We start from the raw sequence: 72089 nt of genomic DNA on the forward strand, positions 1-72089 counted from the left end.
AATCAAGTCACTAGCCAGCTCAGGCTTCTAGTTAGTGAGGTCACTGACCATTTCACTGATCATGTAACAGTCAATGTCACTGATAGACAAGTCACTGTTAAACTCAAGTCACTTGCCAAGTCACTGTTAACCTCAAGATACTGGCCATATCACTGTTAACCTCAAGTCACTGGCCATGTCACTGTTAACTCAAGTCACTGGCCATGTCACTGTTAACCTCAAGTCACTAGCCATGTTACAGTCTTGAGGTTATTGGCCAAGTCATTGTTATCCTGAAGTCATTGGCCATGTCACAGTCACGAACATGTCACTATTAATCATTGGTCAAATCACTGTTAACCTGAAGTCATTGGTCGAGCCAAGTCCCTAGTTAATGAGGTCACTGGCCAAGTCATTGTTAATCTCAAGTCATTGGCCATGTCACTGTCCATTGAAGTCACTGATTATGTTACTGGCCAAGTTGCAGTCACTTACTATGTCGCTATCAATCCTTGGCCAAATCACTAACCATGTCACTGCAAATACCTGACAAAGTCACTGTTAACCTCCGACAAATTCACTGACCATGTTACTAGCCAAGTTGCATGTCACTTACCATGTCATTGTTATACATGTCACCGATCATGTCACTATCAATCCCTGACCAAGTCACTGTCAATTCTTGACCAAATTACTGGCCATGCCACGAGCTATGTCACTGGCCAAGTTATTGCATGTTAACCTTAAGTCACTGATAATGTCACTGACCATGCCACTAGCCAAGTTGTATGTCACTTACCATGTCATTGTTATACACGTTACTGATTATGTCACTATCAATCTCTGACCAAGTTACTGGTCATGTCACAAGCTATGTCACTAGAGAAGTTATTGTTTCTCTGAAGTCATCGACAAAGTGGATCATGTCACTAGCCAAGTTGCATGTCACTTACCATGTCATTGTTATACACGTCTTGACCATGATACTGTCAATTCCTGGCCAAGTCGCTGTTAATTTGAAATTATAAGTCGAATATGATATAATTATTTCTGCATTAATTTGATTATAAAACAAAACAATTTGATTCCAATTTTTAATTTGACTGAAGATTTAAAGCTTTTTTGAGTGGAGATGATACATGACTGTCTTTAAAATTTAGTTTGATACTATAACATGGCCAGTGACATACCCTACTTATGTAACTGACCGTGTAACTGACCGTGTAACTGATCATGTAACTGACCGTGTAATTCGCCATGTAATTGATCATGTAACTGACCATGTAACTGAACATATAACATGTAACTGATCATGTCACTGACAATCCTTTTTATGCAACTGTGATGACCTGGATATCTGTTATGTAATTTTGGTAATTAATAATGGACCAGTTGTACGGATAATTGTTATTGTGCTGTATTCGTAGGTTATATGTGAAGTGGAATGGTTTTCGTACGTATAATTATTCGAATTTCACAGTTTAGGGGGTTGTGTGATGTTTGACTTTTTATACATTGGGATTCTCGGAAAACTTCCTTCACGAAAGTTGTAGAGTGCATCGATATGAGTTTGTGGACATATGGTTTGCGTCAATCGGAGTTTGTATGAGAAAGTTATGGCTATCGAAAGAAGTTTCCATTTTAGTATAAATAGAGAAAAATCAGAATTCTTTCATAATTTCAAGTTTCCATTTCTAGAAACCTTTTTTCTCTCTCTCTTTTCTCTCTCGGTTGATACCTTCAGTGTCTGAGTTTTCCGTCTGACCCGACCCGAACCCGGCTACCCAACCAGGCTTTTCCGGCGAACTGTGGCTGTCTATGGCCGTGAAACTTGGTCAGCTGGTTCGCCTCCTCTGTTTGGTTGTCCCTGTGGTGTTCTCTAGCGGCGATATCCACCGTGTGCGGCGCAGTAAGGCGGTGCAGTTGGGTGATTTCGGACCCGACCAGAAAACACAACTCAGGCGACTTCGTGGCTTCATGCTTCCTTGGTTGAGTTCAAAGAAGGCTCTTTGATCGATCTATGGTGTTTGTTTTGATCAATTTACGTGGAAATCGGGTCAACTCAGTTTGAGCAATAATCCAAACCTTGTGAGGTACTTGACGAAGTACATTGGACGGTTATTTTGTGGATTGGCGGTCTTGTGCTATATTAAAGACGCAGCGGGAGTTTCGAGGTGAGTAATCTCACAAGGTTTTTTATGAACGGAATTACCATTATTGTTTTGGCGTTAATCATTTAATTGCAAACTATAATTGGTATTAGTAGGCATTCCTGAGCAAATGGCTACGTATATATATATTTACGTGAAATAAATATATTCTTGTGGATGATTGTGATGAATAATAATATGCATGATGGTGTTCATATTATTGTTGAATGTGACTTTTCAGGAAACAATATTGTGAAAAAAGATGTTTTCTGTTGTTTGAAAAGTATTGAGCTTGATGTTACATTTTTGAGTCAAGCGTGACTCATTTTAGATGTATTGGTCTTTGTACCAAGGGTCACATATGGTGAGCAAGGATTAGGAAAGCCAAAACTAGATATTTGTAACGTTTTTAAGTCTGGTGCGACTTACTTAACATTTGGCTTTAAGACCAGACAGGGTCTAAAAAGATTATATGTCACAGATGGTGACAGATTGCAGACAGTGACCTTGATGTTTGATTTCATGACCAGACGGGGTCTGAAGATCATGTGTCACAGATGGTGACAGGTCACAGATGGTGACAGAACACAGATGGTGACCTTAATGTTGATTATGAGACCAGACGGGGTCTGAAAACAACATATCACAGATGGTGACCAAGGCAAGTAATAGGTAATCACGTCTGTGGCGGGACGAGTGGTTATGATTTCAATAGAGCTATAGTCTGTCTGCCATTATAGATTATGGGGGTAACAGTCGAGGTTATTGGAGACTCATAAGTATGTAGTTAAAGGAGAATTCCTTGTGTATTCTTCTTTTATTGTCTAGATGAGACTTGAATTGCTTCTTGATGGTTAAGTTAGCAAATAGAACATTTTCACAGCAGTGATTTATGTTTGTCCTTTCGATGGAAAGGTTATGGAGTGTTAGAAGGAATCATGGTTGCATGGTTTCCTTTAGCTGATGTGTGTGAGTTGTTGATTGATGTTCATGAGTTACTCATACGAGTTTTCATAAGCTTACCGGGTTTTGTTGTGTGGAAACCTGGTGCACCACAATATTGGTGTAGGGGTTAATCCTGCAGGTCAGGGTAATTGTGGCTGAAGATGAGGTAGCTTGTTGACAGCTGAACGGTAGGAAGCAAATTTTGTTGGCTTTGCCATTGTTATGACTTCCGCTATATAGTAAGCTCTGAGGAGCATTTACATTTTATTTTGTGATGACAATTTAATTCGTAAGTTTTGTAATATATGACTCTGTGGAGCGGGTCAATATTTGAAATTGTGGGTTCAGGGCATTAATATGTACTTGCTGTAAAGGGAAGATGTCTGCATGTATTTTGTATTGATGGCTGAACAATCGCGCATGTATAATATGGGATTATATATCGATTTTTATTTGTGATAAAATCAGGGTCGTGACAGTAACTGACCATGTCACTAGTCAAGTTGTATGTCAGTTACCATGTCATTGTTATACATGTCCATGACTATGTCACTGTCAATTCCTGGCTAAGTCATTGTCAATCCCTGACCAAGTTACTGGTCGTATCATAGTCTCTGTCACTGGCGAAGTTATTGTTTAACCTTGCCATTGGCTATGTCCAATATTGATCAAGTCACTGATCATGTCACTGAAATTGGCATGTTACTAGCCATGTCATATTGCATGTCATTGGATAAGTCACTAGCCACGTAGACAAATAACTGGCCATATCACTTAAATTGGCCAGTTACTTGCAAAGTCACTGACCATGTCATATTGCATGTCACTGACAAAAACAAAATCCATCCTGATCAGTTTTCGGTTCACAAAAACAAAAATCATATATCTTAAACTTGATGTTAATGCATCAAATCAAAAGGCTGCTTTATTTGTCAAAGACAAGATTTTTATATTTTATTTTATTTTTTATAACATTATTGTGTATAACAAATATATACATCACCACCTCAAAATAATCTTCAATTCGTGGGATATATGTATGAACACAATAATTAAGAGGTTTGTAATACACAAGCACCTAAATATGGAGATCTATAGATCTTTATAACGTCAATACTAAGGAAAAATACTAAGGACAAATATGGGGGAAAACACTTTTGAATACCCTGTATTTGGAAACTTCAACCTCATTCTAAAACAAATCAACAGGTTGTCCCCATGCAAGATGCATGAGCCTTACAGAACTTTGGTATCAAAATGTGATGATGTTATTCGTGAACCAGGCAAGTAGGTCGGATTAAGAAAAGTCTTGATATAAAAGCTCATGAACCTCTTGGAAAAAGCTGTTAATCCCTTCATCATTACGGGAGTCATAAAGCAGCATAAGTCGTGTACATCTCACTTGTTCCAAATAAACCATAAATGATAAATATGCTTGCTTCCAACTTAATCTTAGCACATAGAAATGCTCAAAACTGAGTGGGAAATAAAGAATGATACAAAAATCCATAGAAGAAGGCCTTTACATTTCAATTTACAAGATCGTTTCCAAGAGGCATCATTTTTAGTTCTAAATGTAAAAGCATATGCTAGAGGGGAAACTGATTGAGCTTGTTGTCAATCAATTCAATTCTACATAGGCCTTTTTTTTTTTTTCCAACCAAAACTGTGGTTTCTTCCAGCTTTGTCTTTTTTTTTATAAACAAGCCTTCAACCAACTCATTCGACAATCATGATGGTGTAATAACTATTCAAAGAACAAAAAATGAATACACTAAACAATTGGAAGCATGTTCAGCTATGACAACCACCATCTAATTAACTCTATTGAATAACATAAGCCCAGAAAGTGATAGGTAGATATTCAAGAGGACTGCAGCAGTTAAAAGGTTAAAGACAAGTAATACTAGGCAATACATAAAACTTTACGTGGGTTAAAGTCAAAGATCATGTCTTTAACCCACCCAGAATCTAGTATAACAATTCTGTCACGATCTGATAAAATTTTAGAACAATTTGAGCACAAAATTACATACAGGGCCAAAACTGAGAGAGAATGGCGTACCTTCATAGGCATGTGAGCCTAGAGTTTTCGTTCGAGTAATCAAAATGGTTTACTCACATGTAAGTTTTCAAATTTGTCGATGAAATCATCATAATAGCTTGAGAATTCTTCCTGCACACAATAGGTAAAATTAGAAGAGGCAGAAGAATCAGCTCTAGCATAATACAGCCCCTAGAACTGTTTTGTTTTAACATCAAACAAAAGCTTTACTCATAACAACTCAAATAATTTTGAATAACACAATTCTAACAAGTTCAAGAAGTTCAACTTGCTTTAAAATGGAAGGAAATATATGCAATGCCCACCTTATTCATCCCATCTTGTTTCTCTATCCCTATCACATCAAAATAGATTTGCCCGAGCAATATTGCTTTAACCTAAGCAATCAGGAATTCTATACTAAACAGCAAAATTGACAACTCAACTACACATGTTCTTCCACTTCAATTTACTTTGAGTACTAAAATACCGTATCCGAGGTGCAATCATCTTTCAATTTTCAGTGAGTAGAATACACTAAACATCAATTTCTCAAACAATTTTATGAAAGCACAATTACGAAGAAGCACGATAATAGAATTGATTAAAACAGCAGAGGCCAACCTTCTTTACACCCAATCTCTTCAACTTGGGAACCTCTTTAAGCAATCGAGCCTTGGTCCGGAGAATCTTGGCATTCAAAGCAACTGCAGATGCCGTGCTTTTCTCTTTTGAAGCAAGCCCTACTTTCTGCATATCAAAATTACTCAAAATTCAGTCTCAATTTGAAAAATATGACCAAATCATAACTAAAATTCTACTCAATTCAAAGAGATTCGAAATTCTGAACTCTTAAAGAGATTTCATCGCTCCGAAACACACAGTTTGAATATGAAAGCAATTGAGAAAGAGACTGAACTTAAAGAGCAGCTTCAATGTCGGACTCGACTGTAGATTAGAGACGAGTGAAGGCATCGTCGCCGAAAATGTTAGAGTCCTTCTACTTGTCGACGTCGTATCGGTCGTACTTGTTGCAGATCTCGGCGAAGGCATCGTCGTCGGAGACGTTAGAGTCCTTCCATTCTCGCCGATGGCGACATGTTTCGGAGGATCACGGCCAAAGAAACCGATCAAAATTGTTTGAGATCTCAAGAGTGAGAGAGAAAAAGACCGTGAATTTTTTTCTCAAATGAGCTTTATCTCCAACCTCTGGTTCAACCTGAGGAAAGTCAAAAGTGAAGTAGATAATGCAGTGAGATTAACAGAGAGGAAAGAGGGGAAGGATGAGGAGGAATTAGATATGAAGATTCTGTCTCCAAACACGTATTTGAGGGCAGAATTGAAATAAAAAAAATTAAAAACTGACCTTTTTTAACATCACTTCATTATTCATAAGGACTAAATTAATATTACTAACAATTCATTATGGATCTTTTTATCAAGTGGAAAATTAGGTGACATTTTTATCATTTCACACTCTAATATGACCTTTTCCATCATTACCCTAAACAATAATTTACTTATCTGCAGATAACTTCCCACTTACTAGGGCTGTCAATTCCGACACGACCCGATAATACGACTCGAAATCCGCACGAAATAAAACGGGTTGAACCCACATGATTAAAAAGCGGGTCGGCTGTGGGTCAACCCGCCATGACCCATTTAATAAATGGGTTGGCCACGGGTCAACCCGCCAACACGAAGTGAACCCGTATAACCTGATTATGCTATACGGGTATTTGATCTTAGGATTAGATAATTTGAAATATTTTGCTTTGTTATTATTAGATTTAATTATTTATGAATTATATATAGTTATTTATATTCTTCGTCTTGTGGAAGTTTTAGTGAATTTAATTAATTTATGCATTTTTTTAGTCAAATGGGTCTCATTATTAGCCCTTAAATAGAGTCATTTTGTGGAGACAAGCTAGTGTACTGGTGGGTATGCGATACCCTCATTTACAACTATTTGAACAAAAATTTACAAGTATATGAACCAAAATTACAACATTGAGAACAAAAGTTACCATATTCATTTACACTATTTACATATAGTTAAACAAAAATTACAACATTGACAACGAATTTGTTCAAAAGCTTGTAAAAATGTCGTAAGAGGTGTAATTACCATTATTAGAACTAAGATTACAACATTGACAACGAATTTGTTCAAAAACTTGTAAAATGTCGTAAGAGGTGTAATTACCATTGTTAGAACTAAGATTACACAAAGTAGGACTCAAATTACAACTTTGACAACAAAATTTGTTCTCACTTTTGTAAATGTGGGTATGAGATACCCACCAGTACACTAGAATTTCCCCATTTTGTGACCTATTTATTAAATGGATTAAGAAGGTTGGAAACGGGTAACCCGTTTAATAAATAGATTGGGTTTGAGTTTTAATTTTTGACATGATTATTAAGTGGGTTGGGTTTGGGTTTGTATCTTGCAACATGACAAATATCTTAACCCGACACGAACTCAACCCGACACGACCCATTGATAGCCCTACCACTTACGCACTATGTGCATTTCATCTAAGACAAAACTTCCCGCTATTTGTATTAACTCCCCACTTATTTTGAAAAAAGCATTTCCATAAATATTTAATCTATACAATTATTAAGAGAAGAAAGCTTGCTCTTCATAACTGAATTTTTTTTATCAATTTACCTTTTATATATTAAAAAATTTTGAATCAGAAATAATCAATAAGGATAATAAAGTCAATTTATAAAATAAAAATAAATAAAAAATTAAAATAAAAGTAGTAGAAACTCCCCACTACTTTTAACTACCTTCCCACACACTCTTGAAAAAAAAAAAAAAAAAAAAAAACCTCCCCATGCTAGTTAATAATTATTCACACCCATATCGGGTGTATTTTGTTCTAATATTAATTATGAAACCACTCAAGAAATTAGATAAAGTTTACTTCCTTTTCCATGTGGATATCATTTCTTTTTAAGAAAATAATTATTCACCATTCTAAAAAAAAAATAAAGTATTATTTTTTTCAAAAATGTAGCCGTTGCAATTAAGCATAGGAAGTGAAGGAAAACGTGGTTAGGCTGAGCGTTTGAATCCGCTAAGGATTAGGATAAATAATCCAAATTGCCTAAAATTAGAAACTCTACTCCATCTTCTTCTACCCCTTGCAATTATCAAACCCTAACCCCAAAATCAATTTGTCTCTATAGTTGTTGGCGAATACCCAATTCCGATTTTTGTTCAATCTCCGATACCCACTTGTAATATTAACTAAAGATTCAATCTTTGGGGATCAATTTTTTCTCTAAGAAAAGAAGACGAATAAAGGAATTAGGGTTCACGAGTTAGAGGAGGAGGAAGATGGTGATCAGGATTGAAGAATTGAGGAAAAATGAGACCAGGCTTTGTGGGTCTTCTTGAAAATGATTGATGATGTGAAAGCCATGGCCACCGACCCATCTGAGCAACAAGTGCTTCTGACCCAGATGGTTTTGAAGGAGTTGATGATGAATAGGAACAAACCAGAAGCAACATTCTCACTTGGTTTTCCCAAAAAGAAGAGATCTGGATCTAGAGGGATGCAAAAGCAGAATCAGAAGTAGAGGATCATCATCAAATTCAAACGCTGCGTCTTTACCACTACAGGTACTGCTTTTTATTCTTGCTCTGTTTCCCCTGATTCTGGTATTGTTGTAAACCCAGACCCACTTCATGATGGTCAGAAACAGGATTTGAAATGGAAATTGAAATTGAAGAGCAAGAGGTGCTACTTTGAAATCAAACAAGCAGGCGATAAAGGTTTCAAAGAAATAAACTCGAAAAGGCTGAGAAAGGGAAAGAATGATAAGAGGGTATTACCAAGTGTGCAATCGATGACTGTGGATTTGCAGAAGGAGCATTCCGACAAATAGCAATCCCTGGCAGTAGTCCCAAACATTGCTTGTGTTGCAATAAACCAGAAAAACTTCTGCTCCAATCAAGAAGAGGTAAGGTGAAAGGGGGTCTCCCTACCTCAATCCTCTAGAAGGAATCACCAATCCTCTAGGTTTACCTCTGACTAGAAAAGAGTATCTGACAGAACTCACACACTGCATAACAATTTCGATCCAATTCTGATCAAATCCAAATCTCAGCATTACCTTACGTAAGAAAACCCATTCCATAAGATCATAGGCCTTACTAAGGTCCAGTTGCAAAGCCATATAACCTTGCTGCCCTTCTCTCTTATTGTGAACAAAGTGAGCTACTTCGTTAGCTACTAATATGTTGTCTGTGATCAATAGTCCAGGCATAATAGCACCTGGAAAGGTGATATAATCTCAAGTAAAAAAGTTTCAACCTATTTGCAATTACCTTAAAGCAGAGCTTATAAATCACATTGCATAGTGCGATAGGTCTCAAGTCCCCCATTGTCTCAGGCTGCTTCACCTTAGGAATCAAGCATATATGTGTAAAATTAATTTGCTTCAACAATGATCTTGTATGCAAGAAGTTTTGAATAGCCTCAGTAACATCTCTTCCAATAAACTCCTAGTAATGTTGGAATAATAATGGAGGCATTCCATCAGGACAAGGGGATTTTGTTGGATACATTTGGAACAAAGCCACTCTCACTTCCTCCTCAGTGTACGGTGCACACAACGGTTGATTCATATCATTGGTAACACAAGGTTGAATTGCTGCCAAAGTTTTCTCCACCGCCTCTGCATCAAGAGCAGTAGCAGTAAACATCTTTGAAAAATAATCAGTCACCACCTTCTCCACGCCGTCATCATCATCTCTCCAAGTTCCGTCAGAATCAAAGAGCCCAATCAGATTATTCTTCCTCTTTCGTTTAGGTAAAGGTACGCTACTTGCTTGCAATAGAATAGGGGAATGATCTGAGTCACTAGGAGGCAGATTCCTTACCCTAGAAAAACCACAAATATCAGTCCAGGTAGCCGTTCTAACTACCACAGAGCATCTCTAAAACCTCTCATTTGACGCTTTGGCCGTACAGGACCATTTAATTTCTCACTGCTGTCCAAAATCTCATTGAAATCTCCTATGATTACCTATGGTAGAGAATCCAAATCACATAAACCTGAATCAATTGCCAGGATAAATCTCGCTCGCAGGTACGAGCATATCCATAGAAACCCGTTAGCCTCCAACATGGTTCCCCCGGTCCAGATCGTACCTCCATATCAATATGGTGAGCCGACAATGTTCGAACCAAAATCTCCACATCATCTGTCCAGAAGAGCCCTAACCCTCCGGATTGTCCTTCACTCAAAACTTCTTTAGAATTCCCTATGCAGTGTCTTAAACTCCTGCATCTGACTGATCTTTGTTTCCATGAGGAAAACGATTTGTGGCTGATTTTGAGAGACCAAGTCCCTCAAAGCCCTAGTTATTGTGGTATTGCAGATCCCCCTGCAATTCCAACTCAAAATATCCATGAAGGATGGATGGTAGATAATACTTCTCACAGAGAGAAGAAACCCTTGTTGCACGCGGCTAGGTCAGATCACAATTTCTTATGATATATTGCACCATGTTGCGTATTAGTTAAAGTTTATTTGAGAAACATCCTTATTTAAGTCCATTATGTCCATGTAAGAAGTTTTAAATAGTAGAGAAGATTTGGAATCTAGGCGAATCGTGTGACAATAATCACCTTCGTGAATGAAACAGAAAAGTCAATCCAATCTCACTTGAGAAACATCCTTATTTTACACACCGAGACACCATATTCTTTCAGAAACATAGACATACCAAATTACAGCAAATTCTATTAATCAATACTACTTAGCAATGAGTATTAGTCAAACCTCAATTTTGCTATGGTATAAATTAAACCCACATTCCTTCTTTCCTCTGATCGAAAGACACAACCAAGCATTGTTATCCAAAATGTAGCATTTTCAATGCAACTAGATGAGTATTGTAAACAATTAGTAGAACAGCATGCCAGCTAGACAAAAATAACAAATACTTGGACTACAAAACTAGAGGTTGAGTAGCAAAATCATAATAAAAGTTGAAAACAAGCCATCAACACCTGAGTATATTAACTGGTCTATATGTGTTGTCGGCATACAGAGGAAGAAAAATGAAAAGTAAAGAATTTAAAAGATCAGATAAGCCTAGTATAGAACTAGAACGAGCACATGTAAGCTAACATATTGGTAAACAAAAGGAGTAGGATGCAGCACAAACTGCGTATATATGATTTTTGCAAATTCTATTTTAGGGAAACGATATTTGAGAGAGAATTGCTGTGTGTTCTCATTGATAATAGAGGCATCTTTATATAAAGGATTACAATGCATAGAATCTGAATTGTACAAGGAAAGGTAATCATACAATGAATGGATATCTCTAAGATATTCTCCGAGATTCTCTCTAATTATAACCCTATTACCACTAGGTCAAATAATTTAAAGTTTGGGCTTGACACACAAATAGAGATTTACTTGAACACTCCCCCTTGTATCGCCCAAATGCGGTGCTTCTCTCGTTGCCTCGCTAAAAACTTTACCGAGTAACAAAAACCCAGTGGGACAAAAATAACCTCGGTCGAAGGGGAAAAAGAGCACAACACACCCTTCACGTTTCGAGACCATACATATAGACACCTCCCCCTAATGTCTGCATCTCCCCTTGATGACTACAGTCATTAGAGTTCGGATAACTTCCGCAAACGATGCTACCAACATGTTTCTCGAAAGTGGAATTTAGGCAATGACTTAGTGAGCAAGTCTGCCATACTGTCCTCAGATTGAACCTAGTTCACTTGGATCTTGAGGAGAGTCTGTTGTTACTGATTATGCTTGGTGTTGTCACTTTTGATGTAGCCTTGCTTCATTTGTTCAAAACGAAAAAACATTATCCTAAAATGCACGTAGGCTCATCTGTGGTAGACTTCAAACCATAATTGTTCGAACATGCGTAATTATGGATCCAATCCATACACATTCACGAACCATTTCGTGAAGAGTAATAATCTCTGCATTGTTCGAAGATACAGCGACTAGGGTCTGTTCTGCAGACCTCCAAGATATCATGGTCTTTACCCATGGTGAACACTTAACCAGTTTGGGAATGACCTTTATATGGGTTAGAGAGATACCCAATATCAGCAAAACCTTCCAAAACACACGTAGTTTTGGGATGGGGATAGTCGATGAAGGCTAGTGTTGGCGGCGTTCCTAGTGTGTGATGGGTCTAAATCCATAATTTCTTTGTAGGGATAGATCATGCCCATATCAGTCGTACATCTCTAGTATCGAAAGATATCTTTTACACCAATCCAATGGCGTCGCGTTGGTGCAGAGCTATCACTACTACAAAAACATGATTTAAAGACACGGGAAAAGAGTCCTCTAATACATTTAAGGACACTGGAAAAGTGTCCTCTTTTCCCTACAAGGACATTAAAACTGTGTCCTTAAACAAAAAAATAAGTGTCCTCATATCCAATAGAGGACACATAAATTGTGTTCTCATATCAAGAAAAATGTGTCATCTTTACCTTACTAGGACACCTAAACTATGTCCTTAAAGTCCAGAGTAAGTGTCCTTGTATCTAATAGAGGACGCGTAAAATGTGTTCCCATATCAAGAATAGTGTGTCCTCTATACCTTACTAGGACGCATAAACCGGGTCCTTAAATGTTAAAAACCATCCAAAAAAAAAATATATTGCAAGCATTCTTAAAAGTGCCAAAATGAATATTCACCAAAATACACTAATACAATATGTATACAAATTAAGATCCGATCTAATGAGAATCAACTGCAAAATGAAATTTAAAAAGTATCGTTACTACAATGCTAATTTTCTCATTAGGTATGTTATGTCAACCTTGAATAGATTGAACTCCAACGATTTGTCCTTGCCAAAATAAGAACCTACACAAACAAGCCAATAAACAAAAATTTAGATAACTTATACAATGTATTTGCTATAAGGTTTGTGTTATATACCTAGCAGCCAAAACTAAAACCATATGCAATTCAGTTACTAAGTTTGTGTCAAATACATTTGCAGCTTTTATCTAATAGTAATAGAGATCTATCATGCAAGCATATTACTGGTACCTTTCATCATATTATGATCAACATCCTGACTTTAAGCTACACATTGTGGATAATCACAAATAACCCCACAACACATTCTTTTTCTTCGTCTTCTAGCTTTTACATTATTTCATAGAAGATGATAACTTATAACTCCTTAATGAAAATTATGTTTAACAGGAGCCCAACAACTTACATATCTAGGAAAATATCCATTTTTGGTAGTAAGGCCATTAGCTCTCTCAAGTATTTGACATACATAAAAACAGAATAATTGAATAAAAGGACAAGGAAGCTACCTTAGGAATTGCAGTTTCATTTGTGTACGTTGACAATAGTGTTATGGATGGAAGACTGATAACCCAATGCATTCTATAAAGCATAGTAGACCTGCACCATACAAGAGGCTCTGTCAAAATGAGCATGAACCGCTATAACATGGAATGAAGATAATGCCAACAGAAGACTATTGAGGGTCGTTTCATAATCGATCACAAGCTTCACATTCCAACAAAAAACAAAATAAAAGAAGAGGAAGTGGACACTCTCAAGTAATGATGAATGAATACAATTGATTATTGTTTTCAGAAGGATGATGCTTATCCTTGAAAAATTTTGTGGAAGAATAATCAAGGCAATGTAAACGACAAAGACAACTAGGCATAAGAAAATATGTGCTGCTGTAGGTAGCTAAATGTTCAGATTTATGTTTATTGTTTTCAGAAGGATGATGCTTATCGTTGAAAAATTTTGTGGAAGAATAATCAAGGCAATGTAAACGACAAAGACAACTACGCATAAGAAAATATGTGCTGCTGTAGGTAGCTAAATGTTCAGATTTATGTTTAGTCTCTTTGAGTACTCCATTTGGAGTAACTTAATTGGATTTGGCTTGTGGATCAGCCAAAACATAATAGAGCAAAAATAGAATTGAAAAAAAAAAAAAAAAGGCATTAATGCAGCAATAGAGATTTCTATAAAAACAATCCTAAATGAACTTCATGCCCATCCAATAAATACCTCAATATTTAGTTTGGTGTGCATTCACATAGTACTTGTAGCTTTGGCGGGAGGCATCTACTCCAAAGCTCCAAAGAAAAAGATGTTTTCCACATTCGCACATAATTGTACTTCAAAACAAAATCATCATAATATGAAAGACAAAGGGAACAAAAAGGGCTTGTAATAAAAATATAAAAAACAGAGAAGACTTACAACATAAATTTTTGCCTTTCTAAGCTTAAAAGTCTACAACAATGGTGTTGTCATTGCATCTAATCAGAAAGTAAACCTCACTACATAATCACTATATATAGCCCGTACAAAAAGAGGAAAGATTAAGTGACAAATTAGACTTTGGCCAGTGAACAATGAAAATTCCAGTACATGAATTGATAAACAAACTATATTCTATTTCACAAATTGCAACATAGCTAATGAAACTAGTATACAAATTGCATTCTGCTTCATAACTAGTTAAGAAGAATATCAACTTGCAAACAAACAGAGCAAGATGAAACCGAAAAGCAAACAAACAGCTAAACTTGAAAAGCCAAAATGAGCCAAGACAAGAAAAATAATTATACCAAATTTCATACGACATGGTTATGAAACTGTATATCAAATTAAGATAGCTAAAATAATAATAAGATCGAACATATAAGCCAAAAGGAAATACGAGCTGATATAAGTACCTCAGCCATCTTTAGGAAAACAAAAATGCATTCAACTTTCTCAAGGTAGAGGCAGAGCATATTCCTTACCTTTTGGTTCATACTTAAGAGTAGACATATTCAGCAGTTGTACGATAAAAAGACTAATCTTGTATACAAGAAAAAGTAGAGAAAAGATTCAAAGTTCACTCTTCAACCATACCACCAAAAATTATATTATTGTTTAGATTCAGATTTCAAGAATTTTGACGTGCTAAAAACAAAAATAAAATAGGATACTGAGTTATCTACCCCCTTAGGGTCCGGCCTCAGATAATTCACTCACCTCAGTCTGCAGCCCTTTCCATTCCTTTTCGGTCCTATATAAGCAGCAAACAAATATATTCATTCCCATTATAGGAAAAATGGGAAAGTAATTATCCATACTCAGATTCATGCTTCTAAAACAGAATGAAATTCAACCATTCCTATCATCCTTCGTATACTACAAAGTTAACTTTCAAAGCATTAGGTACTGAATTGCATTCACATGACTATACAAATGTGAAATAATGTAGGAAAGTCACAACAAAAGCAACTACATATTTAGGAACTGTGTGTACCATCTGCACCACTAGAGGTATTCCCTTGTGCCTCAGTCCTCGGATGGAGGAAATGTCTGGAGGTGTGAATCTGCAACATTTACATTGAACTTTAAATACCACTAAAAATGATCAAGTCTAGAACCTGAAAACTTAAAACATAGCGAAAAGGTGCAATTTTGGTTGAGATTTGAAATGATAAGAAATTCAGTTTGAGCAGAGAAACAATCATAAGCACATTAAATGGTAAATCAACCTACTGCTATCAATTAGGCAGCTAAACAGTGTACCATCGTAATCTTATATGGTCAGCAATTTTCTTTGTGGTCAGCTCATTATAAATAACCAAAGTGCATTTGAAACAAAGAAGCTGATTTGCAATAAATTTTTTGAAACACAAGATACAAAGAACATGCTATCCAACACAAAGATAATATGTATCTTTACCCATGATGAAATCTATGTTCCTACCCACTACCATGTTTGTATGTATATATGCATGCCTTATACAACTGGAACTATGCCACCATTTTCAACAGATTATTGAGCTTCCTTTTAACTGTTTCCATATTGTTTTTCTAAAACATGTGTGATCTGTTTTCTCTTCCCGCTTTCCATGGGTCTTTTTAATTAGAAGATGATATTGAATTATAGACACACCAGATCAAACATGGAATGAGTAGCCAAGATAATGAGTCCTCACCTTTCCTTCCAGATCATCTGTAGTTAACTGTCCAAGAGCTTCTACTTGGGATTTCATTTCAAGGACTGTTAATAGGAAAAAGAATTTGAAAATTCATATGCATCTACCTATGTGTGTGTATGGTTAACATAAAGATTCAGTGCAAGAAGAGAATGAACTGAACACACCCAAATTGAATTGCAAGTTCTCTAACATCCACTTTGGTCCTGTACCACCTCAACACAAAACCACTCCAATAATCAATATCCACTAAATTCATAAACGACATCAAAATTGAAACAAACAATCAAAAAAATCAAAAACCCACTTGAACCAAGGCCGTTCTACAAGGAATTGAAGGATATGTGTAAGCTTTTTTCGACATTCCACTCAAATTTATAGCCTTCTGATGATCGAACAAAATCCTTACAGCTCTAAAATATCAAAAACTCAATACCTTAAATGAATGTGATAGCCGACAAAATCGATTTGCCTTATTGAGGCTACTTCTAAGTAGACCACGGCCTTACATACCTCGCCCTGCAAAATTATAAGCAAATTATAAATGCCCAATTGTCCAATTCTAAACGTTTATCGAACAAAGACAATATAAGAATGAAATGAAACTCATGACGCCGATTATGGAAGATTCGAACTAGATGTCACTAATCAACTTAGATTGATTCTAGTTGAAGGCAACAGAAAAAGATTTTAAAGCTTTGTTACCCAGAACCAAAGCATACAGATCTGGCAAGAAAAAAAAAGATAGACATATCGAGAAGGAGAGAGAATTACCTATCCGTTAGGAATAAATTTGTTTGCTCAGAGCTAGAGAATCTGAGCTCCGATTTGGTTCGTCGAGGAAGAGATGCAAACGGGAGAGAGAGGTCACTAGAAACATAGAGGCCAAAGTGTGAGTTTGTGTGGGATAAAGAGGTGGGAACTGAGAAGTTTAACTTTTGGCTAAAAAAAGGGCGGGCCAGCATTTGTGTTGCTCTTGTTTTTTTAGGTAGTCCTTGTAAGTCTATCAGGACCCCTTAATAAAAATGTGCCCTCATATGGTGTCCTTATAGCCACTAATTGTAGTAGTGTATACCTTAGCTAACAAGTCCACTACAAATGAGATGTCCGGTCTTGTGCATTGAGCTAAGTACAATAATGCGCCTATTGTACCCAAGTAAGACACTGCTGCCTCTAGCACATCTTCGTCATCATCCTTTGGACAAAGAGGATCTTTTTCAGGATCAAGACTACAGACAATCATGGGAGTGCTTGAAGGCTTGACCTTGTCAAATTGCCAAAGCATCTATCAACACGATGCTCAAGTTTCAAACCGAGACATAATCATGTTCTCCCAAAATCCTTCATCTCAAACTCGGATTTCAAGTGTTCAGCGGTTTCCCTTAACTCTTTAAGGGCTTCTAATGAAGATCATGTCCAACATGAACCGCGATAGAATCCGAAACTTGTTATGGAAACGCGCAGGCATATCCCTTCCCAATCAAGTAGTCACTTTAGTGAGTGTTTCAACCTTATTGCAAACGCGCTCCATGGTCTAGAGCCACTTGACTTGGGTAAATGAAGTTCACCATGAACCATCATATATATTCCGTATCTAGATCCCCATAGAGATACGTAGTGACTACATTCGTAAGCTACATGTTTAGTTATTTGGAAACTACCAAACTGACAGGGTAGTAGAGTGCAATGACATCCATTACGAGAGAAATGTGTCTCATCGTAGTCGATTCCAAGGCGTTTTGTGAGAAGCCTTGTGCTATAAGGCGAGATTGCCATCTCTTTTTCTCATCACGCTTTCTAATGAAGACCCATTAGTCAACAGGTTTTATGTTAAGAGGTGTTGGCATCACTGGGTCAAAAACCTCCTCTTCGTTAGAGAAGCCAACTTAACCTAGATCGCATCATTCCATTTAGGCCAAATTTCTCTATGTTGGCATTCATTCATCAACGGAGCGTGGTTCGATATCATCAGACTCAACAAACACATGCGCAACGAAATGCGCAACTACATCATCAATTATGATGGAGTTTCTATCCCACGTCTCATGTACACTAGTGCAATTTTCATAGAGCTCTATATTCTCAGGAATAGGTTCTAACGATGAGACGTCCCCCAACGATAACCCTAACCCGGAAGATTCTCATGAGACGGATTTTGAGTGTCGATGATCAAAGGATTGGGTTGTGCCAAAGCATCCTTAAAACCCACGGGCCTCCCACGCATCCTAGCTGGGGCCATGGCCTGTAACGCCATAGTGATACTCTCTTTGGTGTTGGCGCCATGCCTACCTCCATGTAGGGTGGCGCTACGTCCTCTCGTAAGGACGTACTTCCTTGCAGGCATGTTTGCAGCATATTTGTGTGATCTCGTCACTTTAACAAGAATCGAGATGAGATATAGTGGGGACAGGCCACTACAATTCCTGTCCTTCCTACTGAACATCTGTGTTCTTATCTCCCCCTAACGATTGGAAGACTGTCTCATCCAAGTGACAACTCGCAAATCTAGCGGTAATGAGATCGGATTGCAAGGGCATTAAGTGGCAGATGATTGTTGGAGTCTTAAATCCAACGTAGTTACCCATTCGTCTGTAAGGACCCATTATAGAGCATTGTGGTAGCGCAATTGGCACATAAAGGCACATCAAATTTGCGTAAGTACGATACTTGTACCCAGTCACTAGCTGTAACGCAGAGGTACATTGAGTGGCACTAGGTCGTAGACAAATTAGCATAGCTGCATGCAATATTGCATCACCCCAAGCGGATATAAAGAAATTAGTGTGCATTACCAATGTCCAGACTACCATTGTAGTCATTTCCACGAGACCAATTGGGTATGTTCATGAGAATATAATGTCCAATATTAGTCCCAATGTAATAATCATCGAAAGTCTTCGATGTAAACTCTCTAGCATTGTCAACGGAAGAGGATGATTTGGGGAGTGAGCCCGTTGTCATATGATATGTGCTAGGAGTGTAGCATAAGCAACATTACAAGTAGACAATGGCACAACACGTGGACAGCGTGTTTGCGTGTCAATCAATGTCATGAGATATTTAAACGTCCGCAAGTTGATTGAATCAGACCATAGAATCCCCATGGGTTCTATGTAAGAACATAATGAGTATTTTCATATCCTTTGCATAGGACGGTCTCAGTCCTAACTTCCCTATGGAACGGGCTTTGTAAAGCGAGCGAGAGGCCTTAGAATCAACCAATGAGGATTTTGGTTGGGACTAAGCGTCTGAAACGCTATTTGAAGCAAAGTTGGTGATTGCAACATCACCTGGGTCGTCATCGCCATGATGGACGCCATCCATGGCATCATGGATAGGGACTGTGCCAGCCCTAGGCTGGTGGTGGACAGCGGCGGTGCCAAAGGCAGCGGCGGCGGTCACACTTAGTCCAAGAATCAACCTTTGATTCATGCTTCATTTCGCTCGAGAGAATGGATGTCCGTGTGAAGTCTTTTGCAGACGGATCATCATATCATGACTAGGATGATCTGTCTTGTCCTGACAAAGCCAATATGTGTCAAAATCCAAGAGATCTTCTTTCATAACTTTATTGCATTTAATCGCTTGAATAGTGACATAGAGTCCTATAGAGAGACACATAAACTTCTCTAAGATGCACCTTTGTTCGCAATCGTTAGAGGCATTGCAAAGGAACTCATTTCCGTTCTCTACATGCATTTTCGCATGGAATCCGTTGGCTATTCATAGGTGCGATTCGTCCTAGAAGAGTAGAGAGTTTCTGTAACAGTAATCATGGTGCCATTTGGCAAGTGGAACTTGGGCTATTCCATGTCCTTGAATTAATACTGATGACCCAGCCATCGTAGTCACAAAGTAATATTCTCAGAATCAAAATTGAGTCATAATGAAAAGAACTCGAAATTTTATTCATAAGCCAACAAAGTCACATCATTGTCTCTTTGACTAAAGAAAATCTAATCTAAAATGCTAGCTAATGCAAAACAACGGTAGTCGTCTAACTTCTTTTGGTAATTCCAAAATGAATGTGACCAGGTGAGTAAAGAGATGTCAGTGGAGCAAGGCTCGCTTAAGTACCACTAATCTCAGATGCTTCCAAGACATCACACTTACTTTGGGGTGAGCCTATTTTGAAGAAAGACTAAACCATTGGCATCTACTACAAAAATATATGGCAATTGCCTATTGCATCTCTTGGAAAATAAAAAGACTTAAACAAAATTGGCGATCTATTGATCCCAGCCAGATTTGTAGTCTTCAACCCTTCACTCTAGATCATCTTCTTGATCTTCTTGTTTCACATGGTGAGCTTCTCTTGATTCACAATATGCTTTGTAGGCGGTGACAATTTCTTCACGAGCTCTACAAATGTGTGCCCAATGATCATACACTCCACATCGAGAACATACATCTCTTTGCTCAAACTCCATTTATTGAGGAGCTTTGAAAGCATCATTTAGATGGCTCTTAGTGTTGGTGGCTCCACCAACATGGCTAGAGGCGTTGCCTCCCTCTCTCTTTCCACGTTGAACTCTTCGGTTCCTTGTTCGCCTATTTTGGCGATTACCTTCCCAAATAGAGTGATTATATGGACCAGAACGTCCAAATGTATCCCTAAGATTAGGTTTCTCTCTTGGCGCCCTCTCTTAGGACGCGACTATAATTGGATTCAGGAATATGCCTTATTTCCATAGATCTCAAATTATAGTTCTTCACAAGGATGTTGTCATGCTTTTCAGCGACATTCATAGCTCCAATGAGCTCATGAAACCTTGTGATCCGTCTTGCAGTAATATCAATTCGATAGTTCTTAGCAACCATCAATGCAGAGACGGGCAAGGTAGAGAGAGTCTTCTCAATCAAAATCGCATTTGTGATCTCTTTACCACAAAATTTCATTAAGGATTTAATGCGAAGTGCTTTCGAGTAGTATTCAAGAACTGACTTGAAATCACAGAAGCGGAGGCTATGCCATCTCACTTGTAGGTCAGGAAGCAGGGAGTCACGGACGTTGCCAAATCTTTCATCGAGTGAGACCCACAGTCTTTTGGGGTCTTCTTCATTAATATACTCGTACTGGAGCGGATCATCCATATGACGAGTCATTAGGATGATGACTTTCTCCTTATTTTCCTCTAAGGCTGCTCTATTGGCTTCCAAAGCTTAAGCTTTCTCAACAGTTAGCTCGTCCTGGCTAGGCTCGAGAATCGTATCTAGGATTCCATTGGCCTTGAGATGTTAGCGGACATCACAAACCCACCTGTGATATCCAGAGCCAGTTGTTCCCAATTGAGCAAAGTCCAATTTGTTCAGGTTACTCATCCTGAAAGAGAACAAGAAATTAGGGTTAGTTTCGGAGCATAAAAGGCTACCACGAAAACGTATAAAATTTCTGCGCGTAGTTGCTCCCAAGAAATTAGGAATTTCTGAGCGTAATTGCTTCCAAGAAATTCAATTCCAAGAGGTATTAGATTAAATCGAAACAATGACGTAAGTGGTCGATCATAAATTCTCTACAAATTCTAAGTTTGGAGATCTCAACAAGCTCCAAGCTTGGAGTGAGCAGGAACCCCCACAGTTCGGCTTAATTAGGTCTCCCCTATGATGAAGAAAGGGGGTAGAAGAAGGGAGTTTGCATGTCCCCGAGAAAAAGAAGAGAAATTGAATTTAAAAACTCTAAAAAAAAACTGGAACGTTTAGTAAAAAAATACCTCAAAATAGGTCGCGGGGAAATTAGACCGGAAAAAGTCATCAGAAAATGGCAGGAAAGTGGTCGGAAAGTTGCCGGAAAAGTCGTTGACCGGAAGTTGACCGATGTTGACCAGAGGGCAGACGTGGCACTGATGCTGACGTGGTAGTGCTGACATGGCCGCTGGTCCTAGGGCTAATGTCAGCAGGCTTCTGGGCTTGGGTCAGTGGGCTTCTGGGCCTGTTCCTTTCTTCTTCTTTTCTTCTTCTTTCTTTTCTGCAGGTTTAAGGTGCAGCCAAAACTTTTGGCTGGTTCGGGGACGAGGTGGCCGGTTCCGGGAAAATTGTTTCTGGTTCCCGGATGTTGGGATCAAGACGCTACTTCTATAAAAAATTGGGTAGCAATTGGAAGTCTGGAAGGTGGTGAACCGGTGAGATATTTGCTGAGGGTGGTTTGAAGATTCCGGTGGCCGGTTTAGTAGGTTTCCGGCCGGTTCTGGATTCCTGGGAAGGAGGGCTTCAAGATGTGTGTCGGAGGCCAAAAGGGTTTCAAGGTTTTGTATTCGGATGCAAGGTTTTTAGCTTCTTGAATCAGGGTATGGCTATTTGTTTCAGGGTTAGGGCTTCGTGCTGATAACGTATTTCAGGGAAACGATATTTGAGAGAGAATTGCTATGTGTTCTCATTGATAATAGGGGCCTCTTTATATAGAGGATTACAATGCATAGAATCTGAATTATACAAGGAAATGTAATCATCAAATGAATGGATATCTCTAAGATATTCTCCAAGATTCCCTCTAATTATAACCCTTTTACCACTAGGTCAAGTAACTTAGAGTTTGGGCCAGACACACAAATAGGGATTTACTTGAACAAATACAAAAATATTCAATATTAAACGAAACCATATTGGAAAAGTGAATGTTGGTTCATCGAATTACTATCTAACAGAACGTACAAGATGAAGACAATGGAGTAGACAACTCTTATGTACATATCATCATTGATAACGCTGAAGCTAGCTAACAAGACGCACATAATAGACTTGACTTAATTGTAAATCAAAGACTCAATACCAGCTTAACAAGGGAAAGCAAAGTTATTCATAATGATCTTGATCTTGATGGTTCCAGAGCAGTTAACACTGGAAAACTAGACTTTTGTATCATCTTCTGTGTACATGAGCTATTAGTTCTATTAAGAAACCAGAATCTTGCCAAGGTGCCGTATACAAAATGAAACTACCACTTTATTATTCATGCATATTTTCCAAAAACTTCAATATGATTTATAGAGCTACTTCCATACGCATATAGGGTCTTATAGGGTCTAGTTAGATATCTATAAATAGGGGCATATGTTGTAGTAGTAGATCAAGTCTTTGAAGCATTAAACAGAGAGAGCAAGTGAGGTCTTGAGAGTTGGTGAGAACTTCTTGTGACAGATTCTTGTATTCTTGTTCGTGTATTCTTCTTCTTCTATAGTGAAACCCAAGCAGTCTGTGGACGTAGGCAAAGTTCTTTGTTGAACCTCGTTAACAAGTTCGTGTTTGTTTTCTCGCTCGTTTATCTATATTGTTTTGCACTTGTCTGCTTCCGCAAGAGGAATTTTATGTCAAATTCCTTACAGTAACTAGAAAAAGTCTTAATTAAGGTAAATAAGATCCTCGCTAGAGTAAAGTAGGTTTTCATTCGAGTAATTAAGTCTTAAAAGTGATAATTGCAGTAGGTTCTCATTTGAGTAATTAAGTCTAAAAATTGGTAATTGTATGTATTGTCATATGTTAACATATTGTAAAATTTTTTAAGTATACTAGCTTGACTTGAACTCAAATTAGCCTATTTCTATATGGAATTAATCTACTTTGATGTATCGGTACATTAATTTACCCTAGACAAACCCTAAGACTAGAGGTGGCAAACGGGCCACTAAGCACGAGCACGGCACGGGTCCGGCACGTTTAAAAGCGGCCCGGCACGGCCCAAGCCCGTTAGTGGCCCGGCACGACCCGAGCATGTTAGAATAATGGGTCGGGTTGGGCCTAAGAATATTGGCCCATTGGCCAGGCCCGGCCCGAGCCCGTAATGGGCCCGGCACGGCCCGAGCACGATATATTGTGAGCCGGCCCGTTACAAACACAAAATTTTATTTTGTTTTTAAAAATATTAAAAAACTACAATGATGAGATTTGAATATGAGACATTTTTATTTAAAATCTCATGACAATTCCACCAATGCTCTCTTTTATATTGTCAAATTAATGAAACAAAACATTATATCCTTGTTTTGACATAAGTAATTTTTTTTCTAAATATTAAATATATGTTTATTAATAAAGACTAATCTCATAATAATACAACTATAGAATGAAGGAAAGAATAATAGATACTAAATCTTCATTATATTAATAAAGATTAATCTCACAATAATATACTAAAAACAATATATTTTGAGTTTTTTTTCATTTCTTTCTTATAGTGGAATATAAAAAATTATTAGAAATCTAATCTTAAAAAGCTAAGATTAAGAAAAACGTTATAGAACTTAATTTATTTTAATTTTCTAAATAGTTAAATAAAATTAATTTTTATTTGTTCAAATTAAGATTTTAAAATCGTGCTTTATAGTGGGTAGGCACGAGCACGGCCCCTTTTTAACCCGGCACGAGCACGGCCCGGTACGATATGGCCTTGGGCCATGGGCCGGGCCGGGCTTAATGTTTATGTAAATGGGCCGGCACGAGCCCGGCACGATAATAAATGGGCCGGCCCAAGCACGGCACGAAGCACGACTAGGCCCGCATACCTCTACCTAAGACAAATATATAAAAAAAAAAAAAAAATTACATTTATATAAATAAGAGAAGAAGTCTTTATTTATAAGTAGACTAGCCTGACTTGATCTTAAATTTGTCTACTTGATGTATTAGTACATTAATTTCATGGTAGACAAACCCTAAGATAGAAATCAAAGAAACAACACACACACACACACACATATATATATAGGGCCCTTCCACGAAGGATCTTTTTTTGACTATTTTAAGGGATCGCTTATATGACCCACATTTTGGCATATCTACTGTTCAATTTTTAGGTCCCAATGCATAGATTACCTATGCAAATTTTCAGCCAAATTGATGATTGTTAAGGTATTGAACTATATTAAATCAATGGACGAACCGAATCTGTCCAACCTGAACCGTTTATACTTATAATTGTAAATCGCAGTTATTTGGTTGAAAATTTGTAGAGGTAATCTATTCATATAGGCCTAAAAACTGCACGATTAATATGTGGATATGTGATCGAAAAGTGAGTCTAATAAGCGATCCCATAAAATGACCCAAAAAAAAAATCCCTCACTAGAAGGGCCTATAGATATATATATATATATATATATATATATATTAATATATATAACCAAGACCAAGTCCAAGTCCTCAAAAACTCACTTCTGAGGTCAACTCTTATAATGCTAATTAAGAGTATCTGTTCTGAGTTACCCTATCAAAATGGCTCACGAGATGATGACTACAATTGCGGTTACATGGAGACTTTAGCCTGTGTGTGATGATGTAATTTTATTTGATATGTCGTTGTTGCATACATGTACCTATTGCTTTGTAGTAGCTAGAAATTATATAACCAATCAATTTCAGGATTTCAGGTGATCTATAAATCGTAGGTCATTAAGCAATTTAATATAACAACAATATCGCCAGAAATTAGATTTACAAATGTTTACTAGTACAAAGTATAAACCCCCAGCGAAAAATAGTCTACTCATTTATATATGGCCGGGATAAAACAAGATATGCAATAAAAAAACTCAAGAAGATGGACTGTTGGAGAAGTACAAGTACTTTATTCAGATATTACAAAGAGGATAGTTTCACTTTTTCAAACAGATCATCCAATCCTCACTAAAGGACGAGCATAAGTTCAGAAACCTGCAGCAAGAACCAAAACAATAACCAAAAGGTAAGGGACCAAGTGTATATATATATATAGGCCTTTTGCTCTCCTGCCATATGGTAGATCTTTAAGTACTCACCACCAGGGAACCAATGTCAAACTTCAATATCATTTATAGAGCTACTTCCATACGCACAATTCGACAGGGAGGAGAATAGCTGATATCGTCATCTGTTCGGTGAGGAATTTTGCATCCCTACTTCTAGGAAGTTTTATGCAATAAAGAAGATTTGGAACCTAAATGTGAGAGTACTCATCTTCATGAAAATAAATGGAAATAATTCATAAACCAACCTGATTTGAAAAACATAGCTCAAATTGCATACTAAGACATCAAATCATTTCAAAAACAAGGACAGATGCAGCTCAAACTAAAGCACATTCCATTAATCAGCACCAAAATTAATGAGCCATATCTCAAATTGCTGCGGTGAATTAAACCAACATTCCTTCAGTTCTCCGGACAAAAGAAACAAAGATGTTGAAACTAGACATCCTTCATCCTAAACATAGCCTAGTGCAAGTAATTCAACCTATAGTACACAAGCAGAACACCATGCCAGTTGGGTAAAAATCAGAAGCATAGCTAATTCTTATATATGAGTTGTCACCATTAAGAAGAGAATGAACAAAGATAAATGATTAAAAGCATTAATAAGCCCAGTCTAAAACTAAAAGAGCACATGTAAGCTAACATACCAGGTAAACATAAGAAGAAATTGGATGCTTCCCCCAAACTCAAAGAGCATACTGAATGATCTGAGAGAAAGAGAATGAAGATATGCGATACTGAGCTTTGGGGAAATAGAGAAAGTATTAAAATTACAAAAACCATACCGGAAAAATGAAAGTTGTTCACTGAATTACTGTTGAACATAAACTGCAAGACTGAGAAAATGGAGTAGAGTAGAGAGTTAATGAACAAGAAATTTTAAGACTTGATAACTATGTACATATATATTGATCAAAGACTACACAAATTGATTCAAGTGTAAATCAAAAACTCAAAGAACACTCACAGAAAGCAGATTAACAAGGACAAAGCAAAGCTGGTCATACTGATCTTGATCTCATTCCTCTTCCCTGCTATTGCTATTGCTCTTGCTCTTGGCTTTGGGTGATCTGATCCTGAATGACAAGAGATGCATTAAATCTTAAGGCTGGAATTAAATCCTTCACCAAAACATTATTCCATTATTCTATCAACATTGTTCCAATTTGAACCACCCATACCACGAAAACGATCCTGCAACTCTTCCTTTGGAAAATACTCAGTCATCGATTGCGCACTTGGTAAGACCCTCTTATGATTCTTTCCCTTTCTCAGCCTTTTCGAGTTTATGTCTTCGAAACCTTCATCGCCTGCTTGTTCGATTTCAGAGTAGCACCTCTTCTTGCTCTTCAATTTCAATTTCAATTTCAAATCCTGTTTCTGATCATCATGAAGTGGGTCTGGGTTTACAACAATACCAGAATCAGGGGAAACAGAGCAAGAATAAGAAGCAATACCTGTAGTGGCAGAGACGCAGCGTTTGAATTTGATGATGATCCTCTGCTTCTGATTCTGATTCTGCTTTTGCATCCCTCTAGATCCAACAATACCAGAATCAGGGGAAACAGAGCAAGAATAAGAAGCAATACCTGTAGTGGCAGAGACGCAGCGTTTGAATTTGATGATGATCCTCTGCTTCTGATTCTGATTCTGCTTTTGCATCCCTCTAGATCCAGATCTCTTCTTTTTGGGAAAACCAAGTGAGAATGCTGCTTCTGGTTTGTTCCTATTCATCATCAACTCCTTCAAAACCATCTGGGTCAGAAGCACTTGTTGCTCAGATGGGTCGGTGGCCATGGCTTTCACATCATCAACCATTTTCAAGAAAGACCCACAAAGCCTGGTCTCATTTTTCCTCAAATCTTCAATCGTGATCACCATCTTCCTCCTCCTCTAACTCCTAAACCCTAATTCCTTTATTCGTCTTCTTTTCTCAGAGAAAAAATTGATCCCCAAAGATCGAATCTTTAGTCAAGATTACAAGTGGGTATCGGAGATTGAACAAAAATCGGAATTGGGTATTCGCCAACAACTATAGGGACAAATTGATTTTGGGGTTAGGGTTTGCAAATTGCAAGGGGTAGAAGGAGATGGAGTAGAGTTTCTAATTGTAGGAAATTTGGATTATTTATCCTAATCCTCGGCGGATTCACACGCTTAGCCTAACCGCGTTTTCCTTCACTTCCTATGCTTAATTGCAACGGCTACATTTTTTAAAATAATAATTATTATTTTCCTTTTTTTTTTTTTTAAAGAATGGTGAATAATTTTTTTCTTAAAAATAAATAATATCCACATGGAAAAGGAAGTAAACTTTATCTAATTTCTTGAGTGGTTTCATAATTAATATTAGAACAAAACACACCTGATATGGGTGTGAATAATTATTAACTGGCATGGGGAGGTTTTTTTTTTTTTTTTTTTTTTTCAAGAGTGTGTGAGGAGGTAGTTAAAAGTAGTGGGGAGTTTCTACTACTTTTATTTTAATTTTGCTTTTATTTTAATTTTATAGATTGACTTTATTATCCTTATTGATTTTTTTATTCAAAGTTTTTTAATATATGAAAGGTAAATTGGTAAAAAAAATCAGTTATGAAGAGCAAGCTTTCTTTTCCTAATAATTGTATAGATTAAATAGTTATGGAAAAGCTTTTTTCAAAATAAGTGGGGAGTTAATACAGATAGCGCGAAGTTTTGTCTTAGATGAAATGCACATAGTGGGTAAGTGGGAAGTTATCTGCAGATAAGCAAATTATTGTTTAGGGTAATGATGGAAAATGTCATATTAGAGTGTGAATCGAAATAATAAAAATGTCACATAGTTTCCCACTTGATAAAAAGATCCATAATGAATTATTAGTAATATTAATTTAGTCCTTATGAATAATGAAGTGATGTTAAAAAAGGTTAGTTTTTAATTTTTTTTATTTCAATTCTGCCCTCAAATACATGTTTGGAGAGAGAATGGACAATGATAAAAGAGGTCATGTTAAAGTACTTTATGATAATCCAGACACCACAAATGTCCTCCTGATAATTGAGGTCACTTATTAACAACCTACCACTAGAGTTAAACTTAATTACAAAAACTGCCACCGTTGGCTCTCTCTCCCTCCCTTCCGTTCAGATTCAACCCTTTAGCAAAATCTCAATCTCTCTCTCTCTCTCTCTCTCTCTCTCTCTCTCTCCACAAACCCTTACATCCCAACCTTCTTGACCGCGACTCCTTGAGACCTTCCTCGACTTCTCCGACTCGCCGCCCTTCACCATCGATCTCTCCTTCATGTGGATCCTCGACTCCCGTGACTCCGACGCTGATCAGATCAAGCTCATTGATTGCGCCCTGCAGTTGGGATCGGTGCTCCTCGAGGCTGGTAAGAGCTAGGCGGCGAGACGAGCCTCCAAGAACAACTCCATCTTCTAGGCTCTCCCTCTCGACCTCACCATCAAGGTAACCCTGGTTTTCTTGTTGAAGTAAAATTTGAACTGTAATTGTTGCCGAAAACTGGTTTGATCGTGTTAGTTTTTGGGCATTCCGATTCTTTAGTTTTGAAGTTGCACTTTGCCGTTTTCAGTTGCAAACTTGCATAACTAATCTTCGTGCTAATAGAGATGATCGTATGGATCATTTCGAGGTTTCGAAAGAATTAGTTTTTTCGTTTTGAAAGGATGAAGTTGCCTTTTTCTTTTTATTTACTTCGGTGTTAGTTTGTCAGGATTCTTTTACAATTTAGTTGTGATGCACAAATCGATTTTCGGTCTGTGTGAATTTCTGATCACTAATTTTCGTCTTAATGGAAATGATAAGATGGATACTTGAATAGTTTTGAGGTTCTGTTAATTTTTTATTCATTGTGGTGATTATAAGAATCTTTAGCATCATTTGTGCATGTGGAACTACTTAGTTTATCAATGATCAGATAGGAAGTGCATTATCTGAGTAATGTGGTGATATGCAGGTCTTTTCCATGCCCCATACTCAAAGCATATGCTATCCTGCAGCTACTTATTCAATGTTTAATAAATGTGCCATGGATCTTCTTGCCATATATGCGAATATTGACTTGACAACAGTTGTCCTAAAAGTTAACAATGGAGTAGTTTCCACAATGATACACGGACAGGGAAGGCTCTTGAGTAAGTGTTTATTTGTAGCCAAGAAGTTTTTGGAACTTCATACTCTATAATATTTTTGTGCATGTGAAAGCTGTGGTTAATATTTTTGGTTTACATGACGACATCACGACAATTACATCGGTGAGGAATTCACGCGATGTAAAAAAATGTCATTAACATCGATTCCTCAAATACCGATTTCTATGCATATTACTGACATCGATTTTTACTGTTGACCGATGTCTATATTTTCATTCTAAAATTTTCAAAAACATGGAAAGACTAAATAAAAAACTTTGGTACACGCGGGGAACAAAATTTTCCCACTTTACTTCACTCACTCTCTCTCGCCCTTCCCCGAAGCCTTATCCCTCTCCTCCCACTTTCCTTTCTGTTCAGCACCCAACCTCCTCCTCCATCTCCGAACCGAACCGTCCTCTTCTTCCTTCTCCGCCTCAGACCAGAACCCGACCCTTCTCCGGCTCTTCCCCCAAACCCTCACTACAACAAATCTGGGTATTAATGACCACTACATTGGTCACTGAAAGTAACAAATCTGGTCACTAAATATAATTAGTGACCAAACTTAGGTGGTCACTATAGGTCCGTCACTAATTCTATTTAGTGACCAACAAATGTAAGTTGGTCACTAATACAAATTGTCTTTAGCGACCACGATTTTACAGTCACTAATTCAAAATGTCTTTAGTGACCACAATCTTATGGTCACAAATAGTAATGGCATTAGTGACCTATGAATCATTACTAAAGGTGTTACCAATGGTCACTGAATAGCAAAATTTGGTCATTAAAAACCATTCTCTGACATGCTTTTAGTGACCATATTGTTAGATAATTGGTTTGGTAACTGAATCGGCAATTTTTCCTGATTGCTAATACAAACTTGATCACTTAGTGCGTCAATACAAATCAAAGTAGCCTTCAATATTCCAACACCACAAAATGAAATGTACTCAAAAACCAGTTATCAATATTAAACTACTCAATTCCAATACAATATAAGACACGTATCTCTATTACATTTGCAGATCCAAAATAAACAAATGTCAATATCCATCCTTAATAGCAATTTCAAAATAAATCGGAATACATACAAGTCTTTCTAGAAGTTCCATAAGCCTTCAATGACAGTTTGCAAGATGTACTTTTTTGAAGCTTAGACCAATCTGCAATATAACAAAACATATACAACAAGTTATAATTTTCATCCTAATATAGGTAAGAGCTGCATCTAAGAAAGGCCTAGTATTCACTATATACAGTTATACACTAATTACATTTCCTTGATATAATATAATTACAACAGCACAAATGAATCATGTATGCATACCATCAGTTTTGGGAGGATAACGCATCAATTTAAGTAAAAGTATGTCAGTATGATTTTGTCTTGCCTTTAGTGCCTCCAAACTCTTCATTTTGTGCAGTGGCTTTAGCCTTCATTGCCTCTAACTCTTCATTTTGCTGAGCTGCACCAGCTTTGACCATTTCTAACTCCTCATTGCTGAGCTGTAGTAGACTTTGCAGCCATCAACTAGCTCTGCAAGTTGCATTTCTTGTCTTTCTGCTTGATCTGCCTGATTTGCCTCCCTCACTTGAGCAAGATTTGCTGTATATGTAAAATGAATCAGATTAAAAGTAATCAGACATCATCTGAGCTTGCACACAAAAAAGAGTGGGAAAGAAAAGTATCATAATAACTGTAGAAGACCATGGGCTAAAATCACTAAGTCATAAATCTGAATAAGATAATAATTTTTTTGGTTAAGAAAATATGATACTTAAGTTAAAACTCTTATATAGGGCACGGACAGTATTCACATCTCTGGTAGCCTTATGTATAAGGGGGAAGTACACAATGACACCTCCAAACAACTCAGCTCACAAACTTGAAAGACAAAATAAAATTTTCATCTAAGCCAGTAATATGCATAATCATACCCTCTGTCGACGCAAGCCAAACGTCTCCCAGGTCTGTCAAATGCTACTCCTATAAGCAAGGAGGATAAGCAAATTCAGTCAACTATTGTTTGTATTTAACACACAAGATATACTGAAATTAATAAGAAAATAGGAAAGGAACTTTTACCTGGTAAGAGGAACAAATCAACTTGATCACTTGCCTGTAAAACTGTACAAAGAGAGATCCTCGATCAGTTTAACCCAATCATATCTACAATTGTTACATATATTTAAATCTATGAAGCCAATCCTGCATTCTTTTTGGAAAGAGTTTATTTACACCGAAATGCCCTATAAGAGAAAGTAAGACATTAAAAACAAACAAGATGCCATGACTAAGGCTTTCTTGAAAAGAAATGCCAGACTGGACTACATCTGAGTGAAAAACGAGAAATATGTCATGATTTTTCAGGAAAATGAAACACTAAAGGATGTCCACACCTTCTAACTGAGAAACTACCCAGTTTGATAACACTCTGATGTCTAAACCTGGGTAAATTGATAGATTGCCTTTTAAGAACTAGAATCACCATCAAATATTGTTCACATCCTAACATGGTTTTAGACAATCAGACATCCAAATAAGGAGTCACATAACTAGGCAGCCACATAGTCAAGATATGGTAGCCTGAAATAAAAGTATGCAATGAGTAGCTACAAGAAAAATGGCTTTTGGCAAGGAATTTTTTCCTTGTATAAAAACAGGAAATTCCTTGCATTAACCCAATAAAAGCTAGCATTTATAAGCAATAGAGAAATAATAATGACAAGAAAATAGAAAGCTAATGAATGCCCTGTTAATTGTGTGTTTTGTACTTAAGAAATTGAAAAGTAAATAATAACTCCTGTACTGATACACGTACTCAGACCTATAGGAATAACACATCATTTACGACCAAATAGGGGTGTTACCTGTCCATATACAACATCAACTCCATAAACAAAAGTTACACCATACTGAAGTAAGCAGTTGATAAATCCGCTGATTGATAACCCTGAGTCAAGAGCTACTTTGCAGAAACATTGATACCTAGTTGTTCAATGGCGGCTTCTAACTTGTGTCCTGCTCTGGATATACAAAATAGAAGAACAAATTAGCATAACAGGTCTTACCAAAGTTCGAGTATAAATGACTCTCGTTTAATGAATTGTAGATTGGTTTGTTAAATGAAGTAATCACCTACATCAAATTTGGAGTATCGCCTTTGTTGACCACCTTCGCATCCACTACTACTTTACCTACACCACCAAACATGAATAACTAAGTTAACTCCTATCACTGGTCTACTTTATGTAATAGCTTTTGTACAAACAATGCATGGGAGTATCACATTTGAAGGCAAAATAAAACTCACCGTGGCACACGTCATCCAATCTCTTCTTCCTAAACATGTCATTAACTAAATAGAATAGTTAATATATAAGTATAAATAGGGTTCTAGGACAAACACTTAACACTAGCTGAAAATGGGTAAAATCAATTGGTTTTAAGGGGCATAAAATCTCACTTCTTTGGTGCTTGATCCTTTGATAACTTCACAGCAGCAAAGCTTGTACCTGGACTATGCAAGCCATAATCCAGGTTAAGTAGGACATTACACAGTAACAAACCGGAACCACAAAGCAATTCGATCCATGATTAAATTGGTTATTACCAGTACAGAAATAGGCACATATATCATATCAACTTCATGAATCTAAATCAAGCTTTAAACTTTCCAAGGTAAAATAAGCATAAATATCTGGCCTTGAACAAATCTCAATCTGGGTTTCAGCCCTTCTGCAATCAAATACACTCAAAATATATAAAATTCCAACTCATAACCCAAGAACATACCCAATTCTGTGTCACTAGTTTAATCAAATTACTGGGTTTCTCACAGATATCAAATTCAATGAGAAACAAACCAAGCACATATTCACAGAAACAAGTGTGAATTAAGAGAGAAAGAGGGATTGGGTGACCTTATTGAGGATGCATTCTCACAATGAATTCATGAGGCGGAACTTGTCTTGGTCATATGGAGATTGAGCGATGCTATTGAGCAGATCCAGAGCATCCTGACAAGTTAATAAATTAATAATTCAGAATACAATTTAATCGCAAAATCAACTGCCAAACTTCCTAAAATCCACAATATATAGAAGTGACAATACAAAAGAACACAAACATAGAGAGTCAGGTTATATGAGAAAAAAAAAAATCAAACTACTGACAACTTCTTACCAGACCCAGAAATACAAAAACCCAATCGTTTATCTGTCGATCCTTCTTCGTTGTCTCCAGCTAATCCTTGCACTGGATATATGAAAAGCAACCTGATCAATAAAATTTAGAAATAAGGAAAATCAAACCAAATCAAAACCGAAACATTCATATCAAAACAAAGCACACAAATGTTACTGAAAATCATATATCTCTCCTCTAATCACAATGATACTCAAATTTGATTTTCTTTACAACAGCATACAAATGAAACACAAAGAAGTGACCGATCAAACCGAGCGAGTGGGTAGTGAAAAAATTACAAGAATCTGACCGAAACAATTTTACATCAGAAAAACTTCTTATACTGGCTAGTGAGAGAATCCTTCAGATTTGAATACAGACCATAAAGGGAGTACTGACCAAGGTTCTGTGCTTCATACCATGAGTTCAGAACGGATAGGTGCTTATCCATCCCAGAAAATGCCAATTGGATCCTGAGACTGCAATCCACAGTGCCTCCATGGGTTTTGTAGCTGTTTGTCTTGATTGCACAGTCCCGATTGTGCAGGCAAACGAACCTAGAGCTCCCAGAACATTTGACGCACCCATCCCTTTTCCAATGCAGGTGCTGTAGCCTGCCCTCGGTGAACTCAAGCACCTGCATAAATCAAAACACATTCACTATATAACCTAAACCACAAACCACGAACGACATTAACGAATTCAAACTCCAAATCCAATTGCAATTTCCTTGCTCACTTACAAGAGTAAAGTTGGTGACAGTGTAGGTACTATTGGCAACAAAAGCCGCAGTAGACCTTGCAGCATATTTATGCCCAGCAAAAGCAACCATATATCCCCCATAATTATCCTGCAAATTCAAAATCACAAACCACAATAGATCGATGGAATTCAAAACAAGCCAACATTAACTTAACTACAATCTGATACTTTCAGTGCTAAGCTAACAAAACTGAGACCAACATTTTGCAATTATCAATATCAAAATCAACATTAACCCTAAACCCATCAAATCCCCGTAGCGATTCACAAAATTAAAGGATCACCAAAACGAAATGCAACTGTTTAGAGAGAGAGAGAGAGAGAGAGAGAGAGAGAGAGAGAGAGAGAGAGAGAGAGAGAGAGAGAGAGAGAGAGAGAGAGAGAGAGAACGGACCGGAGCAAAAGAGGAGTTGACGGAGAGGGCGAGAGTCTAGTGTCGCACGGAGACAACTGGGAGGTGGAGTTAGCGCCGTAACGGGAGGTGAAGGCGATCCCGAAGCTGAAGCCGTCGGACCTGGCAACCTTGGTGTCGGAGCACGGGAGTAGATTTAAATCAACATCATCTTTCCGAAAGAAAATCTCAATAGCTCGAAATTCAAATAACTCGATGAATTAATAGGAGCAGAGGAGAAGATCTGAGTCGGAGTCGATGGGTATGAGTCGGAGAATATTTGAGTCAGAGTTGGAGTGAGAGAAGAACAAGATGGGTATCACAATATCCATCTTTCATTCACAATTTGGGAATTGGGAGCGCGCCTATAATTTTTTGGAGACCGCGAAGTTGCCGCTTGAAAATTCACCAAGGAAAATGTAAAATAACTTGGTCACTATCAATTATAGATTTGGTCACTAACATAAAATAATTAGGCGGGAGTTGGAAAAAATTTAGTGCTGACTATTTTAGTGACCAATGGGTAATGTTGGTCATTAATTCTATTCTTTTAGTGACCAATTATAAGTTGGTCACTATGATTTGGTCACTAATGTCTATATTTGTAGTAGTGCCTATCACTCTCTCTTCCCAGTCCTAATAGAACCAAAACCTCAAAGCCCCAGAAAACGAATTCGCAGAGATCGCTTTGTGGCTCATCTCCGAGGTGCAACCTGGCGTTGACTCATCAGAGGAAGGCGTAGAATATGGTGGCCACGGTGAGCCCACCCCGGTGGTCGGAGATCGGTGACGGAGGAGAGAGTCCTCCAGATCCACTTTCTCTCTCCTCCCTCTCTCTTTCGTATGCGCTTTTCTCTCTTCCTAGCTTTATAAAGGGGGCCATTCGGCACCAAATTCTTATTCATTCTCTGAATTGCTTCTTCTTCTTGTTCTTCATAGAGAGAAAGATTGAAAGGATTGATTTTGAATTAAAGATTTAGGAATGGCTTCGAGAGTCGTTGATCAACAACAAGCCAGAGGTATTGCTTTTTTATTCTAATTGGGGGTTTTGTTGTTCTTGATGATTGTTCATTTGATTTGTGAAACAAAATGTTCATAACTGGGTGATTTTGATGAAAAGGCTTAATCTTTAAACTTTGTGTTTGTGTAATTGCATAACCCATGTTGAGAAATCGTAGATTCTGATGGCTCTTGAGAAATCGTAAGTATTGACTAATTGGTTCTTTGGAAACATAAATGGGAAACTGGTTTGATTGTTTCTCAAGTGCAGTGACTTCTTCTTTCTGGTGTTGCTTTTGCTTATTAAGACTGCTTGTTGATATATGGTGCAGGCTATATTATGATACACTAATACTCTGAAGCCAAAATCTACACTTGAAGAACATTCAGCTTTGATAACTGATGTTCGGTTCAGTCCGAGCATGCCACGTCTTACAACATCTTCATTCAATAAAACTGTCAGTATGGGATGCTAATAATGTGAGTGTAATACTCTGATCTTTTCCATCATATTCTCATATTGTGCATAGCTTGTGCTTTGTTATCAAACATGTCTAGAGTAATCAATATTTATATTTCTCGATCTTGAGTAATCATAATACTATTTGTTTCTTACCCTTATCGTCGGAAATCTTTCCAGTATGAGCCTATCTCTGTTGGTTAACCATTTTAATTTTTTTCTTAGTAATCTATATTCCTGCAAGTAATCTTTCTGATCATTTCAATTGATATGTAATGAGTTGTAAGAAAGTTTTGTTTATGTCTTAATCTGCAGCCTGGTTATTCACTTCACACTATCCTAAGATGTCATGGTAAAAAGTAACTTATACTCTTTTCTTTTTATGGTCTCTAGCATCGATTTCTCAGAGGGCACGCTGGAGTTTAGCATATGATGGGATAATTATTGGCTGTTGTTTATGATAATTTGATTAATAGGGGAAGATTTGAAAGTGCAGTTTCTATATGTGAAATTTCGGTCAAGTTTCCTTAAGGAAAGTCCTTGTGATCCTACAGATATTTGTTTCTAACCCATGCTCCATATTTGGTTTCTTTTTTCTTTCTGGTTCTTAAATAGAGGTATGATTCATTGGATTGGAGAAGCTACAAGAGCTTAACTTGTCTTCCAACCTGTTGGAGTCAGTGTCTGACACCATTGGACTGCTGCAAAATAAGGTTGTAGGTGTCTTTGGCAACAAGCTTGCTGCTCTTCTTGACTCTTATTTGCCAACAAGATCCTCTAGTTTTGTCTTTATATGGTTTATTTAGAAGACTTCAATCTTGTTATTTTCTTTTGCTATTGTATATGGAGAAGTTTAGGTCATATGTCCCCTTCTCCGTGCTCTTTGTACTGTTTTTATCAATAATATTAATGAGAATTTTCTTTTGCTTACCACTGGTATTCTCATTATGATACTTTTCTACTGAAGAAACTGATTTAGTAATCACTTCTAAACTATAAATTGAAGCAAAAAGAATGAAGACACAACAATTTGAAATAACAAACTGATGTTATAAATGACTCAGGACATCAGTTCTATCTATAGAACATATGTCTAATACTGACATATAAATCAGTTTCTTAAGTAAAACGATGTCTTAGTAGGAAACGAAATCAGTTTTTTATAAATCAAACGATGTCTAGAGTCATTTTATACATTGGGAGCTTATAAGAAACTGATGTCTAGAGTCATTTTTAACATCGGCTAAAAACGGATGTCTGGGATTTCCCGATCTTTAACATCACCCACTAAGACATCGGTACTTTTTTTTTTAACATCGGTTTCTGGCTGATGTTAAAGGCAAAAATTCTAGTAGTGGCGTACATTTGATCTTTTAGCTTCCTCATTTCACCTGTATTTACAAATTGTTTTTCAATTTTGGAGGTGCAGTGCATTATTTCTCATTTATAGTAATGCTACTTTGAGGATATGATACTCTCATTTTGATTGTATCTTTGATTTTCTATATCTGATTTAATTTTGATTACAGGTTGTGGCTCAAAAACTGAAGGAGGCAGAAATTACCGAGCAAGACTCGCTTCTGGTTCCACTTTCCTCTTCTAGTTGACCTCTCCTCTTCCTTCGGCAACGATGACCTCAGGAATTGGAATGCCGACTTCGTCAAGGTTGACCAGGCCACCCTTTTTGATCTCATCCTAGTCCGTATTACTACTTTAATCCTATTACTGCTAGTTTCTCGTTTATCGCTGCCGTTGATACTCTTTAATTCACTTAGGGTCACATGTAATTTTATAAGAATTTTGCTGTTTGATCATGAAAAATTGATTAGGATTGATTTTCTTAGATTTTAGGACATTCTGTTCTCGATGAATTGTTGAATAAATTTCTTGATAATAGTTCATATGCATAGCATGATTTGTGATTTCAATATATATATATATATATATATATACACACACACACACCACCGCAAATTTTATAGGAATCTAGGACAGTTTAGTTGTATGTAAATGATGAGCACTAGTCCTTTGATTTGTAGAGACATGCAGTGTGAAAATGCTGTTATTATGATCAATTAGGTTTGTTATTATGATATCACTTTATTGCTTTGAAGCTTGAATTTTCTTTTCATGGGCATCAGTTGGAAACTATGTTGAATACTGTAACATAAGTGAAGGAAGAAATATGAGTCTGTACTGTAACTCTAGCATGATTTACAATTAGATTTTATGCTGAATGCTTCATTTTAAAGGTACAGTTGCATCTAGCTTTCGGTCATCATGGTAAATTTTTCTATATTTGCTTCAGTGGTTTCTAAAAGCATTTAGGGGAAAATTCTTGGGTGTGGAAACTATAGACCTGCATCTTCTGTGAACTGCAACAGTTTTAATTTGAACTCAACCATGATCAGGTTGTGATATCTAAGTTGATAATGAGTCTCGTGGGTTACTGTGTGATTGTCTAATAGAACCCTCTCTAAAATTTGTTGTTCTTGTTATGTGGCACGTGCTAATCGTAGAACTAAGTGTCAAATTTATTGTCAGTGGCCAAGTCACTGGCCAGTTACTGATCATATCCTATGTTAATTACAAGTCAGTAACCAAGTCACTGTCAATCGCATGTCACCTGCCAAGTCACTGTTATATCTATGTCATTGACTTTGTCACATTGCATATTACTGACCATGTCACTGTGATACACAAGTCACTAGTCAAATCACATTGTATGTCACTGACATATTTTGAAATTTTCAAATCACTATTATATCCAGGTCAGTGGCTGGCCAGGCAACTATTACAAGAAGAAATCTCATTGGCCATGTCACTGATAGAGGTGGCAAACGGGCCACTAAGCACGAGCACGGCACGAGCCCGGCACTCTTAAAAGAGGCCCGGCACAACCCAAGCCCGTTAGTGGCCCAGTACGACCCGAGCACGTTAGAATAACGGGCCGGGTTGGGCCTAGGAATATTGGCCCATTGGCCCGAGCCCGTAATGGGCCCTGCACGGCCCGAGCACGACATATTGTGGGCTGGCCCGTTACAAACACAAAATTTTATTTTGTTTTTAAAAATATTAAAAAACCACAATGATGAGATTTGAATATTAGACCTCTTTATTTAAAATCTCATGACAATTCCACCAATGCTATTTTTTTATATTGTCAAAATAGTGAAATAACATGTTATATCCTTGTTTTGACATAAAGTATTTTTTCTAATCTCATAATAATACAACTATAGAATGAAGGAAAGAATAATATGATACTAAATCTTCATTATATTAATAAAGATTAATCTCACAATAATATACTACAAGCAATATATTTTGTGTTATTTTTTCTTTCTTTCTTTCTTGTAGACTACAAGTTGTAGTGGAATATAAAAAATATTAGAAAACTAATCTTAAAAAGCTAAGATTAAGAAAAATATTGTAGAACTTAATTTATTTTAATTTTCTAAATAGTTAAAAAAATTAATTTTTATTTATTCAAATTAAGATTTTAAAATCGTGCTTTATAGTGGGTAGGCACGAGCACGGCCCGTTTATTGATCCGGCAGAGCACGGCCCGACACGATATGGGCTCGGGCCATGGGCCAGACCGGGCTTAATGTTTAAGTAAATGGACCGGCACGAGCCCGACACGATAATAAATGGGCCGGCCCAAGCACAATAATGAGATGTCCGGTCTTGTGCATTGAGCTAAGTACAATAATGCGCCTCTTGTACTCAAGTAACACACTCCTGCCTCTAGCACATCTTTGTCATCATCCTTTGGACGAAGAGGATCCTTTTCAGGATTAAGACTACAGACGATCATGGGGGTGCTTGAGGGCTTGACCTTGTCAAAATGCCTAAGCATCTATCAACACGATGCTTAAGTTTCAAAAAGAGACATAATCATGTTCTCCCAAAATTCTTCATCTCAAACTCGGATTTCAAGTGTTCAGCGGTTTCCCTTAACTCTTTAAGGGCTTCTAATGAAGATCATGTCCAACATGAACCGCGATAGACTCTGAAACTTGTTAGGGAAACGCGCGGGCATACTTCCCAATCAAGTAGTCACTTTAGTGAGCGTTTCAACCTTATTGCAAATGCACTCCATGGTCTAGAGCCACTTGACTTGGGTAAATGAAGTTCACCATAAACCTTCATATATATTCCGTATCTAGATCCCTATAAAGATACGTAGTGACCACGTTCGTAAGCTGCATGTTCAGTTATTCGGAAACTACCAAACTAACACGGTAGTGGAGTGCAATGACATCCATTACGAGATAATGTGTTTCATCGTAGTCGATTCCAAGGCATTTTGTGAGAAGCCTTGTGCCATAAGGCGAGATTGCCATCTCTTTTTCTCATCACGCTCTCTAACGAAGACCCATTAGTCAACAGGTTTTATGTTAGGAGGTGTTGGCATCACTGGCTAAAAAACCTTCCTCTTCGTTAGAGAATCCAACTTAACCTGGATCGCATCATTCCATTTAGGCCGAATTTCTCTATGTTGGCATTCATTCATCAACAGAGCGTGGTTCGATATCATCATACTCAACAAACTCATGCGCAATAAAATGCGCAACTACATCATCAATTATGATGGAGTTTCTATCCCACGTCTCATATACACTAGTGTAATTTACATAGAGCTCTATATTCTCAGGAATAGGTTCTAATGTTGAGACGTCCCCCAACGATAACCCTAACCGGAAGATTCTCATGAGACGGATTTTGAGTGTCGATGATCAAATGATTGGGTTGTGCCAAAGCATCCTTCGAACCCACGAGCCTCCAACGCATCCCAGCTGGGGCCATGGCCTGTAACACCATAGTGCTACTCTCTTTGGTGTTGGCGCCATGCCAACCTCCGTGTAGGGTGGCGCTACGTCCTCTTGTAGGGACGTACTTCCTTGCAGGCATGTTTGCAGCATATTTGTGTGATCTCGTCACTTTAACAGGGATCGAGATGAGACATAGTAGGGACAGGCCACGACAATTCATGTCATTCCTGCTGAACATCTTTGTTCTTATATCCCCCTAACGACGGGAAGACTGTCTCATCAAAGTGACAACCCGCAAATGTAGCGGTAATGAGATCGCCTTGCAAGGGCATTAAGTAGCAGACGATTGTTGGAGTCTTAAATCCAACGTAGTTACCCATTCGTCTGTAAGGACCCATTATAGAGCGTTGTGGCAGTGCAATTGGCACATAAAGGCACACTCAAATTTGCGTAAGTACGATATTTGTACCCAGTCACCAGCTGTAACGCAGAGGTACATTGAGTGGCACTGGGTTGTAGACAAATCAGCATAGCTGCATGCGATATTGCATCACCCCAAGCGGATATATGGAAATTAGTGTGCATTACCAATGTCTAGACTACCATCGTAGTCGTTTCCGCGAGACCAATTGGGTGTGTTCATGAGAATATGATGTCCAACATTAGTCCCAATGCAATACCATCGAAAATCTTCGATGTAAACTCTCTAGCATTGTCAAGTCCAATTGATGGAAGAGGATGATCTGGGGAGTGAGCTCGTTGTCATATGATATGTGCTAGGAGTGTAGCATAAGCAGCATCATAAGTGGACAATGGCACAACACGTGGACAGCGTGTATGCGTGTCAATCAACATCATGAGATATTTAAAAGTCCGCAAGTTGGTTGAATCAGTCCATAGAATCCCTATGGGTTCTATGTAAGAACAAAATGAGTATTTTCATATCTTTTGCATAGGACAGTCTCAGTCCTAACTTCCCTAAGGAACGGGCTTTGTAAAGCGAGCGAGAGGCCTTATAATAAACCAATGAGGATTTTGGTTGGGGCTGAGCGTCTGAAACGTTATTTGAAGCAAAGTTGGTGATTGCAACATCACCTGGGGTGTCATCGCTATGTTGGACGCCATCCATGGCATCATGGATAGGGACTGTGCCAGCCCTAGGCTGGTGGTGGACGGCGGCGATGCCAGAGGCAGCGGCGGCGGTCACACTTAGTCCAAGAATCAACCTTTGACTCATGCTTCATTTCGCTCGAGAGAATGGATGTCTGTGTGAAGTCTTTTGTAGACGGATCATCATATCATGAATAGGATGATCTATGCTGTCGTGACAAAGCCAATATGTGTCAAAATCCAAGAGATCTTCTCTCATAACTTTATTGGATTTAATAGCTCGAATAGTGACATAGAGTCCACTATAGAGACACATAAACTACTCTAAGATGCGCCTTTGTTTGTAATCGTTGGAGGCATTGCAAAGGAACTCATTTCCGGTCTCTACATGCATTTTCACATGGAATCCGTTGGCTTTTCATAGGTGCGATTTTCCCTAGAAGAGTAGAGAGTTTCTGTGATAGTAATCAAGGTGCCATTTGGCAAGTGGAACTTGGGCTATTCCATGTCCTTGAATTAATACTGATGACCCAGCCATCGTAGTCACAAAGTAATATGCTCAAAATCAAAATTGAGTCATAATGAAAAGAACTCGAAATTTTATTCATAAGCCAACAGAGTCACATCATTGTCTCTTTGACTAAAGAAAATCTAATCCAAAATGCTAGCTAATGCAAAAAAACGGTAGTCATCTAACTTCTTTTGGTAATTCCAAAATGAATGTGACCAGGTGAGTAAAGAGATGTCGGTGGAGCAAGGCTCGCTTAAGTACTACTAATCTCATAACCTTCCTAGACATCAAACTTACTTTGGGGTGAGCCTATTTTGAAGAAAGACCAAACCATTGGCATCTACTACAAAAATATATGGCAATTACCTATTACATCTCTTGGAAAATAAAAAGACTTAAACAAAATTGGTGATCTATTGATCCCAGCCAGATTTGTAGTCTTCAACCCTGCACTCTAGATCATCTTCTTGATCTTCTTGTTTCACATAGTGAGCTTCTCTTACTTCACAATATGCTTTGTAGGCGGTAACAATTTCTTCACGAGCTCTACAAATGTGTGCCCAATGATCAAACACTCCACATCGAGAACATACATCTCTTTGCTCAAACTCCATTGATTGAGGAGTTTTGAAATCGTCATTTAGATGGCTCTTAGTCTTGGTGGGGCCAGCAACAATGCTAGAGGCGCCACCAACATGGCTAGAGGTGTTGCCTCCCTCTCTCTTTCCACATTGATCTCTTCATTTCTGTGTTCTCCTATTTTGGCGATTACCTTCCCAAGTAGAGTGATTATATGGACCAGAACGTCCAAATGTATCCCTAAGATTAGGTTTCTCTCTTGGCGCCCTCTCTTAGGGGCTCGACTATAATTGGATTCAGGAATATGCTCTATTTCCATGGATCTCGAATTATAGTTCTTCACTAGGATGTTGTCATGCTTTTCAGCGACATTCATAGCTCCAATGAGCTCATGAAACCTTGTGATCTGTCTTGCAGTAACATCAATTCGATAGTTCTTAGCAACCATCAATGCAGAGACGGGCAAGGTAGAGAGAGTCTTCTCAATCACCATCGCATTTGTGATCTCTTTACCACAAAATTTCATTAAGGATTTAATGCGAAGTGCTTTCGAGTAGTATTCAAGAACTGACTTGAAATCACAGAAGCGGAGGCTATGCCATCTCACTTCTAGGTCAGGAAGTAGGGAGTCACGGACGTTGCCAAATCTTTCATCGAGTGAGACCCACAGCCTTCTGGGGTCTTCTTCATTCATACACTCGTACTGGAGCGGATCATCCATATGACCAGTCATTAGGATGATGGCTTTTGCCTTATTTGCCTCTAAGGCTGCTCTATTGGCTTCCAAAGCTTAAGCTTGCTCAACAGTTAGCACATCCTGCTAGGCTCGAAAATCGTATCTAGGATTCCATCGACCTTGAGATGCTGGCGGACATCACGAACCACCTGTGATATCTAGAGCCAGTTGTTCCCAATGGAGCAAAGTCCAATTTGTTCAAGTTACTCATCTTGAAAGAGAACAAGAAATTAGGGTTAGTTTCGGAGTATAAAAGGCTACCACGAAAACATATAAAATTTCTAAGCGTAGTTGCTCCTAAGAAATTAGGAATTTATGAGCTTAATTGCTTCCAAGAAATTCAATTCCAAGAGGTATTGGATTAGATCGAAACAATGACGTAAGTAGTCGATCATAAATTCTCTACAAACTCTAAGTTTGGAGATCTCAACAAGCTCCACGCTTGGAGTGAGCACGAACCCCCACAGTTCGTCTTAATTAGGTCTCCCCTATGATGAAGAAAGGGGGGGGGGGGGGGGGTAGAAGAAGGGAGTTTGCAAGTCCCCGAGAAAAAGAAGAGAAATTGAATTTAAAAACTCAAAAAAAAAACTTGAACGTTTAGTAAAAAAATACCTCAAAATAGGTCGCCGGGAAATTTGACCGGAAAAAGTTGTCGGAAAATGGCAGGAAGGTGGTCGGAAAGTTGCTGGAATTGTCGTTGACCGACGTTGACCAGAGGGCAGATTTGGCAGTGCTGACATGGCTGCGAGTCCTAGGGCTGATGTCAGCGGGCTTCTGGGCTTGGGTCAGTGGGCTTCTGGGCCTGTTCCTTTCTTCTTCTTTTCTTGTTCTTTCTTTTCTGCCGGTTCAAGGTACAGCCAGAACTTTTGGCTGGTTCGGGGACGAGGTGGCCGGTTCCGGGAAAATTGTTTCTGGTTCCCGGATGTTGGGATGAAGATGCTACTTTTATAAAAATTGGGTAGCAATTGGAAGTCTGGAAGGTGGTGAACAGCCGAGATATTTGTTGAGGAAGGTTTGGAGATTCCGGTGGCCAGTTCAGTAGGTTTCCGGCGCGTTCTGGATTCCTAGGAAGGAGGGCTTCAAGATGTGTGTCGTGGGCCGAAAGGGTTTTAAGGTTTTGTATTCAGATTCAAGGTTTTTAGCTTCTTGAATCATGGTATGGCTATTTGTTTCAGGGTTAGGGCTTCGTGCTGATAACGTATTTTAGGGAAACGATATTTAAGAGAGAATTGATGTGTGTTCTCATTGATAACAGAGGCATCTTTATATAGAGGATTACAATGCATAGAATCTGAATTTTAAAAGGAAAGGTAATCATACAATGAATGGATATCTCTAAGATATTCTCTGAGATTCTCTCTAATTATAACCCTATTACCACTAGGTCAAGTAACTTAGAGTTTGGGCCAGACATACAAATAGGGATTTACTTGAACAAATACAAAAATATTCAATATTAAACGAAACGTACCATATTGGAAAAGTGAATGTTGGTACATCGAATTACTATCTAACAGAACGTACAAGATGAAGACAATGGAGTAGACAACTCTTATGTACATATCATCATTGATAATGTTGAAGCTAGCTAACAAGAAGCACATAATAGACTTGACTTAATTGTAAATCAAAGACTCAATACCAGCTTAACAAGGGAAAGCAAAGTTATCTTGATCTTGATAGTTCCAGAACAGTTAACACTGGAAAACTAGACTTTTGTATCATCTTCTGTGTACATGAGCTATTGGTTCTATTAAAAAACCAGAATCTTGCCAAGGTGCTGTATACAAAATGAAACTACCACTTTATCATTCATGCATATTTTCCAAAAACTTCAATATGATTTATAGAGCTACTTCCATACGCATATAGGGTCTTATAGGGTCTAGTTAGATATCTATAAATAGGGGCATAGGTTGTAGTAGTAGATCACGTCTTTGAAGCATTAAATAGAGAGTGCAAGTGAGGTGAGGTCATGAGAGTTGGTGAGAACCTCTTGTGAGAGATTCTTGTATTCTTGTTCGTGTATTCTTCTTCTTCTATAGTGAAACCCAAGCAGTCCGGGGACGTAGGCAAAGTTCTTTGCTGAACCTCGTTAACAAGTTCGTGTTTGTTTTCTCGCTCGTTTATCTATATTGTTTTGCACTTGTCTGCTTCCGCAAGAGGAATTTTAGGTTAAATTCCTAACAGAAACTAGAAAAAAGTCTTAATTAAGGAAAATAAGATCCTCGCTAGAGTAAAGTAGGTTTTCATTCGAGTAATTAAGTCTTAAAAGTGATAATTGCAGTAGGTTCTCATTTGAGTAATTAAGTCTAAAAATTGGTAATTGTATGTATTGTCATATGTTAACATATTGTAAAATTTTCTAAGTATACTAGCTTGACTTGAACTCAAATTATTCTATTTCTATATCGAATTAATCTACTTTGATGTATCAGTACATTAATTTACCGTAGACAAACCCTAAGACAAATATTAAAAAAAAACTACATTTATATAAATAAGAGGGAAGGTCGTGTTTAGGTTTTTTTTTGTTTTTGTTTTTTTTTCACTTTAACACACACACACACACACACATATATAGGGCCCTTCCACAAAGGATCTTTTTTGACCATTTTAAGGGATCGCTTATTAGACCCACATTTTGGCTTATCTACTGTTCAATTTTTAGGTCCTAATGCATAGATCACCTCTGCAAATTTTCAGCCAAATTGATGATTGTTAAAGTATTGAACTATATTAAATCAATGGACGAACCGAATCTGTCCAACCTAAACCGTTCATATTTATAATTGTAAATTGCAGTTACTTGGCTGAAAATATCCATCTATTCATATAGACCTAAAAACTGAACGGTTAATATGTGGATATGTGATTGAAAAGTGAGTCTAATAAGCGATCCCTTAAAATGACAAAAACAAAAAAACAAAAAAATCCCTCACTAGAAGGGCCTCTATATATATATATATATATATATATATATATATATATATAACTAACCAAGACTAAGTCCAAGTCCTCAAAAACTCACTTCCGAGGTCAACTCTTATAATGTTAATTAGGAGTAAGATCGTTAAGACATGTTCTGAGTTACCCTATCAAATGGCTCACTAGATGATGACTACAATTGCGGTTACATGGAGACTTTAGTCTGTGTGTGATGATGTAATTTTATTCCATATGTTGTTGTTGCATACATGTACCTATTCCTTTGTAGTAGCTAGAAATTATATAACCGATCAATTTCAGGATTCCAGGTGATCTATAAATCGTAGGTCATCAAGCAATTTAATATAACAACAATATCGCCAGAAATTAGATTTACAAATGTTTACTAGTACAAAGTATAAACCCCCAGCGAAAAATAGTCTACTCATTTATATATGGCCGGGATAAAACAAAATATGCAATAAAAAAAAACTCAAGAAGATGGACTGTTGGAGAAGTACAAGTACTTTATTCAGATATTACTCGAGTTGAAAGTTACAAAGAGGATAGTTTCACTTTTTCAAACAGATCATCCAAGCCTCACTAAAGCACGAGCAAGAACCAAAACAATAACCAAAAGGTAAGGGACCAAGTGTATATATATATATAGGCCTTTTGCTCTCCTGTCATATGGTAGATCTTTAAGTACTCACCACCAGGGAACCAATGTCAAACTTTTATACAGTTAACATGACCTGGAAATTTGCAGAAGAAGCAAAAACATTAATAGCACATGATATGTATGTGCATTAGAACATCTAATACATAATTGAAAGATAGACTGGTGGAAAGCATGCGTTTGCATGTCCTAGAAACGGAAAAACAAATTCAAGCTCATTTTGGGAAAGTAAGCAGATGACCAATAAAAATTCATTTTGTCATACTTGGTGAGAGTTGGGAAAAAGGTAAATTTGATAATAAACCCACATTCCTTCCTCTCTTCAGCTCATCCAATTTAATTTGATCCCTAACCCACATCTAGGAAGTTTTAAATAGTAGAGAAGATTTGGAATCCAGGCGAGTCATGTAACAATAATCACCTTCGTGAATGAAACAGAAAAGTCAATCCAATCTAATTTGAGAAACATCCTTATTTTACACACCGAGACACCATATTCTTTCAGAAACATGAACATAATCAGTACTACTTAGCAATGAGTATTAGTCAAACCTCAATTTTGCTGTGGTATAAATTAAACCCACATTCCTTCTTTCCTCTGATCCAAAGACACAACCAAGCATTGTTATCCAAAATGTAGCATTTTCAATGCAACCAGATGAGTATTGTAAACAATTAGTAGAACAGCATGCCAGCTAAACAAAAATAACAAATACTTGGACTACAAAAGTAGAGGTTGAGTAGCAAAATCTTAATAAAAGTTGAAAACAAGCCATCAACACCTGAGTTATTAACCGGTCTATATGTGTTGTCGGCATAAGAAAAACGAAAAGTAAAGCATTTAAAAGATCAGATAAGCCTAGTATAAAACTAGAAAGAGCACATGTAAGCTAACATATTGGTAAACAAAAGGAGTAGGATGCAGCACAAACTGCATATATATGATTTTTTGCAAATACAAAAATATTCAATATTAAACGAAACCATATTGGAAAAGTGAATGTCGGTTCATCGAATTACTATCTAACAGAACGTACAAGATGAAGACAATGGAGTAGACAACTCTTATGTACATATCATCATTGATAATGCTGAAGCTAGCTAACAAGACGGACATAATAGACTTGACTTAATTGTAAATCAAAGACTCAATACAAGCTTAACAAGGGAAAGCAAAGTTATTCATAATGATCTTGATCTTGATAGTTCCAGAACAGTTGACACTGGAAAACTAGACTTTTGTATCATCTTCTGTGTACATGAGCTATTGGTTCTTTTAAGAAACCAGAATCTTGCCAAGGTGCTGCATACAAAATGAAACTACCACTTTATCATTCATGCATATTTTCCAAAAACTTCAATATGATTTATAGAGCTACTTACATACGCACAATTCGACAGGGAGGAGAATAGCTGATATCATCATCTGTTCGGTGAGGAATTTTGCATCCCTACTTCTACGAAGTTTTATGCAGTAAAGAAGATTTGGAACCCAAATGTGAGAGTACTCATCTTCATGAAAATAAATGGAAATAATTCATAAACCAACCTGATTTGAAAAACAAAGCTCAAATTGCATACTAAGACATCAAATCCTTTCAAAAACAAGGACAGATGCAGCTCAAACTAAAGCACATTCCATTAATCAGCACCAAAATTAATGAGCCATATCTCAAATTGCCGCGGTGAATTAAACCAACATTCCTTCAGTTCTCCGGACAAAAGAAACGAAGATGTTGAAACTAGACATCCTTCATCCTAAACATAGCCTAGTGCAAGTAATTCAACCTAGAGTACACAAGCAGAACACCATGCCAGTTGGGTAAAAATCAGAAGCATAGCTAATTCTTATATATGAGTTGTCACCATTAAGAAGAGAATGAACAAAGATAAATGATTAAAAGCATTAATAAGCCCAGTCTAAAACTAAAAGAGCACATGTAAGCTAACATACCAGGTAAACATAAGAAGAAATTGGATGCTTCCCCCAAACTCAAAGAGCATACTGAATGATCTGAGAGAAAGAGAATGAAGATATGCGATATCTGAGCTTTGGGGAAATAGAGAAAGTATTAAAATTACAAAAACCATACCGGAAAAATGAAAGTTGTTCACTGAATTACTGTTGAACATAAACTGCAAGACTGAGAAAATGGAGTAGAGTAGAGAGTTAATGAACAAGAAATTTTAAGACTTGATAACTAGTACATATATATTGATCAAAGACTACACAAATTGATTCAAGTGTAAATCAAAAACTCAAAGAACACTCACAGAAAGCAGATTAACAAGGACAAAGCAAAGCTGGTCATACTGATCTTGATCTCATTCCTCTTCCCTGCTATTGCTATTGCTCTTGCTCTTGGCTTTGGGTGATCTGATCCTGAATGACAAGAGATGCATTAAATCTTAAGGCTGGAATTAAATCCTTCACCAAAACATTATTCCATTATTCTATCAACATTGTTCCAATTTGAACCACCCATACCACGAAAACGATCCTGCAACTCTTCCTTTGGAAAATACTCAGTCATCGATTGCGCACTTGGTAACACCCTCTTATGATTCTTTCCCTTTCTCAGCCTTTTTGAGTTTATGTCTTCGAAACCTTCATCGCCTGCTTGTTCGATTTCAGAGTAGCACCTCTTCTTGCTCTTCAATTTCAATTTCAATTTCAAATCCTGTTTCTGATCATCATGAAGTGGGTCTGGGTTTACAACAATACCAGAATCAGGGGAAACAGAGCAAGAATAAGAAGCAATACCTGTAGTGGCAGAGACGCAGCGTTTGAATTTGATGATGATCCTCTGCTTCTGATTCTGATTCTGCTTTTGCATCCCTCTAGATCCAACAATACCAGAATCAGGGGAAACAGAGCAAGAATAAGAAGCAATACCTGTAGTGGCAGAGACGCAGCGTTTGAATTTGATGATGATCCTCTGCTTCTGATTCTGATTCTGCTTTTGCATCCCTCTAGATCCAGATCTCTTCTTTTTGGGAAAACCAAGTGAGAATGCTGCTTCTGGTTTGTTCCTATTCATCATCAACTCCTTCAAAACCATCTGGGTCAGAAGCACTTGTTGCTCAGATGGGTCGGTGGCCATGGCTTTCACATCATCAACCATTTTCAAGAAAGACCCACAAAGCCAGGTCTCATTTTTCCTCAAATCTTCAATCGTGATCACCATCTTCCTCCTCCGCTAACTCCTAAACCCTAATTCCTTTATTCGTCTTCTTTTCTCAGAGAAAAAATTGATCCCCAAAGATTGAATCTTTAGTCAAGATTACAAGTGGGTATCGGAGATTGAACAAAAATCGGAATTGGGTATTCGCCAACAACTATAAGGACAAATTGATTTTGGGGTTAGGGTTTGCAAATTGCAAGGGGTAGAAGGAGATGGAGTAGAGTTTCTAATTGTAGGAAATTTGGATTATTTATCCTAATCCTCGGCGGATTCACACGCTTAGCCTAACCGCGTTTTCCTTCACTCCCTATGCTTAATTGCAACGGCTACATTTTTTAAAATAATAATTATTATTTTCCTTTTTCTTTTTTTTTAAGAATGGTGAATAATTATTTTCTTAAAAATAAATAATATCCAAATGGAAAAGGAAGTAAATTTTATCTAATTTCTTGAGTGGTTTCATAATTAATACTAGTCTGTAATCACATGCTCTGCATGTGTAAGAAAAATTTAACTGTAAAAAAAAAAAAAGTTATCTTTAGAAGAAATAAATTCAGTGGGTAGTTATTGCAGAGAGAAAATAGTGTGAGAGAAAAGTGGGGGTTGTGAAATCATTTCTTTTTAATTTTCTGAATAAAAATATATTTTATAATTGTCCTATTTACCCTTGTGATTTAATTTATTCTCAAAGTTTTTTAATATTTCAGGGTTAAATCTGTCAAAAATTTCAGTTTTGGCTAACAAAGCCTCTTCTCTTAATAATAGTATAGATTAGAACAAAACACACCCGATATGGGTGTGAATAATTTATTAACTAGCATGGGGAGGTTTTTTTTTTTTTTTTCAAGAGAGTGTGAGGATGTAGTTAAAAGTAGTGGGGAGTTTCTACTACTTTTATTTTAATTTTGTTTTTATTTTAATTTTATAAATTGACTTTATTATCTTTATTGATTAATTCTTATTCAAAGTTTTTTAATATAAGAAAGGTAAATTGGTAAAAAAAAAAATCAGTTATGAAGAGCAAGTTTTCTTCTCTTAATAATTGTATAGATTAAATAGTTATGGAAAAACTTTTTTCAAAATAAGTGGGGAGTTAATACAGATAGCGGGAAGTTTTGTCTTAGATGAAATGCACATAGTGGGTAAGTAAGTGGGAAGTTATCTGCAGATAAGCAAATTATTGTTTAGGAACTGGAATGCTGATGTCACGCCCCAAATTTTGAATAACAAATTCAAATCCGAAACATGAATAATAACCAAAACAAATAACGTCCTGAATTTTTTCTTAACCAGCGTCTCGCAAACCATAATACAAACCTCGTAGCAAACTATCTCTCGAGTCAAATATTTAGAGGTGGCAAATGGGCCGCTAGGCACGAGCACGGCACGAACCCGGCACGTTTAGAAGCGGCCCGGCACTGCCCGAGCCCGTTAGAGGCCCGGCACGGCCCGAGCACGGTAATTTAATGGGTCGGGCTGGGCCGAGAAATATTGGCCCAAAAGCCCGGCCCGGCCCGAGCCTGTTAGAAGCCCGGCACGGCCCGAGCACAGCATATTACGAGCTGCAGCCCGGCCCGTTTATAATATTAAAATAACATATAAATATATAATTTATAAACATTTACGCAATAACTCAAATAGTCAATAAGATTACAACATTAATTTTTAACGAATACTTTTTCTGGAAAACTTCAACCATCAATGAACTTCACGCTTGGACCTTCCAACTTATCAATGGAGGAAGATGCCAACGGCTTCTTCTCCTCATATATATATATATATATATATATATATATATATATCTCTAACCTTTAGCCCTCAAATTACTCTCAATTTCTCCATCTCTTGCTCTTGAATTTCTCTTCTAATCCCTAAATTTGATCACTTTTACTGGCAGCGGACACCTCTGAGCTTATAATTGTAAAGATGAAGGTATTTGATTATTCAATTTTACTCAAACTATTGTGCTTCATGTTTTAGATGATTGTATTTCATATATTGTATGATTTTCCTTTGAATGCGTTGTTTTCAAGGAATTGGAGGGAAGTTGGCTATTGAAAGTTTTGATTAATCAATTACGTTTGTACTGAATGTTTAATCAATTAAGTTTGTACCAATTAAGTTGGGTACTGAGTGTTTTGATTAATCAATTAAGGAATTGGAGGGAAGTTCGGTACTTACTGTTTTATATGCCTCTGTACTATAAAAATATGTTTTGATTAATCAATTAAGTTTGTACTGAATGTTTCTTTTATATATGATGCAGTTACCGTAAGTGAAATAGAGGGTAAAGCTTTAATTGGAGGACAGTTGGGGATCACATCGCATACATTATTTGCTGCATTGTTTTCGTTCGCTTGATATGTCTTAAGAGCCAAGACTTCATTGAACGGCAGGAAGTAATATATATATATATATATATATATATATATATATGTTTGAAAGATTGTTCTGTTCTTTGGTTCTCTTTGCTCTTGCTAGTTTTGTTTTATTTAGATGGACTCTGGGGATGATTTGAATTTGGGTGAGTACTATGATAATATAGATATATTTCCACAACCAAACCCGGAGAATATGCCATGTGAGTCTTCGGGTTCAGGTGAACAACAACTTATAGCTCAAAATGATAATAGCCAACCTAATGAGGTTGGCACTGAACCTACTGATCCCAACAAAGAAGATGTGGTAAGAAAAAGAAAACGGAAGTCTGATGTGTGGGATCATTACAAAGTTGAGGAAATTGATATTGGTGGGGGTAAAAAAGATGAAAGGGCAATATGTATTTACTGCAAGACACTGTTAAGTTGTAAGAGCAATAACAGTACTGGCCATCTTAAGAGGCATGCTAAAAAATGTGTGGAAGTACATGTATCTAAATCTGGTCCTACTCAATCTCAATTGAGTAGAAAAGATAATGGTAGTGTAACCACATTTAAGTACTCCCATGTCAGAATGAGGGAAGGTTTGGCTAGGTTTTTAGCTTCTGAAGAATTACCTTTCTCATTTGCTGAGAGTCCTAGATTTGAAAGATTTCAGAGAGAGTATTGCCAACCGGAGTTTAAACGTGTTCCTCGTAACACTAACAAGAATGATGTGTTGAAAGTTTACAGAGAGGAAAAGAAAAAGTTGACGCATGTTTTCCAAATTTAAAGAGCTCAATTGCTATTACTTCTGATTTATGGGGTGGTAGAAATCACTTGCCTTTTATTTGTGTTACTGCTCACTATATTGATGATAATTGGCTGTTACATAAAAGGATTATTGGCTTTCGTCTTCTAGAATTTCCACATTCTGGTAGGACAATATTTAATGGCATGATGGATGTGTTTAAGGAATACAATATTGTTAACAAAATTTTTTCAGTAACTTTTGATAATGCAACCAATAATTCGGTTGCAATAGATCAATTGAAGCGTTGTTTGCACCCTCCTTATGGAGGAATATTTTTTCATATGAGGTGTGCATGTCATATCATTAATCTGATGGTGCAAGATGGACTAAAACTTATTGGAACCCATATTGGTTGTGTTAGGGATGCTATTGGTTATGTTTGTTCTTCTGACAGTAGAATTCAAGAATTCAATCAGCTATGCAAAAGTCAAGGTCTGAAACCTAAGAAATTTAAAAAAGACATGCCTATCCGTTGGAACTCAACTTATCACATGTTGAATAGTTGTCGAGGTTACACTAATGCATTGAGTGTTTTCTATAATGACAAATTTAATGACAACCTTTTGACTGAGGATATGTGGAATCTCTGTTTCAAATTTGTGGACTTTTTGAAAGTCTTTTATGATGCTACATGCAATTGCTCCGGTGTTTATTATCCGCCATCTCCTATTGCACTTAATGATTTGTATGCAATTAGTCTTACTTTTGAAAAAAACAGATTCGAAAGTGGTCTTTTTGAAAAGATTTGTGAAGTGATGGAAGGCAAATACAAAAAGTATTGGGAGGAGGTTCCTTATACTTTTTGTTTTGGAGCTATTATGGATCCAAGGATCAAGCTTACTGGTTTGGAATTGATATTGAAAGAAATTGAGAAGAATTTATCTATTACTATGCCATTGAAAATAACTAATATCCAAAAGAATGTCAATGATACATATAAGTTGTATGAAAAGAAATATGCTGCTGCTAGTGTTCAAGGTAGCCAAGCCCCTCACTGCCCTTCTTCATCAGGATCTAATGCATCAAGTTGTCAAGCTGTTTTTGGTTTGCTTGCTAGCAAAGCCAAACAAAAAGGTGTTGTCAGTTCTTGCAATGAATTTTTCAAATATTTAGATACTGATTTTACTGAATTCATGACTGAGGAAGAAAAACAAAAATTAGACATTTTGGGATGGTGGAAAGCACATAGCAGAAACTTTCCTGTGCTTTCTATCATGGCGCGTGATGTGCTAACAACTCCGGTGTCCACAGTAGCATCGGAGTCTGCTTTTAGTGCAGGTGGTCGTGTATTGGATGAAAAGAGGACAAGGCTAACTCCCAAAAATTTGGAGGCTCTTATGTGTGTTAAAGATTGGGATGATGCAGATTTTAGAGCTCAAAGTTTTGTGGATGAGGATTTGGCATGTGATGAAGAAGAAAATAAAAGCACACCTTCCATTTCAGTTGATTAAGAAAGCTAGTATGTAAAAGAATCTACCATAGTTTGCAATCTCTTTTCAAAGTCATGCTTTCCAATTTCACTAGTTTGTCTAACCTTTTTTTCTCTTGTTTTCCTCAGAGCTACATCACTGATGAAAGCAGAGGACATTGAGGAATGCACAAGTTCATGTTGCAACATCAGTGTGTAAAAGCAGTAGATTTGGATATCTTTTGTTGATGGAAAGGTTAGAGGAATGCAAATGATTGATAGTTGAGTGGGTGCCAACCTAGTTGGGATGTGCTTAAACTATAGTGATGCAATCTCACCTTTTGAGACTTGATAATATTTTTGTACTTTATCACGGGGCATTGGTTCTTTGTCCTCCCCGTTGTACTCGTCTATGACTATGAATAATATGCAAAGGCGTGGGGATGAGCCTCCCAGCTACGCTGGGTTCCAAACCCCTTTTAAAAAAGACATATTGATATGCTTTTGCACAATAGCATTACTTACTTACTGCCAGTAATTTGTCTCTGCATTTAGTTACTCTCCATTCTTGGCTCCCAGGTTTTCTTAGGTTTTGATTTAGAAGTATATTCTTTTTAGTGGATTGTGTACAGTTGAGTTCTTTTTCTGATTAATGATTTCATGGCAGATATGTTCTTCCTCATTGTGTGATTGTTTGATCTGCACATGAACATGGAAAGCAAGTTAAGAGTGTTGTTGGGATTAAAAACAATTACAAGTCTCATGTAGCTTTCAAGGTATTAGCTGTAATGTTAAACATTATCTTTTGTGTATACTTATGCAGTTTGAGGAGCAGAAAGAACAAGTCATTGTTGAGCGCGCAAGTTTTATCTTTTGTTTTCCTTGACTCGGAACGCCCTACTGTTGTAAGTTGGATCTCCAATTTTTCATGTCCCTGCACTTTGTTTATTTTTTGCTTGTCCTAATTTGGTCTCAGTAATGAACTTTGTCACTTTGAATTTGATTTATATTAAGGCAATGGAAAAACATGAAACTGAGAATAAAGATAATACAGAGAAACTAAAGTTGATTAGCATGGACTCTAGCATCAGAATCTGAGAATTACTTGCTTCAAGATCTTAAACATGAACTATGATGATAATTTGACATACATGCTCTATTATCTATTATTTATTTACTTAAATTTCATGTCTATATTTGTATGAAAAGCAAGAGTCTCTTTCCTTTGATGCAAAGATTTTTCATAGGATTGTTGTTGTTTTGTATTTGGTACCCGAGTACTTTATTATTCTTGTGACAATAAGAAAATGAAATCAAGGGAGGAAACGGCAAGTCTAAAGAGCAAAGTAGGTCGAGCTGCATGGTTTTCTAAAACCTTTATAAGAATTGTGATCCAAATTTTTATAATAAATTTGTGCAGATGAGAGAAATTTCAAATTTGTGGTTCTGATTTTCTAAACTTATCCAAGTTTATTATATATATATATATATATATATATATATATATTGAACCTAGCTACTTGCTAGACACTATTAGCATCTAGAGCATGATGACTGGTCAGGAGAGCTTGGAAACAGGTGTTTTTCTCCTATTAAACTTGTTTTTGTACTATCTTGCAGCAAAATTTGTAGCTGAAAATCTCAGCAGTAGAAATGGAGAATAAAGATAAGACAGAGAAACTACAAGTAGAGGTATAGAAGAAAGTGGAACAAATAGATAGTTTACTGAAGGAAGGTGAAACACACGAGCAGCATGTAGATTTGATGGATAAATAAGCCAGCCAGCTTCATAGCACGCTAGAGGAAAACCATATTTTACATACTTACAGTTTTGTACTTTGTTGTAAACTTCTGATATCTAGCATTCTATTTATGAATGAATTTTGTGTTTAGTGTTTATGTTGATTGCATTTATTTTATCTCAATGTGGAACTAGTTTTCGTTTTCTCAAGGCACGAGCACGGCCCGGCAGGGCCCGGCACGACCCGCCTTAGGCCCGGCACGAGCACGGCCAGGCAAGCTATGGGCTTGGGCCGTGGGCCGGGTTGGGCCTAATGTTTGAGTATATGGGCCGGCCCGAGCCCGAGCCCGATAAGAAATGGGCCGACATGGGCCGGCACGAGCACGGCCCGTAGCTCGATTAATTGGGCCGGGCCGGGCCAGGCCGGCCCGTTTGCCACCTCTACAAATATTACAATACCACCATAAATAAAAGTTACACTCAAAAGAGTCTACAACACACCAAAATAGGTTAAGTGCTGACGTCAACCCTGCTGCTCTACTCAGCTCGCTCTCCACCCTGATTATCCTGACCTGCAGGATTATCTGCTACACCGTTTGAATAGTGTACTGGGATTGCAACAACATAAAACCCGGTAAGCTTTTTGTAAAGCTCGTGAGTAAATAAGAAATGAACGGTTGATTTAATAAATCACAATTCTTTTAATTCAAGTAAAACAATCCAACAATCCGAACACACACAACAACTCCAACAATTTAAGCACCAACCCAACTCACGTGGCACAAAGTACTCACAATGCAATAACCTAGTTACCACCATGACCGTACTCCCACAACAGACTAGAGCTCTATCTGAATCGTTACTTGTCACCTTGGCCCAGGTGCAAGCATCCGATATACTTCGGTTAATACTATAACTGTCAAACTTTGGGCATTTCTACCCGCAGAACAAAATACTTCGTTTATCACAATGATAACCGTCGAACTTTGGACATTGCTGCCCTCAGAACAAAACACTCTGGTTATTATAACCATCGAACTTTAGACATTTCAGTCCGCAGAACAAAATATAAACGGAATCCCACCCGTTTCACAATATCACGTCTCCACCCAAATCATACTCACAACAATACCAATTATCATAATAATCATGGCAAATAAATCCCTCATTCAAGTATAAAAACGAAATCGTAAAAAAAACACATATTTCAATGTCACACCATTCCGTATAAAATCATGTAAATATATATATACGTAAACATCCACTCAGGAATGACCACTAATACCAACTATAGTTCACACGTAGTAAAACCAAGAAATTCATTTTCCTATATACTTTAAATTTCATTTTCTTAAAACCATTTTCTCACACATAACAAATAATTGTGCAATAAGGAAATTCAGTTCGTAAATGAACCATGTGAGATTTACTCACCTCCAATCCCGCTGCGTCTTCTCAACAGCTTAAAATACGGTTCCCAATCGTCCACCAACTCAAACCGTCAATCACCTAACCAAATACGATAATTAACTTAGCGTACAATTCAAGAACGCACTTATATGAAGATCCAACGGTCAGATCTTCACCCGTGACCACACAAAGTCATCGGGACAGTCCTACGATCATTATATCAAAACTACGAGTCTATCCGACAGTCCGATCTTCACAGATCATAAATCGAACGATTGAAATCGTTCGAAATTGTAAAATTCAAAACTTAATTATACTATATCCAAAATTCACATGCTATATAACGAAATGATTGTATAAACACGTAGAACATAAAAATGGGCAGAAACTGCCCTTGGGATCCCAGAAGGTGGCCGGAAAAGGTCGCCGGAGTTAGGGACAGATCTGCTGCCGACCACCGCCTATGGTGTCAGGGCCGGGCTTTTCCTCTACGTTTAATCATTTTGAGAAACTTCCATAACTATCTCGAAGTCAGAAAATGAACGGAAGTGGTCGAAAATACCTAAATACAGTCCAGTTTGTCTAGAAATTTTCCAGAAATCGGCCAAACTCCGACGAGCGTGAAATTGATCACTTCATGTGCTTTCCTTCTTGGAGCTTGATCAGGAGGTTGAGGCGAGTTCCACTAGCTAAGAACGTCGAGTTTTGGTGGCCGGTACAAGGATAAATCGACGTTGAACTCAAAACGGGCACAAACCGAAACCATGCTCCCGCCGCCGCTACAGGCTACTAGGCGGCGCAAGGCTGCCACCGGCAGCTACGAAAGGTCAAGGTGAAGCTGACGAAAGAAGTTTGGTAAAGATTGGTGGCAGGAGGAGTGAGAACGGAGCCGGCAAAAATTTGCTCTATTTTCGGCTCGGGCTCGGGAGAGAGAGAGGTCGGCTGCCCAAAATGGAAACCCTATTTCTGGCAACTTTCCATTTATATATATACCCAATTTGGCAACTTTTCCAAATGCTATAACTTCTTCATACGAACTCCGATTCTTACGTTCCACATATACACGAACTCGTATCGACGGGCTCTACAACTTTCGTGAAGGAAGTTTTCCCAAATTCCGTACGTACAAAAACATTTGTTTCAAAAATAACGTTTGTTTCGAAAATAAACTCATTCGAAACCAAATTTCTCATACAACAACATACGAATCATGCCCACAATTCATATATCATAGAATTGAACAAATATTGAAACACGAAATATTTAACTGAGAATTTCGGGTCTTCACAATCTACCCTCCTTAAAGGAATTTCGCCCCGAAATTCAGGCACACTCATCGACGAACAATTGTGGATATCTCAATCTCATATCTGATTCCAACGCCCAAGAAGCATCACCCTCGTCATGGTGACTCCACAAAATCTTGACCAAATCAACCTCCTTCCTTCGAAGCCTCTTCGTGGACCTATCCAAGATACGAATAGGTTCAACGATGAAGGTCACATCCGGATTCACCTCAATAGTACCATGATCAATCACATGGGACTCATCTCGGATATACCTCTTGAGCATGGACACATGGAAGACATTGTGTACACCAGACATGCTAACTGGTAAAGCAAGCCTATATGCCAAGTCTCCGACCCTTTCCAAAATCTCAAAGGGTCCAACATATCTCTGTGCCAACTTACCCTTCTTGCCAAATCTCACCACACCTTTCATAGGTGAGACTTTCAAGAACACATGGTCACCCACCACAAAATCCAACGGTCTTCTCTTCATATCGGCATAGCTCTTCTGTCTACTCTGTGCAGTACGGATCCTATCTCGGATGGTCGTAACCTTCTTTGTAGTCTCCCGAACAAGCGCAGGACCCAAGAGCTCCTTCTCTCCAACATCCGCCCAACAGATAAGAGTCCTACATGGCCTACCATAAAGTGCCTCATATGGGGGCCATGCCGATACTGGTGTGATAGCTGTTGTAATAGGCAAACTCTAACAATGGTAGATGATCCGCCCAACTTCCCTTGAAGTCCAAAACACATGGTCTAAGCATATCCTCCATCACCTGGTTCACTCTCTCGGTCTGCCCATCTGTCTGTGGATGAAATGCAGTGCTCATAGCCAAAGATGTGCCGAAAGCCTTATGGAATCTACGCCAAAATTCCGAAGTGAAACGAGCATCCCGATCAGAGAGAATTGTTACCGGCACACCATGAAGCTTCACTATCTCATCCAGATACAACTTACATAATGTATCACCGGAGTACGTCTTTGCCACAGGAAGGAAGTGTGCTGACTTTGTCAATCGGTCAACTATCACCCAAATAGAGTCATAACTTTGTCTGGATCTAGGCAAGCTGGTCACAAAGTCTATGGAGATCTCTTTCCATTTCCATACTGGAATCGGCAAAGGTTTCAACATTCCTGCAGGCCTTTGATGCTCTGCCTTTACCCGCTGACAAGTAAGGCACCTAGATACATACTCAGCCACATCCCTCTTCATCCCAATCCACCAAAACTGTCTTCGTAGGTCCATATACATCTTGGTACTCCCTGGGCATATATCGAGATCGATGTGCTTCCAACATGACCTCCTCCTTGAGGTTATCACCGCCCGGAACATACAATTTCAACCGGAATCTCAATCCACCATCAGCTCCAACTGTCCACTCAGAGGGACCTTCCTCGTTGGCATCAAGAATCATATCAGAAATCACCATTTGAGCGAACTCATCATGTGTCTGACTCTGAATGATCCTAGAAATCAAGGTCAGCTGTAGAGTGATACTACCGAGAAGGATTCCCTGTCGTTCTCCTGTGGGCACAAGATTAAACTCAGATGCAGTCTCCAGCATGAGCCACTCCTGGACCATAAGTGTTGCTATGATCCCTTGGGGTTTCCCAAATTCCGTACGTACAAAAAGTCGATTTTAGTGACCCCCCCCCCCCCCACAAAATAACGTTTGTTTCGAAAATAAACTCATTCGAAACCAAATTTCTCATACAACAACATAAGAATCATGCCCACAATTCATATATCATAGAATTGAACAAATATCGAAACACGAAATATTTAACTGAGAATTTCGGGTCTTCACAGCTGACTTCGTCAAGGTTGACCAGGCCACCCTTTTTGATCTCATCCTAGTCCGTATTACTACTTTAATCCTATTACTGCTAGTTTCTCCTTTATCACAGCCGTTGATACTCTTTAATTCACTTAGGGTCTCATGTAATTTTATAAGAATTTTGTTGTTTGATCATGAAAAATTGATAAGGATTGATTTTCTTAGATTTTAGGACATTCGGTTCTCGATGAATTGTTGAATAAATTTCTTGATAATAGTTCATATGCTAAGCATGATTAGTGATATCAATATATATATATATATATATATACATATATATATATATATATATATATATATATATATATATATACAAACCGCCGCAAATTTTATAGGAATCTAGGACAGTTCAGTTGTATGTAATTGATGAGCACTAGTCCTTTGATTTGTAGAGACATGCATTGTCAAAATGCTGTTAATATGATCAATTAGGTTTGTTATTATGATATCACTTTATTGCTTTGAAGCTTGAATTTTCTTTTCATGGGCATCAGTTGGAAACTTTGTTGAAAATTGTAACATAAGTGAAGGAAGAAATATGAGTCTGTACTGTAACTCTAGCATGATTTACAATTAGTCAATCAATGTCATTTTTTTGGAGTTGTCATTACTTAGCAGTACACTAATGTTGGCTGCAAAAAGAATTCAAATTGACGACCTCGGAAGTCGGAAGTTGTACTTCTTGACCTCAAGGTTATTAAGAAGTTATGTGCATCATTTTCAAGAGGATGCATTCATTGAAATAGGAGAAAAATGTTGTGCAGTAGTGGAAGAAGTCAATGGCTTTGATAAATTATCTTGTATTACCAACATCTATATATACATATACAATTATGCATCTAGTGGACTGTATTGATTTAACAGGGATTCAGACAATGACAATTTACGAGCATCTACATAAGGAATTTGAAGCTACACCGGCTTTTCAAACTCCAGGTAGCTCTGAAGAGATTTTATGTTGAATGCTTCATTTTAAAGGTATAGTTGCATCTAGCTTTCAGTCATCATGGTAAGTTTTTCTTTATTTGCTTCAGTGGTTTCTAAAAGCATTTAGAGGTAAATTCTTGGGTGTGGAAACTATAGACCTGCATCTTTTGTGAACTGCAGCGATTTTAAGTTGAACTCAACCATGATCAGGTTGTGATATCTAAGTTGATAATGAGTCTCGTGGGTTACTGTGTGATTGTCTAATAGAACCCTCTCTAAAATTTGTTGTTCTTGTTATGTGGCACGTGCTAATCGTAGAACTAAGTGTCAAATTTGTTGTCACTGGCTAGTTACTGATCATATCCTATGTTAATTACAAGTCACTGTCAATCGCATGTCACCTGCCAAGTCACTGTTATATCTATGTCATTGACTTTGTCACATTGCATATTACTGACCATGTCACTGTGATACACAAGTCACTGGCCAAATCACATTCTATTTCACTGACATATTTTGAAATTTTCAAATCACTATTATATCCAGGTCACTGGCCAGGTAACTATTACAAGAAGAAATCTCACTTGCCATGTCACTGATAGAGGTGGCAAACAGGCCACTAAGAACGAGCACTGCAAGGGCCCGGCACGGCCCAAGCCCGTAAGTGGCCCGGCAGGACCCGAGCATGTTAGAATAACGGGCCGGGTTGGGCCTAGGAATATTGGGCCATTGGCCTGGCTTGGCCCCAGCCTGTAATGGGCCCGACATGGCCCGAGCACAACATATTGTGGGCTGATCCGTTACAAACACAAAATTTTATTTTGTTTTTAAAAATATTTAAAAACCACAATGATGAGATTTGAATATTAGACCTCTTTATTTAAAATCTCATGACAATTCCACGAACGCTATTTCTTTATATTGTCAAAATAGTGAAATAAAACATTATATCCTTGTTTTGACATAAAGTATTTTTTCTAATCTCATAATAATACAACTATAGAATGAAGTAAAGAATAATATGATACTAAATCTTCATTATATTAATAAAGATTAATCTCACAATAATATACTACAAGCAATATATTTTGTGTTATTTTCTTTCTTTCTTTCTTTCTTTCTTTCTTGCTTTCTTTCTTGTAGACTACAAGTTGTAGTGGAATATACAAAATATTAGAAAACTAATCTTAAAAAGCTAAGATTAAGAAAAATATTGTAGAACTTAATTTATTTTAATTTTCTAAATAGTTAAATAAAATTAATTTTTATTTATTCAAATTAAGATTTTAAAATCGTGCTTTATATTGGGTAGGCACGAGCACGGCCCGTTTATTGACCCAACACAAGAACGGCCCGGCACGATATGGGCTCGGGCTATGGGCCGGACCGAGCTTAATGTTTAAGTAAATGGGCCAGCACGAGCCCGGCACGATAATAAATGGGCCGGCCCAAGCACGGCACGAAGCACGACTAGGCCCGCTTAAATGGGTCGGGTCGGCCTGTTTGCCACCTCTAGTCACTGATCATATAATTGTCAAAGTGACTGATGATCTACAAGAACAAATCTCGTAAGTATACAACACTTAAAAATGTCACTTTATTGTTGTACTGTTTAAATTAATTGACTTGAATTTTTTTATGGCTAACAGATTGGATTGTGAAATTTTATAGATGTTTTTTTTTAAAGGGGGGCGGATTCCAAAGAAACTCATCAAGAAGGATATTTTGCAATATAGAGCTCATATAATCAAGACATTTGCGGAACATAAGCATAGTTGGATCTCTACTAATTCAAAGAAGGATATTTTGCAGTATAGAGCTCATATAATCAAGACATTTGCGGAACATAAGCATAGTTGGATCTCTACTAATTTAGAGTTTTAGAAAAAAATTTAGGGGCTTAGATTGGCCAATTGTAAACTCTAGCTTACTAAATAAATTAGCTTTTTGTATCTTTTTATGATGTCACTGTTATGTACGTATGTATAGCTTTCCTTAATAAAACATTATATTTATAGATCTTGTACAGCACATTCAAATTTTAGGCATATTTCGAATTCACCAAATCAGTATCACTGACCATGTCCAATATTGATCACAAGTCAGTTGATAAGTCATTGGCTAAGTCACTGTTAACCTCAAATCACTGATCATGTTACTGTTATACACATTTCATTGACCAAGTTACTGGCCAAGTCACTGTTAATGTAACGTCCCATATCTTAATTTACCTGTTTACTAGTCATTTGGACGGTAAACGACAATTACTTTCACTTTTACCGTCGTTTCGATACTTTTAGTGGCCCTAAATTGTTGACTTTTTGTTCGGGTCAAAATTTGAGAAAATGTTCTTCATGAAAGTTGTAGGGGACGTTAAACCGAGCGCGTGGATATGTGGTACGTAAAAATCGGAGCTCGTATGCGAAAGTTATAAGCGAAATACTAAAGTTACTGTTCATGGTAAGTAGTATAAATTAAAAAAAGTTACTGTTGGGGTTAAAATTTTTCTCACTCTTCTTCCCCAGTTCTCTCCTTCCTCTGCAGCTCCGGCTAGCCTCTGTTTCCGGCCACCTGGGGATGAACCGCGACCACCCCTAGCTTCGTCTCCTCCTTCCGGACTCGCTAGTGGTGGTGGGTCGCCGTGAATCGACCGGAAAATGCAGTTTCGACCCCGAGAAGCTTACGGTTACTGTAGCAGTTTGGGAGTTTTGTCGATTTCCGGCGATTCCTGCTGTCTCCGGCCACCAAATTAGCGTCGAAGGTTCAGTTTTTGACACAGATCGTTTCCCCTAAGGCCTTTTGCTCCGATTTGCATCGTGGAGGTCGAATCGACGAAGAACATCCTAGGGTTCGAAGCTTGATTTCTGGGTTTTCTTCATCGGCTTAATCCGAGCTCTTAAAGGTAAAATTGGGACTTGTTGCAGTTGAGAAATTTGTTGGGTTTGTTGTTTTGAAGCTACTGTCAATTTTTGGTGGCCATCGGAGGTGGTGGCTGCCAGCGCGTGGGACCACTGTGGGTGGCGCGTGGAGGCGTGTTGGGCTGTGTTTTAATTCCAGTTTTTAGCCCATTAAATCCTATAAATATCGTAGAGCTTGTATATGAAATTTGGTGAATTTTGGAGAAGCTTGGAATTAATTATGAATTTTTGAAGTTTAGGGTTTCGATTATCGAATTACGAGGATCCGGCCGTCGGATATCTCTCTGTTCTGCTTTGGAACCTTTAAATTAACGAATTGGTATTAGTAGTATAATTTGGGTTGCATCCGAGGAGAAGTGGAGATGTAATTATGAGGAATTGATTTTAGGAATCGTATTAAATTATTGAAGAATTTTCACGGAATATAATTATGTACAGGACAACGTACCGAGCTATTGCTCGATGCCGGAACACGGATGCGTGATCGTCGGAATAGTACTGTGAGTGGACTTTTGTTTTTAAGCAAATGATGCATGCATTTATTTATTTGAATATGCTCTAATTATTTATCAAATTTTTTTTTTTCGAGCATATGGTTATTTTCGGAAATGGATTTGGTTATTTGATTATTTGAAGATTTTATGGCATGCGGGGTCACGTCATTGAAATGTTTATTTCTCTCCTATTTATTTTATTAAGGATATTTTTGAAAAGATTGTTGAAATGGGATTTCGATGGAATAATCCCATGGAATATTAGTTCCTTATTGAACTTCCTTGCTAAATCATTATTGACCCGAGAATAATTTTGGCGTGTGGGACACGCCGTTGAGTTATCATTTTACTTCCTATATATATTTATCGACTTTCGTTGTTGGCATTGGGAATGCCTTAATGATGATTTTGAGATTTTCTGGAATATTATCGGAAATGGGATTTCCTAAGGAAATTATAATGATTTACTATTTCTCGCCTATTTGTTTATGATTTCGAGACTATTTTGGCGTGCGGGGTCACGTCGTTGAATACATGGATTTTATCTTGAGAGATTTTGGAGAAGCCTCATGGATTTACGGATTTACTGGTTTTCGATGGTTTCTCCTCACCATACGCGGGTCATGTGATTAGGTCTCCTCCTCACCGACTTTGTGTTGGTGAGTGGCAGTTGAGGTAGCTTATTCTCCTCCTCACCTACTTTGTGTTGGTGAGTGGAAGTAGAGGTGACGTATTCTCCTCCTAACGTGGGTGGCAGTCGAGGTAATGTTCTCCTCTTCACACAATCTATGTGTGAGTGGAAGTCGAGGTTATTAGTTCTCCTCCTCGCACAATCTATGTGTGAGTGGTAGTCGAGGGTAGGTAGAGCCTGGGAGGCTCCATTGCCCGTATGGTGATATCTCTTCCTCATGTCCTATCATTACTTGACTAGCGGGGCCTAGTCCGATTTCTGTTTAACCAGCGGGGCGGGTCTTATTCTGTTGAGTATCGGAATTTCGATCTTTCCTTTCAGTCGGTTTTTCTTGAGCGGAGCTTCTCGTGGTTCGCTTTCTTAATTATTGCATGCATCTGGAGATTTTTAATGAATTAAATGTGGGAAAGTATAAAATCCCTTTTGTTTAAAGATTGTTTATTTTTGTCCACTCACGCTAACGTGTTTTCAATACTTTCCCCTGGGCCCTTCGGTTTCAAATGCCCAGTTGCAGGCAAATTGGTTGAGGTCGGGCTTACACGGAGTTGAGGCATATTCAATAGCATGGCTTCCGCGTCTGTCCTTAAATTAGGTTTTCCTCATTTACCTTTCTATTAGAATTGCTCTGATTACCTGAGGTATTAAGGTTGTTAAGTTGAGATTTGTGTGTTGTGATTTTGGTTGATGTTGATTTGGGGAGCAGGGTGGCTCCAGGAGAATAAGGATGGGTGATTTAGAAGGGTAAATATGCTTTCTACAGGTTTTGGGTAGTCCATTTTAGGTGAAGTTCCGCCAAACTTTTGGCAGAATTTCTTCTAAGGTGGGCCCCGCAGGGCCACCTCAGATTTCAGGGTGAAATCTGGGGCGGGTCTTGTCAGTTAACCTCAAATCACTGACCATGTCACTATTATACACATTTCATTGACCAAGTTACTAGCCAAGTCACACTGAATGTCACTGATCAAGTCACTAGCCAACCCGGGCTTCTAGTTAGTGAGGTCACTGACCATTTCACTGATCATGTAACAGTCAATGTCACTGATAGACAAGTCACTATTAAACTCAAGTCACTTGCCAAGTCACTGTTAACCTCAAGATACTGGCCATATCACTGTTAACCTCAAGTCAATGGCCATGTCTTTGTTAACCTCAAGTCACTAGCCATGTTACAGTCTTGAGGTTACTGGCCAAGTCATTGTTAACCTGAAGTCACTGGCCATGTCACAGTGACGAACATGTCACTGTTAATCAGTGGTCAAATCACTGTTAACCTGAAGTCACTGGCCATGTCACTGGCCAGTGAGGTCATTGGTCGAGCCAAGTCCCAAGTTAATGAGGTCACTAGCTAAGTCATTGTTAATCTCAAGCATTGGCCATGTCACTGTCCATTGAAGTCACTGACTATGTTACTAGCCAAGTTGCAGTCACTTACTATGTTGCTATCAATCCTTCGCCAAGTCACTAACCATGTCACTGCAAATACCTGACAAAGTCACTGTTAACCTCCGATAAAGTCTCTTACCATGTTACTAGCCAAGTTGCATGTCACTTACCATGCCATTGTTATACATGTCACCGATCATGTCATTATCAATCCTTGAGCTATGTCACGAGCCATGCCAAGAGCTATGTCACTGGCCAAGTTATTGCATGTTAACCTCAAGTCACCGATAAAGTCACTGACCATGCCACTAGCCAAGTTATATGTCACTTACCATGTCATTGTTATACACGTTACTGATTATGTCACTATCAATCTCTGACCAAGTTACTGGTCATGTCACAAGCTATGTCACTGGAGAAGTTATTGTTTCTCTCAAGTCATCGACAAAGTGGATCATGTCACTAGCCAAGTTGCATGTCACTTACCATGTCATTGTTATACAAGTCCTGACCATGATACTGTCAATTCCTGGCCAAGTCGCTGTCAATTTGAAATTATAAGTCGAATATGATATAATTATTTCTGCATTTGATTATAAAACAAAACAATTTGATTCCAATTTTTAATTTGACTGAAGATTTAAAGCTTTTTTGAGTGGAGATGATACATGACTGTCTTTAAAATTTAGTTTGATACTGTAACATGGCCAGTGACATAGCCTACTTATGTAACTGACCATGTAACTGACCGTATAACTGATCATGTAACTAGCCATGTAACTGATCATGTAACTGACCATGTAACTGAACATATAACATGTAATTGACGATTTAACTGACTATGTAACTGATCATGTCACTGACAATCCTTTTTATGTAACTGACCATGTCACTAGTCAAGTTGTATGTCAGTTACCATGTCATTGTTATACACATCCATGACTATGTCACTGTCAATTCCTGGCTAAGTCATTGTCAATCCCTGACCAAGTTACTGGTCATATCATAAGCTCTGTCACTGGTGAAGTTATTGTTTAACCTTGCCACTAGCTATGTCCAATATTGATCAAGTCACTGCCCATGTCACTAACCATGTCATATTGCATGTCATTAGGTAAGTCACTGGCCATGTCACTGAAATTGGCAAGTTACTTGCAAAGTCACTGACCATGTCATATTGCATGTCACTGACAAAAACAAAATCCATCCTGATCAGTTTTTTGTTCACAAAAACAAAAATCATATATCTTAAACTTGATGTTAATGCATCAAATCAAAAGGCTGCTTTATCTGCCAAAGACAAGATTTTTATATTTTATTTTATTTTTTATACAGTTATTGTGTATAACAAATATATGCAGCACCACCTCAAAATAATCTTCAATCCGTGGGATATATGTATGAACACAATAATTAAGAGGTCTGTAATACACAAGCACCTAAATATGGAGATCTATAGATCTTTATAACGTCAATACTAAAGACAAATATGGGCGAAAACACTTTTGAATATCCTGTATTTGGAAACTTCAACCTCATTCTGAAACAAAATCAACAGGTAGTCCCCCATGCAACATGCACGAGCCTTACAGAACTTTGGTATCAAAATGTGATGATGTTATTCGTGAACTAGGCAAGTAGGTCGGATTAATTAAGAAGAGTCTTGATATAAAAGCTCATGACCTATTGGAAAAAGTTGTTAATCCCTTCATCATTATGGGAGTCATAAAGCAGCATAAGTCATGTACGTCTCACCTGTTCCAAATAAACCATAAATGATAAATATGCTTGCTTCCAATTTCATTCCAATTAGACTACACCAATCTTAATCTCAGCACATAGAAATGCTCAAAACTGAGTAGGAAGTAAAGAATGATACAAAAATCCATAGAAGAAGACCTTTACATTTCAATTTACAAGATCTTTTCCAAGAGGCATCATTTTTAGTTCTAAATGTAAAAGCATATGCAAGAGGGGAAACTGATTGAGCTTGTTGTCAATCAATTCAATTCTACATAGGCCTTTTTTCTTCTTTCTTTTTTTTTCCAACCAAAACTGTGGTTTCTTCCAGCTTTGTCTTTTTTTGTAAACAAGCCTTCAACCAACTCATTCGACAATCATGATGGTATAATAACTATTCAAAGAACAAAAAATGAATACAGTAAACAACTGGAAGCATGTTCAGCACTGACAACCACCATCTAATTAACTCTATTGAATAACATAAGCCTAGAAAGTGATAGGTAGATATTCAAGAGGACTGCAGCAGTTAAAAGTTAAAAGACAAGTGATAATAGGCAATACAAAAAACTGCATGTGGGTTAAAGTCAAAGATCATGTCTTTAACCCACCTAGAATCTAGTATAATAATTCTGTCACGATCTGATAAAATTTTAGAACAATTTGAGCACAAAATTACAGACAGGGCCAAAACTGAGAGAGAATGGCGTACCTTCATAGGCATGTGAGCCTAGAGTTTTCGTTCGAGTAATCAAAATGGTTTACTCACATATAAGTTTTCAAATTTGTCGATGAAATCATCATAATAGCTTGAGAATTCTTCCTGCACACAATAGGTAAAATTAGAAGAGGCAGAAGAATCAGCTCTAGCATAATACAGCCCCAAGAACTGTTTTGTTTTAACATCAAACAAAAGCTTTACACATAACAACTCAGATAATTTTGAATAACACAATTCTAACAAGTTCAAGAAGTTCAACTTGCCTTAAAATGGAATGAAATATATGCAATGCCCACCTTATTCATTCCATCTTGTTTCTCTATCCCTATCACATCAAAATAGATTTGCCCGAGCAATATTGCTTTAACCTAAGCAATCGGGAATTCTATACTAAATAAGCAATCGAGCCTTGGTCCGGCGAATCTTGCCATCAATGCAACTGCAGAAGCCGTGCTTTTCTCTTTTGAAGCATGCCCTACTTTCTGCAGATCAAAATTACTCAAAATTCAGTCTCAATTTGAAAAATATGACGAAATCATAACTAAAATTCTAGTCATTTCAAAGATATTCAAAATTATGAACTCTTAAAGAGATTTCATCGCTCTGAAACACACAGTTTGAATCTGAAAGAAACTGAGAAAGAGACTGAACTTAAAGAGCAGCTTCAATGTCAGACTCGACGGCAGATTAGAGACGAGTGAAGGCATCATCGTCGAAAATATTAGAGTCCTTCTACTTGTCGACGTCGTATTGGTCGTACTTGTTGCAGATCTCGACGAAGGCATTGTCGCCGGAGACGTTAGAGTCCTTCCATTCTTGCCGATGGCGACATGTTTCGGAGGATCACGGCCAAAGAAACCGATCAAAATTGTTTGAGATCTCAAGAGTGACAGAGAAAAAGACCGTGAATTTTTTTCTCGAAGGAACTTTATCTCCAACCTCTGGTTCAACCTGAGGAAAGTCAAAAGTAAAGTAGATAATGCAGTGAGATTAACAGAGAGGAAAGATGGGAAGGATGAGGAGGAATTAGATATGAAGATTCTCTCTC

At 37.6% G+C, this 72089-nt stretch overlaps 3 protein-coding genes and 2 long non-coding RNA genes across 16 annotated transcripts; all 5 read right to left on the reverse strand.

The window, feature by feature from the left end:
• Window positions 1-12776: 12776 nt before the first annotated feature.
• On the reverse strand, window positions 12777-17064 carry LOC112180262. The gene is made up of 9 exons (XR_005802999.1): window positions 16915-17064; window positions 16448-16659; window positions 16308-16346; window positions 16141-16205; window positions 15459-15528; window positions 14399-15215; window positions 14204-14313; window positions 13483-13573; window positions 12777-13015 (listed from the first exon to the last, which is right to left on the reverse strand). It is a non-coding gene; the product is annotated as an uncharacterized LOC112180262 (long non-coding RNA).
• Window positions 17065-25558: 8494 nt separating this feature from the next.
• On the reverse strand, window positions 25559-27998 carry LOC112180951. Of its 6 annotated transcripts, none has more exons than XR_005802996.1 (5): window positions 27317-27998; window positions 27041-27239; window positions 26827-26935; window positions 25887-26695; window positions 25559-25782 (listed from the first exon to the last, which is right to left on the reverse strand). XR_005802996.1 is itself a non-coding variant. In XM_040510399.1 (3 exons), exons 1-3 carry the CDS (start codon window positions 27738-27740, stop codon window positions 26671-26673), a joined length of 834 nt encoding a protein of 277 aa, XP_040366333.1. In that variant the 5' UTR covers window positions 27741-27988; the 3' UTR covers window positions 25580-26670. The 6 variants fall into 6 exon arrangements, 1 of the variants encoding a protein (XP_040366333.1); XR_005802993.1 differs by having other exon boundaries at window positions 25581-25782; window positions 25887-26566; window positions 26645-26695; window positions 27041-27988; XR_005802994.1 differs by having other exon boundaries at window positions 25581-25782; window positions 27041-27357; window positions 27490-27986.
• A 4897-nt stretch (window positions 27999-32895) lies between these two features.
• On the reverse strand, window positions 32896-34279 carry LOC121048832. Of its 3 annotated transcripts, none has more exons than XR_002927989.2 (4): window positions 34186-34279; window positions 33467-34019; window positions 33143-33197; window positions 32896-33026 (listed from the first exon to the last, which is right to left on the reverse strand). It is a non-coding gene; the product is annotated as an uncharacterized LOC121048832 (long non-coding RNA). The 3 variants fall into 3 exon arrangements; XR_002927995.2 differs by having other exon boundaries at window positions 32900-33026; window positions 33139-33197; XR_005802997.1 differs by lacking the exons at window positions 32896-33026; window positions 33143-33197 and adding an exon at window positions 33346-33358.
• Window positions 34280-34513: 234 nt separating this feature from the next.
• LOC112179952 lies at window positions 34514-35153 on the reverse strand. Its single transcript, XM_040511482.1, has 3 exons — window positions 35148-35153; window positions 34931-35038; window positions 34514-34825 (listed from the first exon to the last, which is right to left on the reverse strand). Exons 1-3 carry the CDS (start codon window positions 35151-35153, stop codon window positions 34514-34516), a joined length of 426 nt encoding a protein of 141 aa, XP_040367416.1.
• A 13885-nt stretch (window positions 35154-49038) lies between these two features.
• Window positions 49039-51541, reverse strand: LOC112175632. Of its 5 annotated transcripts, none has more exons than XR_005802654.1 (4): window positions 50610-51540; window positions 50396-50504; window positions 49505-50265; window positions 49039-49424 (listed from the first exon to the last, which is right to left on the reverse strand). XR_005802654.1 is itself a non-coding variant. In XM_040509921.1 (4 exons), the coding sequence occupies exons 1-3, from the start codon at window positions 51307-51309 to the stop codon at window positions 50241-50243; spliced, it is 834 nt and encodes a 277-aa protein (XP_040365855.1). In that variant the 5' UTR covers window positions 51310-51541; the 3' UTR covers window positions 49039-50135; window positions 50215-50240. The 5 variants fall into 5 exon arrangements, 3 of the variants coding, with proteins under 3 accessions (XP_040365855.1, XP_040365856.1, XP_040365854.1); XM_040509921.1 differs by having other exon boundaries at window positions 49039-50135; window positions 50215-50265; window positions 50610-51541; XM_040509922.1 differs by having other exon boundaries at window positions 49039-50265; window positions 50610-50846; window positions 50979-51540.
• Between the last annotated feature and the right edge of the window lie 20548 nt (window positions 51542-72089).

This window comes from Rosa chinensis, chromosome 7 (genome assembly GCF_002994745.2).
Source record: "Rosa chinensis cultivar Old Blush chromosome 7, RchiOBHm-V2, whole genome shotgun sequence".
NCBI lineage: Eukaryota > Viridiplantae > Streptophyta > Magnoliopsida > Rosales > Rosaceae > Rosa > Rosa chinensis.

Coding starts and splice junctions, on each gene's coding strand:
- LOC112179952 (XM_040511482.1), bottom strand. Junction 34,826..34,930: donor CTGTCACCAACTTTACTCTT/GTAAGTGAGCAA, acceptor TGATTTATGCAG/GTGCTTGAGTTCACCGAGGG.
- LOC112180951 (XM_040510399.1), bottom strand. CDS start 27,740: ATGGTGATCACGATTGAAGATTTGAGGAAAAATGAGACCAGGCTTTGT. Junction 26,936..27,040: donor GTTGCAGGATCGTTTTCGTG/GTATGGGTGGTT, acceptor CTTGTCATTCAG/GATCAGATCACCCAAAGCCA. Junction 26,696..26,826: donor TCCTTGTTAATCTGCTTTCT/GTGAGTGTTCTT, acceptor CCATTTTCTCAG/TCTTGCAGTTTATGTTCAAC.
- LOC112175632 (XM_040509921.1), bottom strand. CDS start 51,309: ATGGTGATCACGATTGAAGATTTGAGGAAAAATGAGACCTGGCTTTGT. Junction 50,505..50,609: donor GTTGCAGGATCGTTTTCGTG/GTATGGGTGGTT, acceptor CTTGTCATTCAG/GATCAGATCACCCAAAGCCA. Junction 50,266..50,395: donor TCCTTGTTAATCTGCTTTCT/GTGAGTGTTCTT, acceptor CCATTTTCTCAG/TCTTGCAGTTTATGTTCAAC.